A 72,089-nucleotide genomic window follows, 5' to 3' on the forward strand; every position below is an offset into this window, starting at 1 on the left:
ACTAATAGCAGCATAAATCATGTCAAGGTTAATACAGGATAATTATGAAAATAATTGGCAGAAGTCATGAAAAATATACATAAGTAATAGCATTATAGATCTGCAGGAGTTAATTGCAAACATATATATATATATATATATATATATATATACACACATACACACACACACACACACACACACACACACACACACACACACACACACACACACACACACACATATATTGCTACCCAGCATACCCGTTAATCGTCCATTTCCTCCCTTCCTTATAAGCTCACAAACTTCAGCCCCAATTATCTCAGTCTTTTTTTATCTCAGTCATTATTTTGTCCATGTTTCAGTAACAGCTGTTATATTAACATCTACCTTTAGTATGCCTTCTAAACTACTCACTTCACCACTGAAACATCTGGTGTTACTCATCACAACTCTTCATCCTCTAACCATCCTACAATACCAGTATTTGTTTCTTGTTTGATTTGGTTAACAGGCAAGGGATAATACCTGAACTAAAGAGGCCTAACTAGGTGTTTAAAAATATATGTCTACACAAATATGAAGTAAAGCAATAAAGGAGAAGTGTGATAGATCCAGGAATGGGTCAGCATGACAAGAACAATACAGGCTGGGCAAGAAATGTTGGTGGGGGGCAGAAAGATGGGCAATGTCCCTAGCATGAAGGACAACAGTTTAGCTCAATATGATTTGAGGCAGCAGAAGATGTGGTACTTGTATGAGACTGAGGGGATCTCAGGACCAATTACAGGAGTTAGAGATGACAGTGGATTGGCTAGTCAGACAAGAAAAGTTAGAGTGAAACTGAAGAGGTGGGACCAAATGGAGGCCAGTGGATAGGATGGGTTGGAGTAAGGGGGGATCACAAACTGACACAGGCAGTGGTTGCCAGATGAGTGTAAGGAAATTGTAAGGTGCAGAATAAGGGTAGGGGAGATACAGTCTTGAAAGAGAAAAGAAGAAGAAAGAAGCAAATGTGAAAGCACAGGTAAACAAAAGCGTCAAATGATGAAAGGTAAACAGTAACCAAATGTGGCCAAACAGGAACTAACACCACAAAGAGAACAGGAGGGCAGTTGACAGTTAGGGCCACTTAACAGGGTGAGAGGAACAGATGGTGAAAGGGAAATAAAAGGAGACATCTAGTAGGAAGAGTACAGAAAGAATTAGAAAGGGATAAGATGCATCACATCAAAGAGAGAGGGGAAACCAGCAACTACTATGAAGATGGTGACTAGGAGGTAGAACTGGGAAGAGAAAGATGGTAGATAGGAGAGGTTGGGACAGGAAATGAAGGCAGCAAAAGCCAGTGTGGGAGCAGAGAAAAGGGTATTGTTTATTGAAGAATCAGTCACAAAGGTGATACAGAGTCTTCACAAAGAAAGAGGTGACGATTATATCAAAATTAGTTTCTTGAGTTAGACTTAGTAACCAAGGTGGTCATCATGGGGAAGAAACGGATGCATTTTGTGGTGTATAAAAGCCCTGGTAACATGTCAAACAAGATGAATGAGCTGGTAGGAAGCAGGGACAGGTTGATGACAGACACATGCCACTGTAGCAGAATGAAGGTTACAGTGTGTTACCATAAAGGGTATTAGGGGTTGTATAATGACAGCCTTTAGCAGTCCATAAGATAGAAGGACTTGAGACTGGTATGATGAAGGGGAAGACTGGTATGATGATAGGGAAGACCTTGCAGAGTGATTGTTCTGTACCACAGATAGCTTCATCTTAGCTAGGAAGCACAGTGCTGCTCAGAGCTGGACTGGAAGGGTACCTCTCAAAAACTGAACCTTTAAAGGAAGATGGAAGAGGAGGGGGTGCCAAAGAAGCCAAGGAGTGGGATAATGAAACAGGCAAGAAGACACAAGGATGACTCAGACCATGGCTGAGAAATAATACTTTGCACAACAAGTAGTCTGGGTAGGGTCTAGCTGTCTCTAATTGTGGTGGCTACCAAAAAAGCAATTACTAGAAAATGGAAATCAAAATCTTAACAAATTATATTAGAAGTAGTGAATATAGTAGCAGAGATAAAACAACTGGAATTGAGATCTTTAGAAAAGGGTAGGAAAAAACTACATAGGGAAAAAAATGGGAATTGTGATAACAATACATACAAGGGAGGAATGAGATTTACAAGAAGGCAGGACATAAATGAGCTATGTAACGTTTGACTGAAAACGACTGGGTAGATTATAAATGATGTATAATGTCTGCAACTGGGAGTATGTCAGTATGGTTTGTGACGTAAAATGCTTGCAACAAGGATTGTGTTGGTGTGGTTTGTTTTCATTTATCTAAATGTATGATTGTTTGTGTTGTAAGTGATGGTTTAATAAAGATGTTTCTTTTTTAAAAAAGGAGGGCAGGAATTGAATAATTTATGTAATGTTGCTTAGGGCATTTGATATATAGTAACGTATGTGAAGCATAATGTTTGTTAATTTTAACTTGTTAATACAGTTTGGTTACTTTTATATAAACGTAAATGTGCCTGTGTCACAAGTGATAATTCAATAAAGGTGTTTAAAAAAGTAGTCTGGGTAGGAAGATGGGGAGCTGCATGAGGTGATGCAAGATGGGAGGGTGGGCATTACTTAATATTATAATGTAGCAAATGTAATATAGAGTCTGAGTAGAAAGATGGGCTATAGGAAGTGATGCAGGAGAAGAGAGGGAACATTACTTAGCATTACAATGTAACAATTTAATAACATAATGAAAGCAGTCTTGATAGGAAGATGGGGAGCTGCAGGAAATTATGTAGAAGGGGAAGGGAGGTTGGACATTACTTAGTATTACAATGTAACAATACAATATAAAGTGTTTGGGTAGAAAGATGGGGGAGCTGCAGGCAGTGGTGCTGGAGGAGAAATGGACATGAAATAATGTAATATAAGGAGTCTGTGTAGAAAGATGGGAGCTGAAGTTAGTGATGTAGGAGGGGAGGGTGGACATTGTATTAAAATGTAATAATGTAATGTAAGGAGTCTGGGTAAGGTGATGGGGAGCTGCATGAAGTAATGCAGGAGGAGAGGGTGGACATCACTGGATGAAGGAGAAGTGAGACACAGAGATAGAACGGCAGTCTACATAAGAGAACATATCAAATATGAGAAACTCCAGACAATGAAGTGTGCAAAGAAGTGGGAGGGTCCAAATGTACTGTAAGCACTCTGGTTGTTAAGGTAGAGGACAGGAAAAAAATGGAAGATGAGTGGTGTATTAACTCACAGACACATCAGAGAAGAGTATGAAAAACTGAACAAAGTAATAAATTAGTGAAATAGGAGGAAGTGGGCTATAGTCACAGGAGTCTGCATCTACCAGCATTGTACTAGAAGAGGGAACATGGGGATAGGAATTCAATGAGGTCTTAGAACATGAGGAATTCAACCAAATGTTGGGGGACTGTACCAGAAAGACTAAAAAATTGGGTGTGGTCTGAATCAAGGTGGATGGGGTCAGGAATTTTAAGCTGTCTGGTTAGTTAGCCAACAGTGATCATTCCACAGTATGATTTAAAGTGGGAGAAGGAGTACTAATACAAGGACAAAGATGATGGTGTGAGAATTCAAAGGACTGGATTATGATGACCCGAGCTAGAAGATCGCAATCAGGTTGAGGGTAAAGCACCTGTGGGAATGGGTCATGGATCCAAAACTCACAGAATTCAGGCCAAGGGACAATGTTTTAAGGACAAAGCAAAAAATCAAAAAGAAAAGATCTGTGTGGCTACACAGAAAGGTGACTCTGGTGATTAAAAGTGATTAAGGCAAAAAATAGAGCATTCGGTGGGTGGAAGGGTTAAGTGGAAAGGAGGGGGATGAAGCACAGTACAAGGAGCCAAGCAGAATGGCAACAAAGGAGATGAGGGCAGCAAAGATACAGGGTGAAAGGGAGTTGTCAGAAGGGATCAAGAAGGAAAACAAACAATTCTTTATGTCAGGACCTGTACCGATTGGCTAGACAGAGGGACCGAGCTAGTAAAGATGTGCAGTAGGTAAGGGTGATAAAGGATAATGAGGGAAACGTACTCACAAGTGAGGAGAGTGTGTTGAGCAGATGGAAAGAGTACTTTGAGGGGCTGATGAATGAAGAGAATGAGAGGGAGAGAAAGTTGGATGATGTGCGGATAGTGAATCATGAAGTGCAGTGGATTAGCAAGGAGGAAGTAAGGGTAGCTATGAAGAGGATGAAGAATGGAAAGGCTGTTGGTCCAGATGACATACCTGTGGAAGCATGGAGGTGTTTAGGTGAAATGGCAGTGGAGTTTTTAACTAGATTGTTTAATGAAATCTTGGAAAGTGAGAGGATGCCTGAGGAATGGAGAAAAAGTGTTTTGGTACCGATTTTTAAGAATAAAGGTGATGTGCAGAGCTGTAGTAACTACAGAGGGATAAAACTGATCAGTCACAGCTTATTTATTTATTTATTTATTTATTTATTTATTTATTTATTTAAATTTGTTGACTGGGAGTGTCCGACTGGACGTAGGTCCATTTTCAGTGGAGGCCCAGGGAGAAAAGCTCCACAGTAAAATAAACAAACAGTAGTTACATTGGATTACATAGCGATTAACAATTTAACATAGCAATTACTTACAACATATTTACAGATGAAGAACATAGTACATCAGTAGACAACTAGAATCTTTGTCTGTGAAGTACATAACAGACATTAACAAATGTTACAATGAGAAGTTCCTGCTGTATAATAAGTACTAGGCTTATGAGCATCTGAGCTTGCTATAATCAAGGTAGTTAGTGGAGTGGAAAGAAAGGTAGTGGTTGGATGGGGTGGATGATATTAGAGTGGGAGTTGCAAGGGCATAGCCAGCCAGCTTGAAGTTATGGGAAAGAGTAGTGGAAGCTAGGTTAAGAAGGGACGTGATGATTAGTGATCAGCAGTATGGTTTCATGCTGGGAAAGAGCACTACAGATGCAATGTTTGCTCTGAGAGTGTTGATGGAGAAGTACAGAGAAGGTCAGAAGGAGTTGCATTGTGTCTTTGTGGACTTGGAGAAAGCATATGACAGGGTGCCTAGAGAGGAGTTGTGGTATTGTATGAGGAAGTCGGGAGTGACAGAGAAGTATGTAAGAGTGGTACAGGATATGTACGAGGGTAGTGTGACAGATGCGTTTAAGGTGGACATACATCAAGGATCAGCTTTGAGCCCTTTCTTATTTGCAGTGGTGATGGACAGGTTGACAGACGAGATCAGACAGGAGGCCCCATGGACTATGATGTTTGCAGATGACATTGTGATCTGTAGTGAGAGTAGAGACCAGGTTGAGGAGACCCTGGAGAGGTGGAGATATGCTCTAGAGAGGAGAGGAATGAAGGTCAGCAGGAATAAGACAGAATATGTGTGTGTGAATGAGAGGGAGGATAGATGAATGGTGAGGATGCAGGGAGTAGAGTTCGCAAAGGTGGATGAGTTTAAGTACTTGGGATCAACAGTTCAGAGTAATGGTGAGTGTGGAAGAGAGGTGAAGAAGAGGGTATAGGCAGGGTGGAATGGGTGGAGAAGAGTGTCAGGAGTGATTTGTGACAGACGGGTACCAGTAAGAGTGAAAGGGAAGGTCTACAAGAGGGTAGTGAGACCAGCTATGTTGTATGGGTTGGAGACGGTGGCATTGACAAAAAGGCAGGAGTCAGAGCTGGAAGTGGCAGAGTTAAAGATGTTAAGATTTGCACTGGGTGTGACAAGGATGGACTGGATTAGGAATCAGTATATTAGAGGGTCAGCTCAGGTTGGACGGTTTGAAAACAAAGTCAGAGAGGCGAGATTGCATTGGTTTGGACATGTGCTGAGGAGGGATGCTGGGTATATTGGGAAAAGGATGCTAAGGATGGATCTGCCAGGTAAGAGGAAAAGAGGAAGGCCTAAGATAAGGTTTATGGATGTGGTGAGAGAGGACATGCATGTGGTTGGTGTGACAGAGCAAGATGCAGAGGACAGGAAGAAATGGAAACAGATGAGCCGCTGTGGCATCCCCTAACGGGAAAAGCCGAAAGAGAAGATTAAAACAAACATAGTCATTAAAGAGCTAGATATGTTGGTGACTAACATACTCATCATCATTAGAAAACCCTTCTACCTTGTTCATTTGGTTGCTAAGAGTTTCTACTCCCATCCTTCTTTAGGCTCATACTAGAATAAAATACATCTTATGGCATGTACCTGTCCAAGCACCTAACCCAATATAAGAAACTGCAGTGGTTCCTCACCAAAATACTCTCCAACATTAGCTAATTAACTTACCCAGGGCATCTAGAAGTTCTCTCTCTCCTCTGTCTCCTACATCTGACAAGCTGTAGACAACATGATCCTGTCCAATCTACTGCATATCCTCAAAACAGGCAGCAATAAAAATACAAAGATCGGGGGACCTAAATCAGTACTGTAACATATATAAGATTTGTTGGTAAAATAGGCATCTCAAAGAATCTCCCACCTGCCACATCTGGGGAAAAAAAAGCAACTTTTGCATTGTAAAGCACTCTTTTACTATCTTCCAATTTAATTTAGATGAATATATGGGAATCTACAAATTTACCCTAGGCCTAAAACTATCATCCCTGTTTGATGGGGGTGACTAGTTTTGTGCACCAGTGGGAATTTAGTGGCTAGGCTATAAATGGATTACCTGGCCCATTGCCTAGTAGCAACCTACAAACCTATAACTGCACCTCTTCCTCCTACAACAGGCATCATCGGACACAGGAAAGCTAGTGTGTATATATATATATATATATATATATATATATATATATATATATATATATATATATATATATATATATATATATATATATATATATTGCACTGTGCTCCAGTCTTTTCTCTGTCTTGCATGTTACAAACTGATTTCTGAATATGTGTTTGAACTCAGCAGACTAGTGTGCAATTGGATGGTCCCAGCTTGCATCTGAAATTTTACTGAGAATGATTTAAGAATTTTCTGCATTTCAGCCTCACAAATGTAAACACAGTCAAAGGGCGGTTTGCAACTAGACTGCTAACAAACTTTAGAAACTGAGCTTCTAAAATTACAAAAACCCCACTGGTCACTCAGAATTCAAAAGGGGTGAATTAATATACAGGGAGAGCCCATAGAAAAACGCCAGCACCTACTGACAGTATGAAATCAGCATGACAAGAGGAGAAGAAATGAATTCTGGTACCTTTTTTGTTAACTTGCTAACTAGTATAGGGACTGGGAACAACAGTTTTCATTACGACAAAAAAGCCATATGAATATAATTTATGGTAGAATGCTTGTTCTTCTTTCTGTTCTTTCCTCGATAAGCAATGGAATACCCTGCATGCTTTTTAACCATATATGCTTTGAATATTATCTGCTGTGAGCTTGATACATTTAAATACCTATGATTTCCACTATTTAACACTTTAACACAAAACTGTTTATTTTGAACTACTAAAACACTTTAAAACATAAACTGTGTGTGTCTCTCTGTCTGTCTCTGTGCGTATGTCTGTTTGTGTGTGTATGTTTTTGTATATGACCATGTGTAGAAGTTTGTGTGAAATAAGCAATCAAAATCACACTACATAAATAAGTAAACTTTCAGAATTGTCTGACTGTTGTGATGCAGCCTGTTTTAAAATGATTGTGGCAGAGAAACCATTTTGCATCAAAATCCTACAAATAATGTATATGTTAATAAAGCAAACTGCATATCAAAACCATATCCACAGGTAGCCCATTAAAGAGCAATAATGCCCTGCATGTTGGACATTACAGGGAAATAACCAGCATGCTTCAAAGGATGGGGAGGTCCTCTGTCTGTGGCTTCTGGCCTCACAACACCCCTGGGTACTCTATTATTTTCCTGTAATGCCCACTCTCTCAGGCAAAACTGCTTGTTTTGTAATAGGGAGCAGAGTGAGGTGGGGAAAAAGAAAGGTAAGTCATCTCATTAAACATGGCCTTCCTTGCTGGCCTACTGGCATAGGGATAGGACATCTGTCTGCATTATTGATGCTGCAGCTTCACCTAGCAGCCTGAAATGATGAGGCTTTTGCCGGCTTCACTTTTCCTGTGGGAAGAAAGTATGTATATCTCAGGTTGTCCCACCTATGAATCTCTGGTGAAGATCAGGACATAATAACAGGTGTTTAGTTGCAAGCAGAGAGCAGGGCTGCTTTATGGGGCTATCGGTATGTCACTGGTATAAGTGATGTTCCCCACACTATACCCATTACATTCCCAACCCTTAGGTGCTTACCAAGGCCTGCACAAATTAATGATATGTGGTTTATGAAAAAAAAATATCCCCCCAAATTCTTCAGCTTACCTACAATAAAGCCTCTCATATATGACAGCAAGGAAGGGCGTAAGCAGATTCTGGGTGGCAAAAAAAATGGAAATGCTATTTTCCTCTGGGGTGGAGGTCTGTCCTAAAGCATTGCTTCCCTTTAGGTATGGAAATGGCTGTTTCAATGCTGAGAGATAGTATGACATGTACTGTAAACTGGCAATCATCTCACATAAGCAATTTAATCCCAGTGGTTAACATTTTCCTGAAATGGAGTGACATCAGACAGAAAATGGGGAAATTAAAAGAGTTACATTCCTGTTCTGTCCACAGTTGCACAAACATCAGTGTGGTCACCGCTGTAAAACACAGGTCTCTAAAAATAATACTAAAAATAAAATGGTCAAGTAGCAAATCAGTCAGGTAGAAAAATAAACCATGGAGCAAAAATAAATTGTGAACATTTTAAAGCACTGAAGCCTGTATCTGCTGCTGACCTGATCTCACCCTGAGGTGGTCAGTTTCACAACAGCTTCATCCCTTACCTCTAATCAGTTTGTCCAAACTACCACACACCCATTCATTTTCTAAAATTAAGAAATCCTGGTTAGATTATGCAAATTATCTATAAACAGATTGAGTGGTAGGTCACAGATTCTTATGAATATAAAGGCAAGATTTTAGCTGTATGCATCACATCTCAAACTGACAAGCGCTTGCGGCTTCACTCTATTTTTACTGAACAGATACAAGGTAAATATGCAGGAGATGTTGAAGGACTGATATAAGAAAAAAGATTCCTGTGATTTTAGTTACATTTTAGTTTTTACCTTGTTGTGTTGCTTTCTATAGATGGCTTGGTTGTTGCCGTTGTTGGCATCCATGTCTGCCTTCATCGTTTTGGGTAAGATACAAAGAATTTTCCTTCCATATAAAACTGAAAAATAAAAGAGGTAAAGAAGTTACTACTTAGTATTTGAAAAAATACATAAATGATATTATTTTTGTGATTGTTCTTATATGTTTACATTTCTGTCACAGAGACTTTAAGCTAGGTGCACTAGGTTTGCTTAGTGGGAGTGTACCAAAATCTGTAAAGTATAAAGGTTTTGTTATGCTAGAAAAAAGGGAACATGTAATGGTGTATTGAGCAGAACCTGTTATTATACCATTAGATACTAGATGATTCTGTATGCTACTTGAGCACAGTTTTACTGAACATCTTAAACAGTATGGCCTCTTATGACAAACGTGTTACACTAATATCTGCCATGTACTCCCCAGATAAAAGCTATGATGTCACACAGAGGCTGTCTCTCTGGTAATTATCACTATTCTAGACTTGAAACTGATCTTTTAAATTCTGAGAATCAGAAAACCTAGAAACAGCTTTAATATCCGCGACACAAAGTGTTTAACACTGGTCATCAGTCCACTCTCTTTTCATTTCCTTGTGCGAGTGTTACTCAGACTGTACCAAGGTAAACAAGTCCACTCACAAGACTAGTATGCCGACCATATATTTAAAGGTGTAGTGAAAAGCCAGCTCTTACGTGCCAGTAGACTGAATAATAATGAGGACAGATATATAAGGAACAGTTGAATTATATGGTTAATGAATTTTGTCAAAGGGGGTATAGTGCAAACTCATTAGAAACTTTAAAGTTAGAAGTCTTAAGTAAGTGAAATGATAAAGCATTCAATTGAATTTATTTAGTGGATATTAATGCTGCAGGCTGACACCAAGCCAGGGTTGAATACCACGGTTAGTATTAAATCGGTGCTGAAAAGAAAACAGATGATTTAGAAAAAAAATGAAAACTATTATTTTTTAAGAATAAACCTGAAAATGTGTTATATATATATATATATATATATATATATATATATATATATATATATATATATATATATATATATCCTGTTGAAGATGTGTCATGTGATGTTAATTAATTAATTTTGATGTGTAGAAAATGGTGGTTTTTAATTGTTTGTTACACACTCATGAAGGATGTTGTCCAAAAGCTTTGTCAGCCATTAAACATAGCCGGCCTTAGGCATAGGCCAACTAGGCGGCCGCCTAGGGCACCGCTGTAGCAGGGGCACTTTTCTAGTATTTATTTGGTGTAGGTAGACCAGAATAGGGGCACCAGATGGAGTTGTAGGGGGCGCCATGGAGCTCTTTTGCTTAGGGCACCAGTTGACCTAAGGCCGTCACTTTATTCATTTTATTATGTGCGGTTTTTACTTGGTCGAGTGTTTCCTTCACTGAACTTTTTTGAGAACATTGTTGCTATTGTTTGTACAGTGAAGGTTAACCATTGAGTCAGTCCCTGGTTTTTGTTTCTGACACAAAGAAAGGACAAGGATGGAAAAGTCTAGGGAAGGATTTGGAAAGGCTGGTCATGTGGATAGAAAGTTGGCAGCTGATGTTCAGTGAAGACAGAAATACAGTACTGCAACAGGAGCCACGACAACCCTGCATGTATATGTACCTTTGGAGTAGGCAAAAACTTTAACAGGTTCAAACTGGTCTGTTTGTTTTGATGACTAAATAAACGCTGCTTCTTTTTGAGAGTTGTCATGCTAGTGGCGATTTTAACAAAATAGTAAATAGTGTGTTTAATACAACATTTAAGTAAACACAAGCACACTATACATTTATAAAGGTATTCATAGGAATTCTTATAGTTTTAAATAATCTACTTGATAAAAATATCATTGCAGATAAACACGGATGACTAAAACATTTGCACTAAAATGATGACATTTAGATGTCGAAAAGTAATACACAATCTATATTTTTGAACCTACTTTTTGTTCTTATCCAGAGTATTACGTTTGAGCCAGAAATGTGTATGTAATCATTTTAGTATAGAAGACAGGAAGAACTTCTGTAAAATAGGCCCATTGTTCATAGGTTGATACTAGGCTATCTGCCCTAGGGCATTTATAAGCCTAGCCAGAGTGTGTTTGGCTTTCGCCACCCTTTTAGATTAGTTGACTGTGCCTCTGTATAGTAGGTCACAGAAGGTAGCCCTTTTAAGGTTAGTTTACTGTACCTCTGTCAAGCAGGGACACAGAAGAGATCCCAGGGGTAAACTTATGATCTAAGACTCTTGGAAGGCTGTTGTGGCCGAGGCGCTAAGACTGATTTCTACATTAAACTGATTCGTGGGGAATTCGTGTTGTTTCTTCTGGTTTTTAGTCTTTTTTAAGACTAATTTTGGTTGTTTTTGTAAACTTACGATCTCCCATCCACTCGTTAAGATTTCTCTTGAAGAGGGTCAGTGAGGGGCTCTGCCTAACATGGATTGGGATTTTGTTCCAGAGTGAGGGGAGACTCTGGGATATGAATCTGTCCCTCCAGCATGTCCTATTTATTTCTGTGCAGAGGTTCAAGTCCCTGGAGTGTGTAGCTCTAAGGGATTTGGATTTCCTGAAGTGAAGCATGCCCATTAATTCTGGGTTGGACATGGCTTTATACATCAGACACAGATCACCTCTGAGTAGGCGGTACGCAACTGAGTAGAGCTGGAGTTTCTTTAGCCGAGCTGCATAGGGCATCTGTTTGAGCCCCTTGATCCTCTTGGTGAGGTACTTTTGGGGTCTTTCCATTGCTGCAGGTGTCGGGTAAGGTACACCCCAAATAAGGCATTGTATTCAATTATGGGCCTGATAAGTGATGAGTAGAGGGGCACAATAACCTCTCTTGATCTAGATGTGAATCCTTTCATGATAAGGTGGGCTATATAGAAGGTCTTTCTAACCACTTTAGCAACGTGATTGTCAAAGGAGATATTGCTATCTAATTGGGTCCCCAAGTCCCTAATTACTTCTTTCGTACTTAATGGATTACCACCTATGTGGTAATTTTTGTCACTTTGTTTTTCCCAAAGGGGGTGACTATGCACTTTTTGGCATTTAGCTTTAGGCCATTGCTCTGGCACCAGTTATCCGTCTTTGTGAGACCCTTTTGGAGGATGCTTGTGTCAGCCGGAGAGTCGATTACAGCACCCAGTTTGCAGTCATCTGCAAACTTGGTCAGCCATAGTCCACCCGTGTTAGCCTGTACCTCTGAGAAATATATACCGAACAAGAGAGGTCCCAGGACTGAGCCTTGTGGGACCCCACTTGTAACTGGTTTAGAGTCTGACATGGCACCTGCTATTCTGACCATGTGGGTTCTATCCCTGAGCCAGTTTGCAACCCATCTTGTGACATAGGGGTTGATATTTAAGCTGGTGAGCTTATTTATGATGCCAGAGTGGGGTATTGTGTCGAAGGCTTTTGTGAGGTCCAGGTAGGCTGTGTGGACTACCTTCCCTTCATCTATGGCTTTGGTAACTGTTTCAAAGATGTCGACCAGGTTCAAGAGGCAAAATCTGCCCTTAACAAAGTTCAAATTGGGTAGGATCCAGTGTCTGGAGTTTCCCAATGTTTTTGTTTATGATTTCCATGATGATACACTCCATAGCTTTGCAGACCAGGCTAGTCAGGCTTATAGGGCGATAGTTTCTGGGGTCTGTTGTGGCACCGCCTTTGTGGAGTGGGACCACTGTTGCTGTATGCCATTCCTTGGGTACATATCCTGTAGTAAGGCTGAGATTGAACAGTGACTTTATATGAGGGTTTAGTTCTTCTTGGAGCTCGTGTAAGATGCAGCCCAGGACACCATCTGGTCCCATTGATGCTGTGTTTTTTGCTTTGGAGAGGGCAGCTCTCACATGTGCATCTGTGATCTCAGGAAGGCTACACTCCGTTGGGATAGACATTTGCTCTTTTGGGGGCGAAGGGGGGGAGAAGTTTGCACTGAACTTTTCTGACAGGATGTTGGCAATGTCTGTGGGTTCAGTGTATTTTTTGTCATTTTGCACTAACTCAGATCATATCTGTGAGTTACCTCCCAGGTTTCTGACATATCTAAAGAAGGCCTTGCGATTATCTTTAGTGTCTTGTGCAATTTTTCTTTCGAAGCTGGCCTTAGATGATTTTATGAGGGATCGTAGTTTCTTGCTAGTACTGATCAGAGACGCCTTCCCTTTTTGGGATTTTTCTCTATCATGTAGTAGCTTTCTCCTTCTGTTGTATAGCTTATTTATGGCTGGGGTCCACCAGACAGGTCTCCTGCCTTTGTAGGAGTGAGTCTTGGTTTTATTTGGGATAGCATGCTCCATGCATTCCTGTAGGTGTCCATAGAATGCTTTTGTAAAGGATTCTGCTTTTTGGGCCGTATTTTCCACTGGCCCGGGGGCTTTGAAGGATTCCACCTCAGTTTTGAGAAGTGTGAAGTTTGCTTTTGAGAAGTTCTTCACTGTGGTTTCCTTGGCTAGGGGTGGGGATGGAATATGGATGTCCAGTGAGATTAGTTTATGGTCTGATCTTACCAATGAGGGGTATACCTCTGGTGTGGAACATAGAGACCCCATGCTGGTGATGACCAGATCCAATATGTTTTCCCCTCTAGTGGGAGTGGTGACCAGTTGTTCCATAGCATTTGAGTTTATAAATTCCAGGAACCGTTGGGCGAGGGTGTTTGGGCTTGAGTAGTTTTCCCAATCAATGTTTGGGTAGTTGAAGTCACCCAATATAATGGTGTTTGGAGAGACCTTCATATTCTCCAGTGTTCTCAGGAAAGTTGAGTGAGGTTCCTGTGTTTGGGAGGGTGATCTGTAGCAGGCTACAAACTGAAAGGCAGTTTTGCCCACTGTTAGTTGCACATGGATGGTCTTGGATGCTTCGTGCAGTGCCACTAACCTGGAGGTGTGGGTATCTTTGATAAATATGGATACTCCCCCTCCTTTTGTGGTTCGGTCCGAGTTTTGGGGCTGGAAAGCATGGTATGAAGTATAACCTGTTAGTGCTGGGGTGCTCTCGGGAGCCTTGAACCAGGTTTCTGTTACTGCACAGATATCGATATTCACCATACTGAGGAGAGTCTCGAGTGCGTGCATCTTGAGGTTTAGACTTCTGGCGTTGAGCAGCATTACCCTTAGGTTTTTTTTCTTTGTGTTGTCTATGGAGGTGGGTATGTCTTTTGAGCCTTGCCTAAAACATGCACTATGGGGGAGGCAAGAGCCTTTGCCAGTATTCGAAAACCCAGAGGTGACAGGTGAAAGCCGTCCCTAGTGAAGCAACGTGGCTTGGCAAGCATGGCATCCCAGGCTGACAGACACTGGATCCCCTTTGAATGACACCAATACTTTAGCCAATTGTTAAAATTGATCATTTTGTCTTTATACTGTGGCATCATTCTTGGTGAGGGTAAGATGCTACTCAAGGTCAGGGTCATACCGGCCTGGACTACATGATCAAAGAGCTCCTCTATGTCTTTTTTCATGTAGTCCAGGGAGGTGCGTCTCAGGTCATTCACACCAGCATGGACAATGACAGAGTCATATTTGTACTTGCTTTGGAGTGACCTGAGTGCTTGTGTTATGTGGCGGATCCTGGCACCCGACAGGCAGCTTACAGTGACCTTCTCCTTGTTCAGCCTGGTGAGTGGGACGTCAGTGTGTCTGACAATAGAGTCACCTATTACAAGTGTATTAGGTGTGTTGTTTAGCCTTGAGGGCTGTGACTGTGTGGCACACTGACTTTGTGAGCTATGTGCTATGTGGGTATTGTTTCGTGGTAGGGGTTGCTTGGATGTCTGCTTTGGAGGTCTCTGCTGCTTAGGCAGATTTTTATTTAGAGCTTCCGAGTATGTTTTTGTGTGTTTATGTGTTTGGCTTGCTGATGTGATAGGTCTATGTGAGACTAGATTTGTGGTGTGTGTGGTTACCTTCTCCTCCTGACAGGCTGTGCCAGTACTGGGTTGAGAGAGCTTAGCCTCCAGTTTGGCTATATAGTTGCATCTCTCACATATATTTGAGGTTGTTGGGAGGAGGAGAGGGTGGTCTGTATACATAAGGCAGTTGTAACATTGCCTCAAGATTCCCAGATTCACCAGCTGGACTGGAGAATAAACCCAAAACTGACCTTTGGACATGCCTGAATAATATAGGGAACTACTTATTGAATGATTATAAAGAACCAATAGGGAGCAAGTGGTTAAAAGGAGTATAAGAGGATGTAGTGCTTAAGTTTATTAGTGTTTACCTATGAGATTACTTGTACGAGCAAGTGCAGGGCTTTAGAATGAAAATAGAGTGCTTATTTTGAGATTTATAGCAGTTCTAAGGGAAAAAGTGAAGAGCAGACTTTGTGGAGCCGGGAATACTTTAAACCTGTTTAAGCGGCGCTGCCCGACGCTGCTCTGTGTGCAAGACCGCACAAAAAGAGAGTTGCACAGTTTTAAGAGAGAGAGAGATCAAGGAGTTTGGAATTGACCCAAAATGGCCAATAAAACTACAGCTTCTAGGTAGTAACCACTCCTACAGGGACAGGCAGGCTGCTCAGTGTTAACCACTGCCACTGGTGAACACAGATACTTCCCTTTAGCCCAAGCAAGCACTGACCTCCAAGAAACTTACAAACAGTTCAGAACAGCAAATCTGTAACTGAACTTTCTTAAATTTCAGAGAGTGGGAAAAAAGCAAGATTTTTTTGTTTTTTTGTTTTAGTTTAAGGGTAGCAGATATACACAAGTAGCAAAATAGTCAGAACAGTGCAATAAATGAAGGAAGAGTTACAATTTACAGTGCTGTCTTCTACTGAGATGTTAACACAGAATATTTGGTTGGCTAAATATCTAGTAACAGCCCAATTTCACACCTTCCAGATTGCAAAAAAAAAAAAAAAAACTTCAATGAAATTTAGAAATTATCAGTAACAAAATGGCAGCATGCAAGACAGTTTTGTGACATTCCTAAATGTGGCTGCTGACAGTTGGATGGTTTAATGCTGGTCAGAACTTGATGATTAATAGCATTTTCTGGTGCAGCTAAAAATCTGCATAAAAATTAATATATAAATTTACATTGTCCATACAACAGCTAGGGCTAGGGTTTACCATGTGAAACGTTTTATGGTGGGATTGTTCTCTGGCTGTCCAGAGATTAGAGAGGAGGTATAGTGAATTTATTTTAAGCTGAATAAAACTGCCTGTTTTATTAACTTAGTTTACAACATTCCCCCTTAATATGGCAGTATGAAAGCAAGAACGCTATACAGACTAGCAGACTATTGTTTAGAAAAGCAAACTGTGTTTTGGATAGTGTTGTTGTATATAGTCCAGAAAACTTTTCCCAGTTCTTGAGACTGGCATAAACATAATTATTATAGAATTGAGATTACAATATTCTTGTCTGAATTGCTGAGCTAGTAGATACTGCCATATTTTATATACTGAGTGTACTGTGTATCACTGAACAACCCAAATGCCAATATTTACAACATTACAACATCAACACTCTACTACACGTGCACCAAGCAATAGCCTCACATACATGCAAAAATAAAACCTAAACAGTAATGAAAAAAATAATGTTTTTTGCAGCGGGCAGACTGTGTCTCTGCACCTCCTTCAAATTATATAAACTAACTTCGGGACTGAACAATATCGGTGAAAGGGCATATTCCCCTACCCCAAATATTGTTAGATCTTGCATATCTATTGACCATCTGCTTAGTCATAGGTTCATAGGTGTTTACAACGCTAATGACCACAGGGGCCTTTTTAAGCCTAGCCATGCATCCCAAATCTCTGACAAGTTCTGATACCCTTGATAAGTGTCAGTAGAGGCTTGGAAGATGAAACATTTACAAGCAGGGGCCTGGGTTATGATCCATTTACAGGTTGCCTTTGTCTATTAGAGACAGTTTACTATCAAAAGGGTGAAATTCATATGGTCTAACTTTCATTTGATCAACCCATATGGTCGACACATGAATATTAAGTTGTTCATTTGGTCGACAGGAAGTGCATGCAAATTACCTACTGACATCATGTTGACAACAGGGCAAGGATATACCCTTGTCAGCACTGTTGTGCAATCTCTGAGTTGTAATATATAAGTAGCAGGGGGTGTGGGGGGGTGCAGAGAGGCTTGCCCCCCTGCAAAAACACTACTGTCAGCGCTGCAGGTTTTTTTCAACCATTTAAACTTTGACATTTTTTTTCAGTATTTTGAACATTCAGTGTAATGACTTTCGACGTTATGACTGTCGACCATATGAATTTCAACCTTTTGATAGTAAACCATTAGAGACATAGGTGCCAAGCCGGAGATGAATTTCCTGTTCCCAATCCAATTGTCTAAGTTACACTTGAATTGGGTTAGGGAGGAACTCTGCTTCACATGGATGGGGAGCCTGTTCCAGAGATGGGGGTAGTCTCTGTGATACATACCTGTCCCTCCACCAGGTCCTAGTTATATCACAGGCAAGGTTTAAGACTTTAGAATGGTTAATTCTGGTGCTGTTTGTTTTGTGGATATGCAGAGGGTTCATCAGAGTGGGGTCTGACAATCCCCTGTATGCCAGGCGTAGATCTCTCTTCAACAGCCTGTAGGAAACAGAATAGAGGGACAGGGCCTTGAGCCAGTCGGCATAGGACATTTTACTTATGCCCTGTATTATTTTAGTGAGGAACCTCTGTGGACGTTCCATTTGTTGGATATGCCTAGTTAGGTAAATACCAAATCCTACATCTTTTGATGACTGGTAAATACTAGGGTAGTTGCCCTTGTAGGGCATTTAAAGCCTAGCACCTTTCTCTTGATAGGTTAGAATGAAACCCTGTACTTTGCAATTGAGAGGCAAGCATCTTCACCCTGATGTCAACACCAAAGGCTTTGTTGGCTAATATGGTAGAAAAAAATGTCAGAAAACACAGTACTTGCACACACACCCCAAAAAGGACATACAACAAAATGAGTGAGAGAACAAACAAAAAGAAAGCAGAGAAACTCTAACCCTAAGTCATCACTTAAAGAATCATGAAGTAAAGATAATGGCTGATAAGTGACACCAGGCTCACCAAATCTACAATTTAGTACTAGGCTAATTGCCCTTGTGAGTCATTTTAAGCCTAGCTAATTATCCCATGTGATAATCAAACCCTGAACCTTGTGTCTGTAAGGTAAACATTTTAACCATTATGTTAACCTCCCTAGTTGACCAAATTTTGTTGACTTAACAGATCTCTACCAAATCAACACCTGAACAAATTACATTTTCCCATATAGATATACACATATACATATTACGTGCATATATTCTTTTGAGAAGTCATTGTTTCTGTCTTGAAGTAAATATATTATGTACAGAAATGCAGCAACCTAAATTTATTTTTGCACTTGTTTTGCTTTTCTTGGCTTCAATTGTTTTGTATTTGTTTTTGGAAGGAAGTTGATTTTGTCTGTACAAGGGGCTTTTGCCTCGTGCATCCAATATTCTGCCATCAGGTTCAATGTCTAAGATGTCCATAAGGCATTTGCTTCTTTAGCAGTTCATCAGCTTTATAGGTGTTTTCTGTTTACTGACAAAGTATGAGGCTTTTAATTTCCATCCCATAAAAAGACAGCGTTGTGATTTTTACAGGAAAGAGGACTTGGGGAGATATGGTAAGGTCATATTTGAGATGTGACAAGGTCATATGTGAGATGTGGAAAGGTCATATGTGGGAAGTGGTAAGGTCATATGTGAGATGTGGTAAGGTCACATGTGAGATTTGGTAAGATCATGAGTTCTGTACCCCAAGGAGGATAGGTTTTAGGTTGGAATGTCAAACATAACTTATTTAGATGTCAAACATAACTTCTTTAGATTAGCTATAGCAACACTGCAATGTACGAGTGGTTCAATACTCATTAATTCACATGTATCTAGTTGTAGACCTATAACTTTTGTTACTGCATTTTAATCTTTTTTTTCATAGAAATGTTCAAAACATAAAAATGCAGCTTTTCATAAACATATCTATAAATCCTGCTTCTGTTTTTAAGTTGTGTAATGCTGCTCGATAAATGATACCTGCAAACTGTAAGACCATTCTCTGTGTTTTCTATTTTACAAGTTGCTGCTTCCCAAAAGGCACACCTCAAAAACTGGTGATGTCATTTGAGATTCTGGCTTACGACTTTATAGCTTGGTATTACTTATACTCACAGTAACTTAGTTGCATGTTGTCAATGCATCCATCATGATGAGTTTTACCAGTGGCCAGATACATTAGTTTTACATCCGAGTCCCATCTATTCTTCTGAGAAGTGTAATCCTGCAGTAGTTGATGTCATTAAGGGCAACATCCCCACTTGTTCCCCACATACCATCAAACTCTTACCATAAGAACTCTGGACAAAGCCAAAAATAATGACAGTACAATGTCCAAAATCGGGGACACATTTTAAATGTTGCCCTTATAAACTTTGAATGTTATTAGAATAGTAGGTTTTGCATTAGTATGCATTTTTTTGAACGCTACAAAGTATGAACCTTAGTAACTTCAGTCCTTAATGATTTGCCAGAAAAACATAGATTAAATGAGGAATGGAATAGGAAGGCAAAAATTGAGACATTCTGTAAAAGTTTGGACAGTTTAGAGAGAGGCCCCAGATCTGTTATTTTCTCATTTATGTTTCTTTGTTGCATCATTCTGTCTGTCATTACTCAAAAGTTCTGACAGGTAATATTTCCAGGAAATTGTAGGATGTTAGGTGTTTCACCTTGTCTGTTCTGCATCACTTAGTACTGCTTTGCACTGTTATTACCAACAGAGATTTAATGTTGAGTTCTGAAAGTTAAGGCAATCATGAGTTGTTGCTATATAATAATTTAATTAAGTACAGAACTAACCAGTGACCTTGTCTCTGGTATGCAGTGCTGATGATTCTGAGCCTTTAAATGCGGTATATAACAGCGTAATCTCTTTTCAGCTCCCGATTAAAAATCATTCTCATTACATCCCACCCCAATTACCTTATGTGAGATATGGTAAGATCATACGTGAGATGTAGTAAGGTCATATGTGAGATGTGGCAAGGACATGTGTGAGATGTGGTAAGATCATGAGCTCTATACCCTTTGGAGGATAGGTTGCAGGTTGGAATATCAAACTTACCTTCTTGGGAGCAGATATAGGTCTGATGTACATCACTCTGTGTATCAGACAGAAATCTCATGTAAGAAAGCAATGCCCTTGTTCAGTAATATTTCAGCAGCTTCTAACTTATGTTTAAGAACAGAACTTAAAGCACATAAACCCCTATATAACTTGATGGATTGCCAGCCTGACTCACAAACAAGACCCCAAAAGTTAGGATTGGTGCTACCACCTCCACTAAAAACAGTCACCAGCTGGGTACCTCAGGGCTCCGTGCTGGGACCGCTCCTATTTGGCATCTACTACTCGGAGCTAAACGCTGATGTCAAAGGCCTTTGTCTGACCAAGTTCCTTCCCAGCTGACTGCAAACCGAGAGCTGTCATAGATTCCCCCCATGACACCAACATCTTACAAGAGGGTCTAACACGATAAATGACTGGTGCCAAAGTCACAGACTAAAATACAATGCCAAGAAATGTATTATAGTGCCTTTGGGAGAACTGCCACCAGGCTTAATTATTCCATCAATAAGACACACCTAAGAGTTGACCCAGTATTCAGGAATCTGTGAACATATGTAGGCAGTAATCTGGCCTTTGACTAATATGTGGCCAAGGTAGTAAGAAAATCATTCTATGTAGCCCATCTTTTAAGAAAGGGCATGAGATCCAGGTCCAAGTAAGTCATAATGCTGCTTTATTTGGCCCTTACAAAACCCATCGTTGAGTATAATGTCCTCTTCGGCATGCACCCGACCAGACATGTGCAACAGCTGGAACTCCCACAGAGTTTCCTTACCAGAAGAACCAAGGTTATAAACACATTGTCCTTCATGGATTGCCTTAAAGCCCTATATTCTGTCTCTTACAGGTTACTAAGAGACGAACTATGCCTGGCATACAGGGCATCCTTGAATCCAGCCATGATGGACCTTTTGCATATCCACAAAACGAACAGCATCAGAACCACTAGATTCAAGCATTTAAATTTTACTTGTGACATAATTAAGACATGTTGACGAAACATATATGTGTCTCATAGGATCCCCATGCTTTGGAACAGGTTCCCCATCCATGTGACGTAGAGTCCATCCCTAACCCAATTTAAGCGTAACCTTGATCAATAGATGAGTAATTGGAAATTCATCTTGGGTTTGGTCCCTATGTTTCTGATAGACAGAGGCAGACAGTCATGCCCAAACTAACATATCCCTTCCAACATAACCTCTAGAAACTTCCCAACATACCACCTCCTAATAAACACCCATGATGACACAGGGACATGACTGGATTGGATTGCACGGATAGGCTTATAAAGGCCCAGTTGGTTGTTAGCATAGTATATAACTACGAACAAAGAACCTTTGAATTTTCCCTTCTCACAGAAGGAAGGAAATTAGCTGTTCAGAGGATCACACACAATCAAGCCTTCTGTATAGCCAGGTGGGTATTTTTCGCAGCTAAGAAGACAAGTAAAATTTCTCAGATTTAAGTTTATTATATTTTAATCCCAGAGACCCCAACATTCTAAAATTCTAAAAAATAATAAATGGTTGATTCACAGAAGTATGTAAAACTTACCACAGTGTAGTGTCATTCTATGTATGTATGAGAAGAAGAAAATGCAAATTTACAGTAATTACAGAAGGTTTATGTTGTTCTGGTTGAAAACAAAACATATTTTGTCTCTAAGCTTGTCTAGTTGTATTTTTGTCATTGTGTGCTCACACAGGATCACAACATAAAAATGGTTTTGTTAAAGCTACTAAGATTTAACAGCTCAGTCAGTGTGTCAGTGCATTTTTTTGCAAAGATTGTTTGTCTAGAAGTTTTCCTGTTGGTTAGGACAGTATTTACTCCAATGCTCATCAATTTCTTAGAGTTCTCACTATTATTTTGTAATTATGATCACTGAATGGTCTATGTTCCTTACAAAGACACCTCAACACAGGTGATTAGGTGCAAAAAATATTAATATAAATTAAAAGAAGTTGTGGTTACATATATATTCTTACATTTGCTGCATTTTTTAACACTAGGCAATGCACAGAAGGTTCCTGTTGGTGCCAAGGAGACCTGCTTGTGTGTACAGGGGGATTGTCCTGACACCTGGTTCCAGTACAGAGGTGCCTGTTATAAACCAGTGATGACCAAAATGACATGGCCCAATGCAGAGGTATGACCCATCTTGTACTTGCATTTTTTACAGCCATAGCACTCCTTTTGTAGGAGCTTTACACTGATCATTCTAACAGGGTGTTCCCAAATTTACCATAATTCTGCTATCATTTACTTCATGTGTACACAAGTAGTCAAAAGACAGAAAGAACATTAAATAAACAAATAGCAGTGCACAAAAAGTGATAAAAAATATGTAGATTCTACGTTTATTTATTTTATTTAGTTGACATGTGTTGACCAGGTTAGTCCAACTGGGCAAAAACACTGGAAGAAAAGCTCCACAAGTGATTACAAACAAGTAGTTTAGTAAGTCCAAAGATACAGAATATCAGAAAAGTACAATGGTATAAACAGAATAATGTAAAGAAGGTCTACTCTAAGTTATGTAACTGACGTAGTGATTGCTTTTACTACAGAAACTGTTTACTGTTACATATGCTGTTATGCTCACAATAGTCTAAGGGACTAACTGAAGCTGTGACTGCCATAAGTCTCCTCCCCATCTCACCCAATCCACTCTCATCTCCTCACTACCCCCTCCCATCCTCCAATACTCTGTCACACCTCCCCCATCCTTAATCCTTAAAGCTCTAGATACACTCCCATACTCCTCCCTCCTACACTGTCACCAATAATTCTAGTACATCCTCAATACCTAACCCCCAAATATTCCATTATACTTAAATCACATGTCTCTTCAAACCATTCTCATCCTTTCCCTTAGCCTACTACTCCTAATACCTCTATACCATGCTACCTCCTATTCCTCTTACAGACTACCTCCTTCTTTCCTATACCCTCTTCACCCCACCATCACCCCTAACACACATCATAACTCTGACACATCTTATTTCCACACTATATCCTCATCCCTAGTGCTTCCAAACCCACTTCTCTGCTTTAAACTAAAACTCCTATCCTCCTCAATGAAACATCATATTCCCAAAGCACTATTGTACCTCCCACCAAACTCTAGGAGCAAATCCAAACCCCTGATCTCATTCCCATTTAACTGCCTATGCCTAGCAGGAGACATACACCCAACCCAGGACCTAGTACCAGCAGCAATCCATCTCCCCCCATTACCACCAATACTACCAACCCTAAATACCTCAAGATCTTGACCATCAATATCCAGAGTCTAAGAAACAAATTAGCCCCACTTCCATGCCTGACTATTCCATACCCAACCTGACATAGCAGCTGTCTCTAAGACATGGCTAAAAACCAACATTTCAGACTCTGAAATACTACCCCCTGGGCTTCAAGTACTTAGACAAGACCATCTAAAACAGCAGGGTGGAGGAGTAGCCTTAATCTACTCTAGCCTTCTCTCCATCACTCCCTAGCAAAATCCTATTCCACTATTCAACAACGCTGAACTAGTCATAAGAAATCTCAAACTAAATAACCAGAAAAGCATTTGTGTTATAGCCCTCTATATCCCCCCTGGAAACAACATTAACACACTTGAGGAAATTCTTCTATGGACCTCATATAATATCAAGTTTGAGACATACATCCTAGGAGATGTGAACATTGACTGGAACAAAATTTCTGCCAATAACCCCACCATTTCAATCAATCTATGTAATTTCACTCAACTCACAAATGCTATAACCAGACCTAATAAAAATAACCCCCAGACTCCATACTGGACTGGATCCTTGTCTCCCACCCAAACAAAATCTCCCACACTGGCATGGAATGAAGAAAATGGAAACTAGAGGATGGGGAAAGTAGATAATGTATAAGATAGTAACATGGTTTAGAGAGTAGGGAAGCAGTGTAGATGTGCAGATTACAGGGCAAAATATTTGAATGCAAGAGGAAGGAGTGACTTGGTGACTTTTGGCTGTCAGTGCTGGATATTCCATTGCAAGAATAACCAAAACACTGCTAAGGGGGAGATTAGGACAGGTGTGGTGTCATCAGTGGAATGTTGATACTGAGGATTCTGTAATAAGTAGATGGAGTGGGAAGGGAGAGAGGAGGAGAAAATGACTGTACAGTGCCATATTAGTACTGAGAAATTTTATTAAGGGGGGTGCAAAGTAAGCCTGGAGACAGTATGCAGCTGACCTTAGACAGAGTGAGGTAGTCCATGCAAAAGGCAGCCAATAGTTCATATGACTGTATATGTGGGAGAAAATGACCGGACAGGTTAATGTAGGGTGTGAAAAAGAGGGAACATCAGTCTGTGGACATCAGTAGTAAACAGGGTATCTCTATTTGTGAAAATCCTAGTACATCCATCTGGGGTAGAAAAGGAAGACATAGAGATTCACTGACAGCTTGAAGGGTTGATGTGGAAAGGAAACATTTTTTGTCACAGGTTCTGATTGAACATTTGAGGTGAACACGATCATATACCCAGGAAAGATATTATTTGATGTGTCATCGATGGTCTGCAGAAACTTTTGATGACATTTTTAAGCATTTTAACAGAATGGGTAAGTAAGTGAACTTCTTTTACCTGCTCAGTCACATTTATTACATTTTTTTTTCAGAACTGCTGGAGGTAATAATATATATAACAAGGGTGGGGGGCACAGCCCTCGCAATGCTAACTATTGCATAGTTTATGGCACAAAGCATACTAAATTTAAATCAATGAAAACAGAGTTTTGACTTATACATTCAGTTACATGTTTTGTGGAATGACAATATAGATGTCATTTTGAAAGTTACCTTGTTTAATAATCATTACGGAGCAGCCAGGAACCACATACATACAAGTATGGAATTTAAACATGAACTACTTTCTACCCACTTTTTGCTTCCCAGAGTAGTGAAAATGAAAAATGTATCATTGCCTTTCCTATAAAACATGTGCATCAGTACCTTCATAGAATAAATAAAACCCTAGTAAGCATATTTAGCAAAGAAGTTCAACCAAATCCCATGTCAAAGCTCTCTTTGAAGACTTCAGCTATTAACTACACAACTAACTTTAAAATAGCTTTGACAAATTTCTGAGAAAGTAAAACATATTCTAAAGATGCTTCCAAGAATGTTAAAAATGTGATGATATTTTCCTTCACTGAATATTTTTTTGTTTTTGTAACAATAGAAATAATGCTGTTGTTCTCTTTCTCCCTAGGCCCACTGCCAAGATCATTTCAATGGAGCTCACCTGGCCTCTGTCCATAGCCAAGAGGAAAATCAGTTCATTTTTACCTTGATGGGAAAACCAAATGATTACAGAAAAGGGCAGGCATACTGGATCGGAGCCCACGACACATTTAAGGTACTTAACACTGCTCTTCTTCCAGGTACATGTGGTTAAAGGGGAAACTGTCGATTAAATGGACTGTTTAGGAGATGCTATCCGGGTGTGGAACAAAGCAGCAAAATTATTTGGTGGTCTTATGCTGATTTGACAAGGATAAATCCTAGGCAATTTGCAGAATTATGGCCTAACATCCACAGGTTAAAAGTCTTTGAGCAAGCAACACAGAACTATTAGAGTCTAAGTCCAAAAAAACAAATTTTTTATACTGGTCATGTTCATACTTCTCAATATTTTAGCACAAGAGCTGTAGAGAAAGCTAAAAATAATGGGGGACAAAGCCTGAAAAACAGGGTCAAATTTTAAAAATTGCAATTTTCAACATAGAAGGTTGCTAGAAAAGCAGGTTTTGCATTCACATGCATTGTCGGAAGAATATGAAGTCAGACTCAAATGGCTGTCATTATTCAGTGACTGTGGTCTTCAATGATTTGCCAGAAAACTGCATATTTTAAGAGGGATGGGCCAAAAATATGAGGCAAAATCTCAACATTCTGCAAAATTCTGTACAATCAAGAGATATGGATGATATTACACTTCAGTTAGAACAAATTAATACAAACGGATATGTAGGCCTAGAGGACATTACCCAGATATCAGACTGACGACTAACATGCAAAGATACATACCTAAATGAAAGAATAACAAGGTTTGCATATTGTCCTTTTTTAGGTTCATAGGGAATTTATTTTATTTTATTTTATTTTACATTTGTTGACCGGGCTAGTCTAGCTGGATACATGTCCATTTTCAGTAGAGGCCCGGGGAGAAAAGCTCCAAAGAACAGAGGTACATAAACAAAAACATCAGCAGAACAAGTAATTATTATTACATTCATAGGCAAATAAAGCAAACAAGTAGGTTATACATATTGTTTAAAAGAGGTACAGACTTATGTAGATGGTCTAACATGGCTACATTGTGGACCCTTAAGGTTTTGGGTTGAGTAGAGGCTTAGGTGGGCCTGGGTGGGCCTGGGACGTTTGCTATTAGTTTGGATTAGAGCAAGGGCATAGCCATTGGGACTTTAGGAGTTCTTTGAGATGTTTTTTGAATTGGTGAAGAGAGGTCATGAGTCTTAGGTTGTTTGGGAGGGCATTCCAGGATTTACCAATGGAATTGGCATAGAGAGCTTCACCTCCCGAGTTGTTAGATTTAATGGTCTGCACTTGTAGACCTTTGGATGACCTGAGGGACGTAAGGTTGGAGTAGGGGGTAAGTATTTTGTTCAGTGAGGGGGTTTCGTCTGGATGGTTGATTGTTTTAAATGCCTCAGTGAGTTGGTTGAGTTTGAGAATGTTGGGCAATTCTAACCATTCCAGTGTCCTTAGATTTAGGCAGTGATGGGTGCGATAGGGCATTCCTGTTATGAATCTGGCTATATGGTTATAGGTTGTAGATAGTTTATTGAGCTCTCTCTTGTTAAGGAAGGAGAATATCGGGGAGGCATAAAGGAGTGTGGAGAGGAGGTGGGTCCGGGCGATAGTTAGTTTGGTGTACGGGGTTAAGAAGTTCTTTATTCTATACATGGACCCGAGTTTCTTGTTTACCGACTTAATGGTCAGGCTGACATGCGTATCAAATTTAAGCTTGTGGTCTATGGTCACCCCTAGTAGTTTGGTGTGCGAAACAGGTTCGATTATGGTCCCATTGTTGGAGGACACATGGAAGGTTGGGTTGTTGGTATTAGGAGGTTCTTTTCCTTGGGAGGTAGTTGGAGTGGGGAAAAATAGAAGTAATTTGGTTTTGGTTGGGTTAAGTAAGAGTTTTAGTTCTGAGAACCATTTTTCGACTATGGTAAAGCAGTTTTGGGTTGTGACTTGGAGTTTGGCGAGAGAGACGTCAGAGCAGATCAGGGTGGAGTCATCTGCATATTGAATACAGGTGGCTTTGGGAATGATAGAGTGTAGACCATTTATAAAGACGGAAAAAAGAAGGGGACCGAGAATAGATCCTTGGGGAACACCGATATTAGTGGGGAGTAGGTCTGATAGCCTGTTTTGCCACTGAACCGCCTGTTTTCTACAAGAGAGGTAGGCGTTAAACCAACTTATGGTTGATTTGCTAAGATGAAAGGTTTCCAGTGTGTGGAGCAACTGTTGGTGATTGACCATGTCGAAGGCTTTCGATAGGTCGAGAAAGAGCGCAGAGGATATTAATTTATTATTGCGGTTGTGGTTGACTGAGTCAACAAAGGAGAGGAGAGCAGTGGTTGTGCTATGATGACGAAAGCCGTGCTGGGTGTTAGACAGGAGGTTGTTTCGAGTAAGATGGCTAATGAGTTGCTTGTGAACGCAGCGTTCCATGATCTTGGCTAGTGGAGACAGTATAGCTATGGGTCTGTAGTTAGATGTGTCAGTGGAGGACCCTCCTTTATGGAGAGGGATGATATAAGAGATTTTCCAGATTGAGGGAATAGAAGCTTCAGAAATGGTCCGGTTGATCAAGATTGAAATGGGGTAGGCTATGGCGTCAGATGCTATTTGTAAGTATTTGGCTGGGAGTAAGTCAGCTGCTAGGGTGGTTGGTTTGAGTTTTTTCAAGAGGGTACGAATATAGGAGGTAGATGTTGGTTGTAGGTTAAAGGAGGATTGAGTTGGGTCTTTAGTTAAGGTTACAGCCGAGGGAGAAGAAGTAAGCTGACTGGCGAGGGACTGGATGGTCTCAGTAAAAAAAGAATTAAAAGTGTTGGCTATTTCTCCTGGATCTTTACCCATGAGTTTCTCAGGGGTGGGGGTGGTAGATTTACCTGGATGAAGGAAGTGATTGAATCCAGCCCAGAATTTTTTAGGGTTATGCTGGTGTTTATCTTGGAGGTGACAGAAATATTGTTTTTTATCAGACATAACGGCTGCTTTGGTTGAGTTTCTAAGCTGTAGAAACTTGATGCGATCTAGGGGGGTTTTGTAGTTCTCCATTTGTTCCAGGCCTGGTCTCGGAGTTTAATTTTGGTTTTAGTATCTTTTGTTAGCCAAGGTGCAATACGTTCCTTAGTTCTAGTAAGTCGCTTAGGAGCGTGAGAGTCAAGTATCTTGAGGAAAGTGTCATTAAAGTATGACACACTCTCATCTAAGGGTAGAGTTTTTAGGATGGACCAATTACATGCTTTGAGGTCTGCAAGAAATTGGTCTGGGACAAAATTCTTACTGTTCCTAACTAGTCTGGTTAGTGGGGGGGGGGTTTGTAGTCGGACATTTGTGTTTTATAATGAAGGTAATAAGGTGGTCACTAAGGTCGTTGGGAAGGGTCCCTGCGGTATAGTTATTTGTATCCTTGTTAGTAAGAATCCAGTCAATGATGCTCTCCTTTTGTTGAGCATTTCCAATTCTAGTGGGAGATAGAATATTTTGGGAGAAGCCATGTAAGTTGATGGGGAGAGGATTTGAGTGTACGGAGTAGAGGGACCAATCAATATTAACGTCCCCTAGTATTATGGTTTCTTGGGGATAGTTGGTAGCAAACCAACTAAGAGTTGTTCTAGGATTTCAACATTTTTCCCTGGTGGTAAATAAATTACTATGAGATTAATACTTTTTTGGTTGTTTAGGCATAGCTTTAGGGCAATCAGTTCTAGGTTAGGGACTTTTGGAGGTTGGAGTGGATTCATTGTGATGTTCAAAGAGTTCTTGAACATGACAGCTATTCCCCTACCCTTTCTAGTTATTCGATCGGCCCTAAGGATGTTATACCCAGGTGGGATAATTTCTTCATCCTTAGTACTAGGTTTGAGCCATGTTTCCGATAGACACATGATGTCAGGGGAATGGGTTGCAAGCATAGCATGCAAGTTGTGAACCTTGTTATTGATACTTCTTAGATTGAGATGAAGCATAAGGAGGGAGCCCGCTGAGCTTCTGGCTGCTTTCAGGGAGTTAGGGCCTAGGTCATTATTAGGGCCTGGGTTGGGGTGGATATCACCATCTTTTGTGATGGATTTTTTCAAGTAATCAAGTAATTTTTGGAGTTTAATTAGTAATTTAAGATTGTCCTTTGTTGTGGGTGCTTTAGGGTGGCAGAGGGTAGGATGAGTTCTTTTGGTGATCGGGTTATTAGCAGGGTAGTGAGAGGGAGGGATGAGATTGGAGGGGTTGTGGGAATGCAGGGAGGTGTGACCCTTGGGGAGGTAGGCTCCTGCTAGGGCTAGAGTTTCATAACTTGTTAGAAGATAAGGTATAATAAGGAGTAATGATATGAAGGGGAGGGTAGTAAAAGAGTTTCTAGCCATGGTGTGGGGAGAGGTTGGTGAGTGTAGTGAGCTGGGGGAATTACCTTGGTATAATGGGTATGTAAAAAGCTGGAGGGGGGAGTATAGAGTGTTAATGGAGAGAGGTTGGTGGGTGGGCGGACAGGGGGAGTAGCCTAGTAGTATAGACAGACAGAGAAATGGGAGGGAGAAGTATCAGAGTGAGGGACAGTTGTGATTGGTTGGTGATAAGGGGGATGGGCTTAATGACCTAATAAATGCAGAGGTAGTGGGGGCGGGTGAGAATAGGGGGCAGGGTGGGGCGCGGAGCGAGCCCGAGCATCCATTGAGGGGCTTAGACCAGTTTCCCTATAGCACTGTCTAATTAAGTGACCTGCTCAAAAATCATAAAGTAGGCAAATGAAGACTGTGGGAATTAAATGCTGGGACTACATGAAGCAGCTTGTTAACAACATATAGCCTTACTCCTGTGTAGTAACTGTCATTATCTAATATAGCAGTTTAAGAGTGATGCCTACTGTAAGCCCCAGAAGTTTTTTTCTTACAAAATCTTCAGGTAAATACATACATACAGTCATACAAACATGTGCCTACACCTTCACACATACACGCGCACACACACACACACACACACACACACACACACACACACACACACACACACACACACACACACACACAAACACACACATTTATTTATATAACACATGGTTGATTTGCATTTTTCAGGATCCCTTATGCATACCTCTCAACTGTACAGATTTTCACAGAATGTCCAGATTTTTGCCTCATATTTTTGATTGTTCCTAATATCTAAGGATTAAAGTCACTAAATAATGGCATGCATTTGAGATTCAGACTTCATATCCTTCAGAAAATGCATGCTAACACAAATCATGTTATTCTATCAACTTTCTAAGTTTGTAAGAGCAATATTTAAAATGTGTCCCTATTTTTGAGCCTTTGACCCCCCCCCCATTATGACAGGCTTTGTCCAGAATTTTTGCACTAAGAGGTTGAGAGGTATGCTTACTGACATCTTTCAAATTAAACTGATGTCACCAATGCTGTACTGACCCATGACTTACATGTTTTATCCTAACCATTATGCATCTCATAGGGGAGTGACCCTGCTTTCCATAAATTAATAGCTATTTGTTACTCAGATGTATGACAACCTGACGTGGGTTTAGAGTCAGTGGATTGGTGACCATAAAGTGGTCACTCACCTGCAAAGCCCAGTTTCTAAAGCATGCCATAGCCATTCCTTAGGCTCACACTTACAATGCTAGAAAGGGGGTGATGCCTGCTTTGAGACAGGCAAGTTGTTTCTTACTGGCTACACATTATGTACAATATTTATTCATTTTTTACAGTTCATTGTTACTGACTCCTGTTTTTCACACTTCTCCAAATATTAAAGCCCTAAAAATAGCCCCTGTACCTCTACTTAACAGTAACTGACTGTTTCTATATCATGCCATCAGCATATACAACAACCATCTCTATAAAAATCTTTAGTGGGGGTACTTTTAACCTTAGTTTACTGATGGTGTGTTGAGATTGTAGCGTGTGTACATTTCTGTATGCATGCCGCATCTAAAGGAGGGGTTTCAGCACCAACATGTGCTTATGCTGCAGTATGGATAAACTCACAAAATTGGGCATAAACCCCTATGTAACGCGGTGGGTGCCCAACTGGCTCAACGACAGAACCCACACTGTGAACGTAGCCAATTCCAAATCCATCTCCAGACCAGTGACAAGTGGAGTACCACAGGGTTCAGTCCTGAGTCCCCTCCTGTTTGGGATCTACTTCTTGGAAGTCCAAGCCAACACAAAGGGCTTATGGCTAACCAAGTTCGCTGATGACTCCAAACTGGGAGCCATTATTGAATCCCCCAAGGATGTGGACATTCTACACAAGGGCCTCACTGAGACAGATGCCTAATGTCAAAGCTGCGGCCTCAAGCTCAATGCCAAAAAGTGCATAGTCATCCCCTTTGGGAAAAACTCTGTGCCAATGAACTACCACATAGGCGGTAGTCCACTCAACACCGAAAGTGTGAAATGAGACCTAGGGACACAGGTAGACAGTAGTCTCTCCTTTGATAACCATATAGCCATGGTGGTCAGGAAGTCCTTCTATGTGGCACACCTCATCACAAAAGGTTTCTCATCCAGAAAAAAAGAGGTCATTGTCCCCCTCTACTCAGCCCTCATTAGACCTATTATAGAGTACAACGCCCTGTTTGGGATGTACCTCACAAGACATTTGCAGCAACTGGAAAGACTGCAGAAATACCTCACAAAGAGGATCACCGGCCTCAAACAAATGCTCTATGCAGACTGTCTTAAGAAACTCCAGCTCTACTCTGTCACATATCGCCTACTCAGAGGCGATCTCTGCCTAGCATACAAAGCCATGTCAAACCCAGAGCTACTGGACATGCTACACTTAGAAAAATCCCAATCCCTGCAGGCCACATGCTCCAGAGACCTTAACCTTGTCATCACAATAAACAGAACTTGCTGGAGGGATAGGTTCCTGTCTCAGAGACTTCCCATACTCTGGAAAAAGCTACCCATTCATGTCAAACAGATCACCTCACTGCCCCTACTTAAGAAAAATCTGGACAACTGGATGGGAAATAGGAAATTTACCTCAGGGATCACTTCTGTGGCTCTGCTCAACAGGGGCACAGATAAATAGAATTCTGGGTGGCTAAAGCTAGGGAAACTTTATGGCTAGGCTTATATAGGCCTGGGGCCGATAGCCTAGTATCTACCTATGAACCTATGACCCTACCTCCACCTTCCTCCATGGGGCAGTAGAACTTATTTGTACCTCATCCTCCTGGGAATGTGAGCTGGCAGTTGATCATTTCATCCCATCCCTCCCTAGCAACCTGACAGCACTAAGAATCCTATGTTTCCATGGTCACTGGCAATGTCGCTAGGAATAAACCTATAACACCCGTAGGTTGGCATCTGTTTTGTAAAATACACATGACTCAGGCTCCAATTTCATGTGATGTTTGTTAGAGTTTTTTATTAATGGTCACTTATTTTACTGTTGTTCTAATGTGAGGACATTGTAGGGACAACAGAGAATAATGCAATGTGATTTTACTAGTACATAGTGAAGTAGTCATACAAATCTTATTTTAAATTGTTCTTTAAATGAGAACAAGGCACAATATATTCATGCATGTTTGTAATCTGGTTGTGTGTATATGCCTATATATATATATATATATATATATATATATATATATATATATACATATACATATACATATATATTTATTTACTTATTTAAGTTTTGTTGACTGGGTTTGTGTGCATTTACAGTCTGAAGTAATATTGTAAAATTTTACATAAAACTGAAAGATATCACGACATAGCATTTTTGCTAGTAACAGAACTGGTGAACAGTAAAATGCCAACATACAAATGATTAAAAAAAAAAGTCAGTATTACCGAAGTCACAAAATAAACCTTGGTTGTTTCCTCGCTTGTTAACAGGAAGGCAAGTTTATGTGGACTGATGGCACAGAGATGGCTTTCCGAAGATTCGGTCAGGGCAAGCCTAGCAGCCTTCCTGGGGAGCACTACGTGGGTTCCTGTATCCTTCAGAATGGTGAGTCTTCTGGGGAGATGGAGGCATATCCCTAGCCCCGTCCCTAAGGTAATTAAATGGGTACAGACAGACAGGGTGCTGAGTACTAGCACACTTTTTATGGAATGACAGTAACAGGAAGTTTTCTTTTTGTATCTTAATATCATAGCTGCTGGTATCAGGCAGATTGGACAAGGGGGCTACAGGTAACAATGATGATGGCACTTTGGCTTTTACCCACATCTGTATTACTGATCCCCACATTCGCCAGTACTAGCATATGTCTCTTACTGTCTCATTATTTGGTTCAGTAATGGGAGAGGAAGGAATCATAGCTGAATGTTGGGGATCTCGTGTCTGGTGAAGAATATACAGCTCTGGCAGAATTTGAACATGGAAGGCAGCAGTTTTGTCTTTGTTTTCCAGATGAAGGAAGGACAAGTATGCAGCAAATATTTAAAATCTAAAGAATAGGAACAGAATAAAAGCAAATAAAAAAATTCAGAAAAATCAAAGCATGATATTTTTGTTGCATTAAGGCAGTATGTTCATATCACCAGCTGTGTGCCACAGAGAGTAAGAATATTTTTCTTTGTCTGTGTTAGTGGCAGAATATATTCAGCAATGAAATGCATAGTGACAGGGAATGAGTCTGGCATAGAGGCAGAGTATCTGTGGTACCATGGAAGGTATGACTGAGGCATGGAGGCAGAGTGCCTGTAGCATAAGTGTATGACTTGTTAAAGAGGCAGAATGACTGCCAGTGGTGCAGTGGCAAGGAATGAATCTGTGGCACATAGACATGAGTTTCTGTGGTAGTAGCTCATTAGGTTCAGCAATGAGTGATACTAAGGCAGGTGGTACATGCATGTGGAACAGGAACAGGGTATGTGTCTGTGGCAAAGGTACAGGCTGTGTATGGCACAGAGAAGGAATAAGTGCTTGTAGCACAGAGGCAGGGTAGATGTATTACAGAAGAAGAGTATGTGTCTCTTACTACGTGCCTAAGTTTTGCACCGAGTGACAAAGAAGCAGAGTATGTTCATTGCATTCTGAGACAGGATATTTATATTTGTGAGCAATACTATAGAATGTACCTGTGGTACAGAGACAAGGTGTGTATGTGTGCGAGAGAGGGTGTGGTACAGTGGCAAGGTATGTTTCCATGACACATTGGCAGGATATGTGTCTATGGCACAAAAGTAAGGCACATGCATGTAGCAATGAGACAGGGAATGTTTGCCTATGGTACAGAAGCAGGGTTCATGTCTGAGGCACAGTGGCAGGGTATGTGTTTCTGTGACAGTGAGGCAGGGTATATGCACTTCTGGTACTGTGGTAGGGTATGTGTGTCTGTGGTGCAGAACTATGGCAAAGTGGCAGGGTTATTTTGATAGGGTATATGTGTCTATGAGTGACCAGATTTATCATTGTACCTGATTGTCCTTGGCCGCAGTTATTGACACCTGGCAATATGGCCATAAAGCAGACCCTGTAATACCATGGTGCACATTTCCCACTATATTATATTACTGTTTTTCTCCCATTTACAGTTTGTGTGTGCTTTCAATAGCATGTTTGCTTTCATGTGCAGTATTTTGTCCTTAGTTTACCAGTGAGGCACTAAGTATTTTATCTTATGTTCTCTACAGGGGACGTTATCTGGAATGACTACTCAATCTCCTCCAATTTTCCCTTTATATGCAAGCAAGAGCTGAATAAAAGGTGAGTTGAGTGTTAGTTTTTGAACCACTTGCTCTTCATTCTGAAACATTTCAAATAGTTTACTGACTGTAAGAAGTTCACCACTGTGACGGGGCATATTTTTCTGTTATAATTACTATATGCTATTTGACTCTGTTTAGTTTTCATCATTGGATGGCATTGTTTTCACTTTGTTGATAGTTTCCAACAATAGTTTGCACTGCATTCACTATGTTGTTTTAGTTAACTGTTAGATACATTTGCTTTGGAATAGTTTTTAATGCCATTAAACGTTAACAATATGTCCTTCATTTGCTGATTTCTCAGCTATATCTCAAAGAAGCACCACATGGGATATGCAGTACCAAACTCCACCTATGCACCACCCACCTCGTGCAGACATTAGATAATTGGCTGTGCAGTACCAAAGTCCACATATGCACCACCCACCTCATGCATACATTAGATAATTGATTATTTGCCACATCTTCAGCTCCTGTTTATCTCAGTAGCTATGGTGCCAACAAAAATATAATACAATAAGGATGCTAATACCAAGTCACTGTTAACAGCACAACAAAAAATATAATAAAGTAAGGATGCTAATGCCCCCTTAACCCCTATCATCTCTTGCCAAGCAGCTGTTTGTAATCTGTTGCAGTTATACATCACAAATTAATACTGTAATGATTATGCGGAGAGTTAAGGGTGGCAGTAGCCCCCTTTACAGGCTGTATGAGAGACAGTACAGTCCTCATGTAAATAATTAGTTATTTTTCACCAGTCACAAAGCCTGTTAAGGGAGTTTTTACCCCTTCACCTCTAGTTTCTCCATAGCTTTTAACATCTTATCTTTAGAATTAAGGGCAAAGCAAAAACTAAAATTGGTGAAAAAATGTTCCAAAATAGTGACACTTTTTTGAATTCTGGTACTATTAACTATAAAATGCAATAGGAAAAGGAGCATATGAATTGATATGTATTTTCTAAAGTAAAGTAAGTCTGTGATGATTATTAGTTCTGCAAGGTGGAGCAAAATTTGTTAGCCAAAATTAGGAACAGTTGAGAGGTTTGGTGTTTTCTTGCCATACAGCTCCTGAATTAATACTAGTGCATTGTATATATGATGATATGAGATTTAACTATCAGTCAGCCTCATGACTTATCTCCAAAATCTTATAACTAATGAATGAAAAAAAAAACAGAGCATGTTCTTATGACAACACATGAATCCTGGATGACTGGAAAACTATATAACACTCAGAAAGGAATAGAAATAAATTTTTCATTTTCAAGCAAAGGTACATTTCCTATAAAAATAAAGTGGCTAAACTCCTCCGGGGACCCCAAGAATTTCTGGAGAAAATTCAGATATCTAGGAGGCGCCCCAACTACCTCTCAATCCAGCTTGAAGAGATTTCATAGATCCTAAAATTATAGCAACCAGTATTATATTCAGCTGTCTTAGCTAAACAATTCCAACATATGGAATGCAGTGACATTGTTTCATGTAATATACAAGTTCCCCCATGAGACATTAATATACCTAAGCTCTCTTTCAGTTCTATCACATTAACAATAAAAAACAGACTGTTAAAACATGTCACTTTATATAGCAGAGCAGGAACTGACATACTCTATGCTGAATTTCTGAAAGTTTCATATAAAATTTCCTTCACACATTATTTTTTCTATTCCCTGGATCTCCAAAATTAATTTGTTTTTCACAAAGAGAGTGGTAGACCAATGTAATGGATTACTGGAATAGGTGATGGGCAGGGAATCTATAGAAGCAATGAAGAAGGCCTGGTTTACTTGCAAAAAACATACAATCAACTGCATTACTACCCGAGTTAAGTACAAACTTGCAGTGTTAAAGATTGTACTGCATTTCATTTTTCTGTCTATTTAATTGTTTCATTAAATATTGTGTTTGTGCCTCTATGTAGTTACTTATTTTTCTATTTAATTGTTTCATAAAATACTGTGGTCTCTCTCTGTCTCTGCAATCTTGGTGGCTTTGGAATCGCCCACCCCTACTGTAAATTTGTGTTTGAACACTCCTCCTGGGTCTATCTCATTTGCTCACTCAACCGAGTACAGTGAGATCATATTTTGACTTCAGACACTCCTACCAGTCCCATCTGTTCATCTCTATCCCAGCTCTATTCCAGTCTAGTGTCACTAGCTCACTCTATCTAATGCAGAGAGAACATTTGTGAAGGGCAAGCCACTTAGGTCCTTCATTTTGAATTATCTTCTGTTTCTCCTTTCTCCCTTTCCACTTTCCAAAAACATTTTTTTTTCTAAGCTTGTTTCCTGCTTTTCCTGTAACTAGTATAGTCCAGATACAGATTTGCTATAACCAGGACTGTTTGTAAGTTCTGAGCTCCCAAAGCCTTTCTGTGTTGGAGGGAACCCTTCTAGCTTATCAGTGGGAGTGGTAAGTGCTAGGTAGCCTATCTAACACAAGAGTGGTTTCTGGCCCAAACATTGTAGTTTATTGGCCGTTTGGGCAGTTTTTCCATCTATTTCAACTTTCTAGTGTAAAAGCCTGCATTTGCGCTTGTTTCCCACCTTTCCTGTAACTAGTCTAGTCCAGATACAGATTTGCTGTATCCATGACTGTTTGTAAGCTTCTGAGTACCCCAAGCATTTCTGTGTTGGAGGGAAGCCTTCAAGTTTATCAGTGGGAGTGGTAAGCACTAGGTAGCCTATCTAACACAAGAGTGGTTTCTGGTCCACAAATTGTAGTTTATTGGCCATTTGGCAGTTTTTCCATCTCTTTCAACTTACTGGTTTAAAAGCTCATGTTTGGGCTTGTTTCCCATCTTTCTTGTAACTAGTCTAGTCCAGATACAGATTTGATATATCCAGGTCTGTTTGTAAGCTTCTGAGTCCCCCAAGCCTTTCTGTGTTGGAGGGAAGCTTTCTAGCTTACCACTGGGAGTGGTAAGCACTAGGTAGCCTATCTACCACACGAGTGGTTTCTGGTCCAGAAATTGTAATTTATTGGCCGTTTGGGCAGTTTTTCTATCTCTTTCAACCTTCTGGTTTAAAAGCCAGCATTTACGCTTGTTTCCCACCTTTCCTGTAACTAGTCTAGTCCAGATACAGATTTGCTGTATCCAGGACTGCTTGTAAGCTTCTGATCCCCCCCAAGCCTTTCTGTGTTGGAAGGAAGCCTTCTAGCTTATCAGTGGGAGTGGTAAGCACTAGGTAGCCTATCTACCACAGGAGTGGTTTCTGGCCCAGAAATTGTAGTTTATTGGCCATTTGGGAAGTTTTTCCATCTCTTTCAACTTTCTGGTATAAAAGCCAGCATTTGTGCTTGTTTCCCACTTTTCCTGTAACTAGTCTAGTCCAGATACAGATTTGCTGTATCCAGGACTGTTTGTAAGCTTCTGAGTCCCCCAAGCCTTTCTGTGTTGGAGGGAAGCATTCTAGCTTATCAGTGGGAATGATAAGCACTAGGTAGCCTATCTACCACAAGATCCAGGTACAAATTCTTAGTTTTAGCACTTGAATTTGCTTATTTGTGCTCAGCACTTGTTCAGAACTTGTTGTTAGCACTAAATAAGCTACAAATTACTACAGCACTCAACCTTCCTCTTTACCTAGAGGAAAACAGTTTTTGTAATTACTTCCCTCACTTGCTTAGAGAAAAAAATCTCTTATACTCACTTTCCTCACTTGTCTAGTCGAAAGTAGTTTTTTTTCAGGCATGTCCAAGGGTCAGCTCCCAGTGTTCTCTCCTGTCTATCTGATGAATCTGGGCATCTTGGGGCAATGTAGCAATTGCCTCATGCACACAGACAACCCTCTCCTCCTACCACCCAACACCACCACCTGTGAGAGATGCACTTATCTAGCCAAACTGAAAGTAAAGCTCTCTCCAACCAAGACTTAACTTGACAGTCAAGAGGAGAAGGTAAACACTTGCACCACACCACACTCATCACATAGTCCCACTAAACCTACACCACCAAAATCCACACATAGAAACACAAAAACATTTGCGGAGGCTCTCAATAATAGTCTGCTCAAGCAACAGAGTCCTCCAAAGCAGAAATGCAAGCAACCTCCACCCTCAACACAACCCAAATGACACATAGCCCACAGACTCAGTGTGCCACTCAACTACAGCCCATAAGGCAAAACAATGTACCCAACACACTAGTCATCAGTGACTCTATAGTCAGGCACACTGATGTCCCACTCAGCAGGCTAAACAAGGAGAGGGTTACTGTCAGCTGCCTGTCAGGTGCCAGGATCCGCCACGTAACCCATGCACTCAGGTCACTCCACAATAAGTACAAATATGACTCTGTCATTGTCTATGTTGGTGTGAATGACCTGAGACTTACCTCCCTGGACTACATGAAAAGAAACATGGAAGAGCTCTCCGATCTTGTAGCCCAGGAAGGTATGCCCTAGCCCTGAGTAGCATCCTGCCATCGCCCAGAATGATACCGGAGTACAAGGACAAAATGATTGACTTCAACAATTGGCTAAGCTTCTGGTGTCATTCTAAGGGGATCCAGTATCTGTCTGCCTGGGACGACATGGTCGACAGACCATGATGCTTTGCCAGAGATGGCCTGCACCTGTCACCCCTGGGATTCTGGATATTGGCTAAGGATCTTGCTGCTCCTATAGTGCCTTTTAGACAAGGTTCAAATGACAAATTCACCACCGTAACAGGAACAGGCAAGCAAAAACTGAGGGTAATGCTACTCAGTGCTAGAAGTCTAAACCTCAAAATGCACTCCCTTGAGGCACTCCTTAAACTGGAGAACATCGTTATCTGTGCAGTGACTGAGACCTAGTTCAAGGCTCCAGTGAGCACCCCGGCATTACCAGGCTATAACTCATACCACACTTTTCGGCCACCTAACCTGGACCGGAACACCAAAGGTGGAGGTGTGTCCATATTCATTAAAGATATCCACACCTCCAGGCTTGTTGCTCAGCATAATGCATCCGAGGTTATCCAAGTGCAATTAACTCTGGGCAAAACTGCAATCCAAATTGTAGCTTGCTACAGATCCCCCACCATGCCCCAGGATTCCTACTCCTCTTTTCTTGATATACTGGAAAATATTAGGGTTCAACCAAACACACTAATAATGGGCAATTTCAACTACCCCACCATTAACTGGGAAAACTACTCATGTACCAACTCCTTCACTCAACGCTTTCTGGAATTCATAAATTCCAGTGCCCTGGATCAACTTATCCACACCCCCACCAGAGGCAACAATATCCTAGACCTAGTCATTACCAGCATGAGTGACCGGTGTTCCACACCTGAAGTCATCTCCTCATTGGTCAGATCCAACCATAAGCTAATCACCCTAGATATCCACACCCCGCCCCCACCCCCCATTAAGGAAGTCAAGGTAAAAAATTTCTCCAAAGCCAACTTCATGCTTTTTAAGACAAAAGATGTGAACTTCATGACACCCATGCAGATGGACAATACAGTTACAACTGCTGAATCTTACACAGATGCACTCTATAAGCACTTACACGAGTGCATGGATTGTGCTATCCCAAACAGAGCCAAGATGCTATCCTCCAAAAAAAGGAAGCCAATCTGGTAGTCGCCTGAAATAAACAAACTTTACAACAGATGGAAGAAACTGTTGCAAAAGAGAGTAAAATCCCATGAGTGGAGGAGTTCCCTGGTCAGCCTCAGTAAGAAGCTGATATCCCTTATAAGATCCTCCAAAGCTAGCTATGAAAACAAAATCGCCACTGATTCTAAGGACAACCACAAAGCATTCCATAGCTATGTCAAGAATCTCAATGGCAACACCCAGATCTGCTCTGAGTTACAGCACAATGGCATGAAAATTACAGAACAAACTGATATTGCCAAAGTCCTGGCAGACAGGTTCAGTGCTAACTTTACTCACCTCTCACCCCCTAAAGGGCCCATATCTATACAGGAAGAATGCAGAGTCCCTGTAATCACAACTACGCAGGTAAAAGCTGCACTGTCTAAAGCCAAAAACACAGCAGACAGGTTCAGTGCTAACTTTACCCACCTCTCACCCCCTAAAGGGCCCATATCTATACAGGAAGAATGCAGAGTCCCTGTAATCACAACTATGCAGGTAAAAGCTGCACTGTTTAAAGCCAAAAACACAGCATCCATGAGACTGGACAACATTCCAGGCTACATTTTACATGAACTTCAGAACGAACTGGCTCCCCACCTAAGCACCATGTTTAATCATAGTCCCACATCAGGCTTTGTGCCCACTGAATGGTGCACAGCAACAGTTATCCCACTCCACAAAGGGAGAGCCACCACTGATCCCGGGAACTATTGCCCTATTAGCCTGATGAGCCTGGTCTGTAAGGCCATGGAACATATCATCATGGAACTCATAAACAAAGACATTGGTAACCTCCAAACTCTGGACCCCACCCAGTTCAGGTTTGTGAAAGGCAGATCATGCCTCCTGAACCTGATTGACTTCTTTGAGACAATCACCAAAGCTGTAAACGAGGGTAAGGTGGTTCACACAGCCTATCTTGACCTCACCAAGGCTTTCAACACCATCCCCCATTCTGGAATTATAGCTAAACTCACTAAACTAGGTATAAATCCCTATGTCACAAGATGGGTTGCCAGTTGGCTCACTGACAGAACCCACACTGTAAAAGTTGCAGACTCCAAATATGACTTCAAACCAGTGACAAGTGGAGTACCACAGGGTTCAGTCTTAGGACCTCTCCTGTTTGGTATCTACTTCTCTGAAGCACAGGCTTACACAGAAGGCCTTTGGCTAATGATGTTCACAGATGACTGTAAACTAGGAGCCATAGTTGAGTCCCCAAATGATGTGGACATCCTACAAAAAGGCCTCACTGCGACAGGTGTCTGGTGTCAGAGCCATGGCCTCAAGCTCAATGCCAAAAAGTGCATTGTCATTTCCTTTGGTAAAAACTCTGTACCCATGAACTACCACATAGACGGCAGTCTACTTAATGCCGAATGTGTGATAAAAGATCCGGGGACCCAGGTGGACAGTAGTCTTTCCTTTGATAATTACATTGCCACATTAGTCAGGAAATCCTTCTACATGGCACATCTCATCACAAAAGGGTGCTCATCTAGGAAAAAAGAGGTCATTGTTCCCCTGTACTCATCACTCATTAGACCCATTATAGAGTACAAACGCCCCTTTTGGAATGTACCTCACAAGACATCTGCAGCAGCTGGAAAGGCCACAGAAGTACCTCCCAAAGAGGATTACTAGCCTCAAACAGATGCCCTACACTGACGTCTCAAAAAACTCCAGCTTTACTATGTAGCATATCGCCTACTCCGAGGTGATCTCTGCCTAACATATAAAGCTATGTCAAACCGAGAGCTGTTGGACATGCTACACCTAAAGAAATCCCAATCCCTTCGAGCTACACGCTCTAGGGACCTAAACCTTGTCACTACAATAAACAGGACATGCCGGAGGGATAGATTCCTGTTCCAGAGACTTCCCATACTCTGGAACAAGCTACCCATCTATGTCAAGCAAAGTTCCTCATTAGCACTCTTCAAGAAAAATCTTGATAAGTGGATGGGAAATAGGAAATACACTCCAGGAATCCCTTTGGTGGCTCTGCTCGACAGGGGCCGATAGACTAGTACCTACCTATGAACCTATGAAAATAGGGATGGAGTGGAGGCAAAATGTTAAATCCTCTTAAAAAAGGCAGATTAGACAGGCTTATTTTCCCTTTCTGCCATCAAGCAGATATTACATAATATTAAAGCTTAGCTCAGGTTGTAAGTCCATGATAAGCACTATGTGAGCTTTACCTTCTGTACATTTCCTGTTTCTCAGCAGAGCTTAGATATTGCCTGACCCTCACCATTAAACATGCTATGGCTATGATTTCCATTTTTGCATTTTCCATAGAATTAATCAATATATGTTTTACTGGTATTTAGGCATGATGGATCCATGGACTTTTAGAGTTCTGTGATACACTTTCTAGGGACATTTAGAAGACTCTAGACCAATAAAGCCTAGAAGACAGGGATTTTTCTCTAGAACAGGCACCACAACCAGCAATATTGCTCACAGATAAATGTGGTAAAAGGCGCCAAGTTAACTTAGGACCATCTCCAAATATATGTGCCAAGAGTCCCAACCTATCCCCTATGCCTTTCCAACAACATTCTGCACAATGTGAGATGTATCAAAAACGAAAATATAAGAATCATAAGACAAATATTTGTAGTATGCTGAGGAGGTAGATTGAGCTGTGCCATTTTGTCAGCCTCAAACAGAGATGATCTACCCTAAGGGAACATTCTTCTCCCATTATGTTAGAGGATGGGCTGGTATTGTATTGCAAAGTAGTTTATAACTGACTGATCTGTATAAGGATTGTGTAATGTCAGTTGATAGACATTTGATTAACAACTGGAAGACGGGGGAAATATTGAGTACTTCTGTTGCTTGGAAAATAAGAAGCTTTGTGCTTAACAATTTCACAGCAATTCATAATGCAGAGCAAGAGAAAAGTTAAGACTTCCTATAAGGCATGAGGTTGCACTTGCCTTGTTAATCTAGGAGGAGGTAGTGTGAATGTGTTGGTCAAGATTTTTATTTTTAACCAGGTAAGCTCATTGGAAAATGTGTCCCTTTTCAGGAGCAACCTAGAACCTGTGCTTGGTTAAGTGACTTGCTCAGCCACAGTAGGCACATGGAGACTGAGAGAATCAAAGATTGGACTGCAGGATGAAGCTCATTAGCAGTTCTTAACCTTAGTCCTCTGCACTACCTGCCAAACATATACATTCTGCTGTTATATTTAAAATTGAGACAGGCATGTAATTGATACAAAGAAGAGTATCCTTCCTGAGTTTAGGGTTCTCTGCAGTAGAGGCAAAATGCCTGGAAGGCGAAACATTGAATTCTCTTTATTCTTATGAAAATTACCCAGCAGGTAAAGAAGGTTCAAGTGCAGGCCCACTAAAAAAGATCCAGAGATTGTCCCGGTAGATGCCTGCACAGCTTTGTAGGGAGCCCATGCGTTTCTTGTGATTGATCAGCTTTCTGGATTTTTGTTGGCCGTATGAAATACTCCTTAGAAAAGAAGGATGGGGAATTCCTGATAAGAATTAGACAGTTACAGGAGGGATAAAATGGGGCAGCCACAGTAGTACAGGGGGCGGCCGTGGTGGTGCAGGTGGCGGCCACGTTGGTGCAGTGATCAGCGTTGTCACCTCACAGCAAGAGGTTCTCTGGTTCGATCCTCGGCTGGGGTGCCTTCTGTGCGGAGTCTGCATGTCCTCCATGTGGTTGCGTGGGTTTCCTCCGGGTGCTCCGGTTTTCTCCCACATCCCAAATACATGCTGTAGGTGGATTGGACACTCTAAACTGGCCCTAGGAGTGATTGAGTGCATATGTGTGTCTTCTGTGGAAGGGTGGGTGCCGGGCTGGCAACTCGACACTGTAAAAAACTTCACTGCCAATCATGAGCAGACAGGTGATCCACTGTGGCGACCCCTAACTGGGAAAAGCCGAAAAGAAGAAAGAAGATGAAGAAGACAGGAGGGATAAAATATTCAGCCAATCAAACAAACTGTTCCCAGGTTTTGAACATAAAACTTCAGATACTGGGATAATGCCTGTAAAATTTGTGAGATGTTGGGGATCATTTTATCAGTTTTAGGGCACATGACTAACACTTAGTAAAGCTGAACTGTATTCTAAATGCTGTAACCTTGTTCAGGTTTGCTTTTGTTTCATGTCCTTGAGCTATTCTTGTCATACATTAGGTAAACAAAGAGCACATTAGATTGGAGACCCCCACTTCAGCTTGTTTAAAATGGAGTGTGTTGAACGAGGTATACAAATCTGCTACTGTGTTGTCAAACTCTGCAGAAAATGAAACAAAGGCCATACTGCCACTTCTGAACTCTTGATGCAATTGCTTGGCTGTGGAAAAACCCTGATGGAAGAACTAAATACATTTAAACATTCCCTACAGCTTCAGTCCCAAAGAATTTTGGACCATGAAACTACTACTGCCCATATGTATTCAGGTTTTGGTGCATTCACTTCAATACCACCCCCCCCCCCCCCTTAAAACAATGTGTTCTCTGTTCAGCTAGAAGGCAACCAGAATAGGTTAAGGATATGAAACAAAACATTCCTGGACAAAATTATAATGTCTCAACATATCCTTGTTCTGCCCTCTTCTGGGTTATCCATACACAAAACATAAGAGCTAAAAACTATAATGGGAATGTAAGGATAGGCATTTTAATATCCTTACAGATCAATAGACTAGTGAATACTAATTGTTTATTCCTGTGTCTTGGTGTGGATAGATTAGTGAGTATGTATGAAACTAAGAATCTCAGTCTTTCTCCTTTTCAGTACCCCACATTTAGGACTGGGTTGCATTCTAAATTTTAGAGACAAGCTTCTCAATCAGAGCTTCGACTGCTACCACATCAGGCCAGATTGTTTTCAGGTTTCTAAACTAAGAGTCCAGTCCAGCTGCATATGTGATGTCTGTGTAATGCATACAAACAGGATAGGTGCTTTCAGAAAAAGAAATCATTTGAAAACTAGCAGTGTTAATAGTATTTGTATACTATAAGCAGGAACTAGAAATTCAGATATTAATATAACAGGAACAGTACAGACTGATGTGAGGGGTGGGCTTGTGTCAAATTTCAGACAGAACTGAATGGCAACTACATACCAGTGTGTTACACTAACCATGTCGCTTATTTTCTGTGCAGTAGCAGATGTTCCGTTGAACCACCATGTGAAGGATGCAACGTTCTCCATGGGCCTTTGCAAACAGCTCACTAAATTCATATCCTTTAACCTTCAGAGGAATACACAGCAGGATTCCACTCTCTTCCCTGGCATTCAAGCAAATCAAACAACAAGAAGTTTCTCCAATATCATTCTTGAATTCCCTGCTCTTTGGATTTGCTGCTTTTTAAATTGTTTAGCACATTCAAATAAAATGTTTTACAAAATAAAGCTGTTATATTTGTTATCCTAACTGCTTCTGCATCATTTTGTAAAATGACTTTTTTCAGATTCACATATGTAACATTTTAAGGTAATTGATAGCCTGAATACAAGGAAAGAGAGAGGAGTGGAGAGTTTAAACAATGGATATAAAAATAACCAAATAGCAGTGGTCATTTATAATCTGTAGAAAACTTTATATGCAAAATAAAACTGAAATGTTAGGTGTGAAGTATGACATATTTAAGAGATTGTTTAGCCATTTGCACTCACTGAAGAGATTATCTGAGTGTGATTAATTAAAAGCAACATCAAAACTTTATTAGCACTACCTGTCCTGTGGCATAGAAAGATCAATCCCCAACTACATGCCAGGTGACCTGGGTTCGAGTAGCAGCACAGGAAGCTGGAAGAGCTGGGGAGGAGGATCAGTGCTGGCAATCCGGCTCTCCATCCTGAGGGTCAGGAGACAGTCCAGCTCACTGCAGTGCTGACCCCAACAGATCATATTTGCAGCATCACAAGCTCTGTACAACAGCTAGGCGGATTTGACATGTGCGGATGCACCATGCATTCACCTAGGATGCAGTGATTACAGAATGTCACAAGTCACAGTAGGGGAGAACATGGTCAGAAGGACCTGAGTGCCCCGTGTGGATGACAACACACTTCTGGCACCTGAATCTCAATTCATAATGGAGAAAATGGGGTTATGGGCTCTCACCCATTCAAAGAATTACCTTAATCAGGGAAACAAAAGATCAACCTCACAACAAACATTATTATCCCTAAGTCAAGTTGGGTTAGGGTTGATGGAATGAATCCTAATAATTCTATCTCTGTCTGACTGTTATGAATTTTGAAGTGCTGCCAATCCCCCATACTCCTACCCCAGTCCTACCCCATGAATGATTTTATCATCCTGTGCCAGTCAATTGGTAATGTTCAGTATTATTAGCATGATGTGGCCTTCAGATACAATTATCAGATTCTCCTCAATGGCCACCTATCAGTCTCTTTCTGAGTTATGAAATTATTCCAGTTAAAATAACTTACCACAAACAGGAATGTTCTAATGTGCCTAATACCATTGGATTACCTATAGGAATTGGTTAGATGTTAGAGTTTTTGTGTTTGCAATAGAAGTCAAGAATTTAAATCTGCATTTATTTGTTTATAATATTGTGAACCTCTGCATCTGTCAGGGGCCTGTCATATTCCCATTTTCTTGCAGTAACAGCTTTCTTACATGCTAAAAAAAGTTAACATGCATTTGCGTTTTGTGCTTGTTAATATTACTAGGATCTGTTAAGTATAATGAAAATAATTGGGAATTAAGGACTGGACCTAGCCTGCAGTCCAAATGTCTTTTTGGCCTCTTTCCATTCTATTCCATTCCCTCACTAGTTATTTGCTCCAATACCATGGTTCTTTTGCCATTTTTCTCCAGTAAATTCCAGCCCTGTCTTGATTATTCTCTGTACCCCCTGACTGCAGTCATCCCTGTCAGAATCTCCTTTCTCCATTCTTGATTTGGCTTAATTTTTAGTGTTCTTTCTGCAACTTTATGAACACAATATTCTGTATGACTGTTGATATTCTCCTTGAGGATCTGCATCCAAAATTCCATTATTTCTTTATTTCTTGAATTTGCACTTTGAATTATAACTTTCTGCTTGTATTATGCATATGAGCCTTAACTGTTTAGCTCTAAAATATCCCTTCAAATCAGGCAGTTCTAAACCAGCTTGTTCTATTGGAGTAATCAACTTATCCCACTTAACTCTTGCCCTCTTCCCCTCCCAGATAAAGTCCTTCCACTCTTTACTTATTACTGTCCACAACTTTTCCTCTGGTTGATAAAAAGATGCCTGACTTCACATAAAACAAAAGGGACTAAAAAGAGTTTTACTGGTTGTATCTTGCTATCCATATCCATAAACAAGAGTTTCCAGTTTCTCAGTTTTTGTATTATCGTTTGTTTAGTCTCTTACCACATATCCTTAGGTGACATAACAGAATCCTTTTTAACCCACGTTCCTAAATACTTCATTTTATTGTGTCCCCATAAAGATGTTTATTGCTGAACTAATTCATGTGTAGGTACATAGTTTACAGCTATAGCCTTTGTTTTGTTTTCATTAATTTTATATCCCGAAAAGACATGAAACTGTCTCAGAATGTTCACCAACACTGAGATGTCCTTTTCTGGTTTTACCAGGTACAAAATAATATCATTTGCAAATAAAGCCAACTTTTCTGGATTACCATACAAATTATATCCTTGAATATATGAATCTCTTTTTTTTTGCCACTGGCTCTAAATATAATGCAAATAACAATGGGAAAGAGGATGCCACTGCCTAGTTCCTCTGTTCAGGCACAACTTATCAGAGAGGAAACCACACGCTTTAATTTTTGGCTGTGATCCCTCATATATTTTCCTAATTAATCTTATTGTATCAGGGAATGCAAATGGTTCTATTGCCCTATTCATAAAATTCCAGCTTACTCTATCAAATACTTTATCTGCATCAAGACCCATCAACAACAGCTGTATTATCTTACATTCTGCTTCCCTCTGGATTATCATCATGCTATTAAATTGTTTTTAAACAATAAACATCTTTACCAAAGTATCACTCATGACATAGGCAATCAAACATCTATATAAATGAAAACAAACCATATTGACATATTTTCAGTTGCAAGCATTATACATCACATATAATCTTCTATACAGTCACTGTCATTCGACTATTACATAGTTCATTTAAGTCCCACCTTCTCTTAATCCTCACTCCTCCAAAACATTATTCTGTATGTAATGTCCCCACAATTCACATTTTTTCTATAATTTGCTCCTACCCTTTTATAAAGATCCCACTTCCAGTTATTTTATCTTTGATACTATATATGTTACTTCTAGTACAGTTGGTTTAGACTTTAATTTCTATTTTCTAGTAACTGCTTTTTCGGTAGCCACCAGAACTAAACTCAGCAAGGCCTTGCTATGTCTCGACAATTCCAATTTTATATCACAGCTCAAAAAATCATTTCTTAAGTTACATCAGTTTGATCACCCAGTATTTCTGACAGAGTAGTAGATTTTTTTAAAATCAGCAATCTCATTACACTCTCAAAAAATATCTTCCCAGTTACGTCTTTCTTCCCCATCACATCTCCAACATTTGTTATCTACCCGAAGAAAATTCTTTAGAGTCTGCTCGGGGTATAAAATACCTATGCGAATAATTCCAAGCAAAAATCCATAGTTGGGAGTCATACATACATACGTCACCCCATTGTTTCTTTGTGAGCTGCTTATTCAGTCTCTCTTCGCAATCCTTTCTAGCTTTCTCCGATTGATTCCTATATTTATTATGCTATGTTTTATATGCCCTACTAATTACCTCTTTTTTAACAGCAGCTTCTGTTCTAGATTCTACTAAAGACTCTACCAGTGCTGGTCTTTCACTTAGGATTCCCCTATTCCTTTCTCTTTGCCTACACTCTGATATCCGTCCTTGATAGGGAAGGCAATCTGTAACTTGCAGTCCAAATGTCTTCTTGGCCTATTCCCATTCTGTTACCTTTCACTCTGTAGTTATTTGCTCCCAATACCTTGGCTCCTTTGCCAGTTTTCTCCAATAAATACCAGCCCGCTCTATCCAATTGTCTGTACCCCTAATTGCAGTTATCCCTATCAGCAGAATCTCCTTTCTCTATTCCTGTGTTGGCATAGTTCTTAAAATACTTTTTGCTACTTTATGAATATAATATTGTGTGTGATTATTGCTATTCTCCATAAGGATCTCTTCCTGCGTCCAAAATCTCAGTCTTTCCTTATTTCTAGAGCTTCCCCCTGTTTCATCATCATCCCTTTCCACTTCGAATTATAGGTTTCTTCTTGTGCTATATATAAGAATCTTAACTGTGTAGCTCTGAAATACCCCCTTCAAATCAAGTAATACCAGACTACCTTGTTCTACTGGAAAGATCAACTTATCCCACTTGGCTCTTACCCTCTTCCACTTTCAGATAAAATCCTTCAACTCTTTATTAATTGCTACCCACAACTTCTCCTCTGGTTAATAAAAATATGCCTGACCTGTGTATAAAACTAATGAGACTAAAAATATTTTCATTGCTTGTATTTTCTTATCCATGTCCATAAAACAGAGCTTCCAGAGTTTCATTTTCTGTATTATATTTAGTCTCTTTCCACATATCCTTAGTTGCCATAATAGCATCATTTTTAATTCATACTCCTAAGTACTTCATTTTATTATGTCTCCATAAATATGGGTACTGCTGAAGCAAATAGTGTGTGCGTACATAGTTTACAGCTACTCCCTTTGTTTTAGCTTCATTTATTTTGTATCCCGAAAGGACTTGAAACTGTCTGAGAATGTACCACAAAAGTGAAATATCCTATTTTCATTTTATCAGGCTTGGTGTATTGTTGTCAAATGTTTTCCTACCTTGCACAAAACCACATTGATCCATATCTATCAATTTTGACAATACCTTTGTCATTCTCTTAGCTATTATAGACAAAAAAAAAACATTATAATCATGATTTAAAATTGAAATGACCCTATATGAAGCTGGGTCTGATAGGTCTTTACAGTCTTGAGGTAATACAGCCACCACAGCTTTCTTCCAGTGTGTTGGTGCTTCCCCTCTTTTTAAAATACTATTAAATAAAACCTTCCAAATCTTTGTAACTTTCTTTCCTCCTAGCTTCCAAACCAGTAAAAATGCTTCTGTTAATAAAAGGGAGACAGTTATTCCTAGCTTCCAAGGTCTGTCAGGAAGAAAGAGAGAGAGAGAGAGTATATTCTCCCTCTCTCTCACAATGTATATGATGCATGTGTAAATCATCCACAGTATGAAATCATCTGCAATGCTTCAACAGGGCATTTATTTTTCTGAGTAGAGCTTGCATTAGTAGTTTGGGCCAAAGGCTGTAAGTAAAAGACAGAACACATTTTTCCCATCTGGACATTTCAGTGTTAAAACGTATAAATAAATCCTGTCTAGTACCTCAGGGGAAGAGAAGCAGAAGTGATCCTGATCCTTGAGTTTTGATCTGGGCTCCTGTCATACCTCTTAGAGCAAGAAATCTGCACGAAACCATCCATAATTGGGGGAGGGGGTCAAAGGCCCAAAAATAGGGACTTTTTTTAACTATTGCTCTTACAAACTTATAAAGTTGACAGCATAACAGGTTTTGTACTAGCATGATTTTTCTGAAGGCTATAACGTCTGAAAGTCAAATGTCTGTCATTAATTTCTGACTTAACTCTCAATGATTAGCCAATGATTTGCCAGAAAACATTAGTTTTATGAGAAACAGACCAAATATATGAGGCAAAAATCTTGGCGTTCTGCAAATTGTACAGTTGAGAGGTATGGCTCCTGTGCTCTGACAGAGATTGCAGAGAATACCTATAAACGCAGCTGGAAGGATAATTTTGGTTAGAGTTTAAAAAAAGAACATACAGTTGACTCAAACACTTTTCCAAATTGAGGCCCACTGTTAGAGGTGACTTGCTGTCTGTAGACATTCTGGATTGACAGGAGGATTTTATATATATTTTCTTGTGTCTTATGAGTAACAGTAAACTCACTTTGGTTTTGACATACTAACGAATTCAGTAATGGCGAAGGACTCAAGGCTAGAATGGTAGTAAAGGTCTTTTGCGACTAAGGATGCAAAGAGGCCTATGTGGTGAGAGCAAGGCTAAACTTTTCCTGGTTTATGTAAGGCTGAGATCATGGCGCAAAGCAAGGACAAGAGAGGGCCTGACTCTGCAAGCTTACTTTGAAGAGTAGGCTTAAAGATGGCAGGACTAATTTTGGGAAGAATAGACATTTATTGTGGTAGACAATCAGGTCCAGGAGCTTTGCCTGGCATTGCTGTTTTCACCCCTTGGTTACTTGGTTATATCTGTAATTGCAACAATCAGCCTTTCCTCTTGTTCTTGTGATAAGAACAGTAAACCAGTTCAATTCATTTATTTGGTTGCTATGCCCTTCTGATTAATTGGACCACTCTTAATCTATTTATTTATTTTTTATTTATTTTTATTATTTATATTTGTTAACCAGGCAAGTTGGCTGGCCTTTGGATCCTTTTCAGCCATGACTCAGGCACATTGGCAAATATACACAAAGAGAGACTAACAGAGAATAAAACAGACAAACTGTTGAAAAGAGTACTGTGATATCATATATTAAGATTTACAAAAACACTGTAGTATAGAATTCAGGTTCACAGATATGTGTTGCTGTTACATCTCACTTTGAAAGAGTTTTTTTCTTTTTTTTTACTTTTGTTGTCATGAGATACTAAGCATAAAATTAAAAAAAAAGTTATTTACATATTTCAAAGTACGAAGTTTTATGGTTGAGTTTAAAGGTTTTGACTTGTCCTACAAAAGGAGTCTTTTATTAATTTCATTACTATTGGATAGTAACAGTGGAGAAGAACTGGGTGCCAATGTTAAGTCAGGTGGAATCACTTTGTTTAGCTACTGGCTACCTTAGAATGAAAAATTGTACATCATTGCCTATCATCTCAAATTAAGGAGTACCTTCCAAAGTAGTAAACGAGTGCAGTTGTAATGTAATAGTATGGCACAGACCTCTCAACTGTCCCTGATCTTCAAGGATGTCCCTGATTTAGACTCCGATTTTAGGTCTGTCCCTCTTAATCCTTCTTAAAACTGGTGACTGCTGAAGAAAAAGTAGTGAATTGCCCTTAATAAATAATGATAGTAATTCAGAGTTATAGACGTTTTACGTCAGAAAATCTATATTAATCCACATTCTCTTATTCTGCAAATGTTTCAAGTTAATAGTACACATATTTAAAAAATATCCCTGATTGTCTCTGATTATTTGAGGATTTGTCCCTGATTCTGTTGAGATTTGTCTCTGATCATTTGAGAGCTATGGTATGGCAGACTGAACGTGTTTAATATGCAGTAAAAACTTTCAAAGTAAGTTGACTATACCAAAAGTCAGGTCAGACAGAAATGGAATGGTTAAGTGTTACAGCTGTAATGTGTAACTATTTGTTCATGGAAAAAAAACAGAATGCACTTTGAATAATGTTAAAATAACTGTCAACGGGTTTTTTTCATACAAATCTAAGTATGTAATTTATGTCACTTTTTGCTTAGAATGTAAATCTATTTATGTAGGAAGAACTACAAGAGAATTGTACAAAAGAATATACGAACATAAATATGCAGTTTCTATTGGGGATGAAAGGAATGTCCTGGGGAAGCATTCTAAACATGGTCCATGTAAAGTTAACTTTAAATTCCTTGTAGTGGACAGTTTAAAAAAATGTAGAAAATTAATTTAATCCAGAAGATGACTTGGGGTGGCTGGAATACAGTTGGTAGATTAGACACGATGCTTGCTTACCCCCCGGTCTGAACAATAGAAAAGATTTTATTATGTATCTTTAATGTAAAGGGTTAAGTATGTGGTCATGTGACTTTTAAAGTATTTAAATGTGTGTTTTTGAATGTTAACTTCCAGTCCGAAGAAGTCTTATTACAGATGAAAGCACTTACTGGAATTATTTACTGTGGAATTGTCCTTGGATTTTATTAAAGCAGCTTGATTTCCTTTGGTTTTGGACCTATGATTAAAACTAGGCTGGACTAGGTAGAGAGAGCAGGGTAGTTGTTGGGTTGATAGAGTATTTTGTGGGCCATGGTGAGTTGATTGAGAGATAAAAGGTTAGGGAGTTCTAGATAGTTGAACTGGGAGAGAGAAGTACAGTGATGAGCTCTGTATGGATGTTAGTGGCAAATTTGGCAATTTTGTTGTAACAGGATTCTAGGTTATTGAGGTCAGACCTACTTGGGTTTGTAAATATTTCTGAGCCATAGAGGAGTGTAGAAAGCAGATGTGACCTAGCAGTGGCCAGCCTGGCACTTTGAGTTAGGAATGGTTTAGCCTTGTAGAGGGTGTCAAGTTTGATATGAACTTTTTTAATTTTCAGAGAAATATGTTTATCAAATTTTAGATACTTGTCTATTGTGACATCTAGAAGTTTAGTCTGGTTTGTGGGGTCGATCTTGGTACCATTTGAGGCAAGGCTTGACAGAGGATATTGGCATGGTCTGGATTTATTGTTTCTGAAGACTATTATCTTAGTTTTGTTTGGGTTTAGTATGAGTTGATGTTCACTGAGATGTTTTTTATGTGTTGAAAGGAAATTTGCATATTTATTTAAAGCTGTTGGGGTGAGGGGGCTGAGCAGATAAGTGTAGCATCATCGGCCTACTGGATAATGAATACTAGGTTGGTTTCTGAGCTGAAGTTGTTTGTAAATATGCTAAAGAGGAAAGGACCAAGTATGGAACCTTGGGGAACACCAACAGAGATTGGGAGTGGGTGGAGAGATTATTCTCCTATTTAATAGCCTGTTGTCAGTTGGATAGATAGCTATGGAACCAAGACAGGGAAGTTGTACTGAGGCCATAAGATGACAACTTGTTAAGTAGTAGTTGGTGGGAGATAGAGTCAAAGGCTTCGGACATGTCAAGAAAGACAGAAGAAACAAGCTGGCCTTCATTTAAGAGTTGTTGAATGGTGTTGGTGAAAGTTATTAGGGCAGTGCTAGTACTATGTTTAGGTCTAAAGCAGTATTGGGAACTGGTTAATAGGTTGTGACTAAGGAAGTGGTTAAGGAGTTGTTTGTGGATGCATTTTTCCAGGATTTTTGCAAGGAGGGAGAGGATGGTTATGGAATGTAGTTAGTTCTTTAGAGGGACCACCTTTGTGAAGGGGAATGATGTGTGATATTTTCCAGAGGATTTCTGCAACAGAATGTTTAATCAGGATGGATATGAGGTAGGCTATAGAAGGAACTGCATGTTTTAAAAATTCATTACAAAGTTGGTCAGCTACTAGACAGCAGGGTTTTAGTTTGGTTAGGAGAATTTTTATGTAACTAGTTTGAATGGAAGTAAAAGCGAAAGGGGTTGGATTGTCTGGTGGGGGAGTGGGAAGAGTAAGAGGTTGTTTAGGATGGTTGCCTAGTAGGGAGGTTATACTGTTCATGATGTGAGAGTTGAATTGAGATGCAATAGGGTCAGACTTGGGCCTAGGAGATAGTTGATGCATTGCCAGACTTTTAGGGGGTTGTTTAGGTGCTTCTCTTGATGTGTTTGGAAGTAGGTTTGTTTGTCTATTTTGATTTGTTTTTTAGTTAGATTCCATAACTGTTGATAAGTTAAGAAGTTTGCTTTATCTTTGGTGGTGTGATAAGCTGACCAAGCTCTATCTCTTTGTTTGAGTAGCTGCTTGGTTTTGGTGGTTAACCAGGGAAGATGCTTAGCTTTTGGGTGTACCTTCCTAATGGGAGCAAGGTTATTGAGTATTTTAAGAAAGGTGTTGTTGAAATACTGAACAGCCAAGTCTAGTTGGAGGCATTTAAGTGGTGTCCTGTCACATTGTTAAAGCAGCTGGTTAAGAGTGCAGTGGGAGAAATTTTTCATGCAGTGGATGTATTTGAAGGTGATGTTGCTTTGTAAATGAATGCGTTTTCTATAGAGAAAGGTTGGAAAATGGTCACTGAGAGAGTTTGGAAGGCAACCAGATAAGTAGTGAAGGTTTGGTTTATTAGTCAATATCCAGTCTAGTGTTTACTACTTATTGGATCGCTTGTCTATGCGTGTTGGACAGGTTATGGTTTGGCTGAAGTTAAAGAGGTTTATGAAGTTGGATGGGTTATTGGAAGAAAATGAGTGCCAATCGAGATTGAAATCACCAAAAATGATAGTTTCTTGGTTGAAATTGTTAGATGCCCAATAAAGCAGACCTACAATGGTGGGAATAAAAATTGCCAGGAGGGAGATAGGTGGCAATAATAATTATTGTTTTCCACAGAAATATAGAAATGTGGTATCGATAAATGGTTCAGCCAACAAACTAGACACAATGCAAATAAAAATGAAAAGGATGAACCAAACCACAGCCAGTAGTAAGATAAAAGTACTTTCATTTAATGGTTAAATGAAAGTACTTTTATCTTACTACTGGCTGTGGTTTGGTTCATCCTTTTCATTTTTATTTTGCATAATTATTGTTTTGCTTGGGTAGATTTCAAGGAAAGTAGTCAAAATTTCAGAGTTGGGCAGGTCAAGAGGTGTGCAGTGTAGTTGTTCAACTTTGAGGGTTTCCTTGATCATTATGGTGACTCTGCCACCCTTTCTGTTCAGTCTGTCTCTTCTAATGATGTTATAGCCAGTTGTGCTTATTTCATTGTCATTAATGTGAGTATTTAACCAGGTTTCCATAATGACAGCTATGTCAAGTGAATAGGTGGCAAGGGTTGCATGGAATTCAACAGCTTCTCTTATGATGCTCCAGAGATTGAAATTGGTAAAGAGCAGGTCAGTATTGGAGGTTTTTGGAAAAGGGGGTAGGGGTGGGAGTGGGTAGTATAGTGAATTGCCTTTGATGGGGTGGTGGGTGGGGAAGCTTGCTGATTGGTTGAGAGGTTAATGTTGGGACCAGGGTTATGATGGATGTCGATCTGGAGTTTAATTTGTGTTAGAGTGTAATAAAAGATATCTAAGTTTGTTAATCAATTTTTGTTATCTGGAAGTGGTGGAATTATGGTAGGAAGTATGTATGTGTCTGATAGGTATCAGGAGAGAGGTTGAGTTACTATACAGTTGTGGTCTGATGGCAGTATATGTGTGGGAATGGTAGACAGTAGAGGAAAGCGGGAGTGTTGGAGAGTAATAGTATCTGATCTGGATCTTGTAAAGGGAGGTGGAGTTATAGGTGATGTAAAGGAAATGGAGTAAGTGAGTGTTGGTTAATAAGGAGTAGTAGATGTGCATGGTGGTGCATATAGGTGGGGTAGTAGAACTTGGTGTAGGAGATAGGATGGGTGGAGTGAGTTGTTAGAGGGTAGCTGTTGAACTAAATATTAGAGAGGGTGTGGTAGAGGAGGTGGGTTTGGAAATTAAGATGGAGGGTGTGGATGGGATGAGGGAAGATATCAGTGTGGTCTACTTAGGTATAAAGGTAATGAAGTAGGGGGCGGGTGGGAACAGGGTAGGGTAGGGGAGCAAAGTGAGCCCGAGCAAAGCAAAGGGTGAACGGCACGGGAAGTGGGCAGAAACAGGTCCACTAGGAAGACCAGTAAAAAGAGACAGCAAAAAAATATCAGTTTGGAATATTGAACTACAGGTCAGTGTTATTCAAGAGATAACTTAATGCTACACTGAATGTTTGGGTATGACTTATTTATTTATCACTGTAGTGTACCACTAAATTAAAATAAAGGTATACTGGCTACTTGAAGGTACACATTGTTGCCGTGTCTGGGCTATGGAGGGGGCTTGGAGGAAGGGAATTACGAGTACGGTGTTTCCAGTTAGTGTGCAAGCCACTGAGTTAATATAAACAAAGCAAGCTGCTATATTTTGTCGGAATAATTAACTAGAAATCTATTAGGATGTACTCAGCAGTCGCTTCTGTACTTTTGAAATCTCGGGACCCTGGGCTTTTTGCATGCAGTTAAAGACAGAGAACCATAATCAGAATGCAGGGGATGTAGTCCGCTGTAGAGAGGGCAAGAGGGAACTGAAAGTAAAAGAGTAGAATAAGTAATAGTTGCAAGGGGAAAGAACAGATAATATCTTAGCAGGAAGAAGACAGCCAGTTTAAATATTTAACACAGTATTCTAAAATATGTACATTCAGCGTGACTATCTCTAGGAACTGAATGGATTATACACTATATACAAATAAAATAGCTTGTATGACAGCAACAAAACCTTTAATGGCACTTTGCAGTTAATTGCCAAATTGTGAATGCTCAGTTAGTGTAAAATATGGTCCTCTGTAGTTACACTTTCATGTAAAACACTGCATTTTAGATAGAACCAAAAACATTCAGATAATACTCAGGTATGCTTTACTTGGAGGCTATTACACTTACAGCTCAGAGATGATTTAGAGGTTAGCAAAATATATAATGAACACAACTATCAAGTATCAGTACTGTTTCAAATCACTGAGTATGGTTATAATCAACTTAGAACAGTAGTCTGATGGGTGCTACTAGTGGCATAACTAATACACAGTAGCAGTTTCAGCAAACATTATCATGTAAAGCATTCAGGTAAACCTAGTGTAACTGTAACACCGCAGTCAATAGAGGAAACAAAATAACAATAATGTCAGTGTATGCTCAACTTGGTTTGGGTTTTACAGTTATTTCAGGATAAAAAGTCATTTGCACTTACGTGGCAGGCACACTGATAGGGAGATGCTGAGACCTCTGTGTGAACCCTAGGAAGTATTATTTAAAAATGGCACCTTAGCCACCAAGGGTTAGAAATAACCTCGGTATTAGATAGATTTGGGGAGGGTGAACAGATTCCGGTGTGATCTGTATGTACCTACTGTAAATAGGGGAAGATGGGAAATAAAGTTGTATGATAGGGCCAGGAGTGGGTTCACTAGGCAGACCAGTAAAAAGAGACAGCAAAAAACTATCAGTTTGGAATATTGAACTACAGGTCAGTGTTAACCAAGAGATAACTCAAGAATGCTATACTGAATGTTTAGGTGTGACTTATTTATTTATCACTGTAGTGTACCACTAAATTTATAATGAAGTTACACTTGAAGGTACACGCTGTTACTGTGTCTGGGCTATAGAGGGGGCTTGGGGGAAGGGAATTACAAGCATGGTGTTCCCAGTTAGTGTGCAAGCCACTGAGTTAATTCAAACAAAGCAAGCTGCTATATTATTTTGGCAGAATAATTAACTAGAAATCTATTAGGACGTACTCTGCAGCCGCTTCTGTACTTTTGAAGTCTTGGGACCCTGGGCTTTTTTTGCATGCAGTTAAAGACAGGGAACCATAATTAGAAGGTAGGGGATGTAGTTCGCAGTAGAGGGGGTGAGAGAGAATCTGTAGTCGCTTCTGTACTTTTGAAGTCTTGGGACCCTGGGCATTTTTTGCATTTGGTTAAAGACAGGGAACCATAATCAGAATGCAGGGGATGTAGTCCACTGTAGAGAGGGTGAGAGGGAATATGCAGTTGCTGCTGTACTTTTGAGGTCTCGAGACCCTAGGTTTTTTTTGCATGCAGTTAAAGACAGGAAATCATAATCAGAATGCACCTTTGATTCCCACAAGATCTCTGTAATATAGTATCTTGGTCTGGATCAGGCTGGAAGAGACACTGCAATTTTTTTTATCATTCAAAGATTAACTGGAGGAATGCATTTAAGTGAGTGTCCCCTTTGAGTTTGTCTTGGATACAGGAGCAAACTAGAACCTTGATACCTACTAACCACCAGGTAATGTGAGGTTATTTCTTCAGGAGTTCATCAGATTCCTTCCTTCCTCAGTCCTGAAGCTTCCTAAGTGGCCTATCCTTTGTGATTAGAGTGAGGGAGGAACTGGTGGCCTTTGTAAAATAATTCCTATCCTCCTATGAAGACATTTGGGTTTGTTCAGGTTTTTCCATCAGGAACACATAACTTTAGGCATTACTTGGACATGGTCTTCGAACTTGGAGACACGCATGGAGACATGAAGCTAGAACCTGCCTCATTATCAGACAACTCCTTTTTTGGTTCATAGTTGTGATGGACATGTCATATCAGATCCACAATATGGGGATCTAGTATGGTCACTTAGGCTACCCCCTCATAATCAAATAGTGCCTCCCTCCATGGTAAACTATGACTAAATTGCACCATATCGTGTGTTGCCATAATATTCAGTGAAATTCTTTTGTACATACACAAGCTGAAAGACAACAGCAGCAGAATAGCTGCAAAGCTTGGCTTACTTCTCAGCCACTTCACTTGAGAAGCAGGGAGAATGCCAAAAACAATGAAGTATTAGTAATTTGGAAAGCTATTTCACAAAGATTTTTCTGAAGAAAAAAGTCTCTGAAGAAAAAAGTCTCTGAATGTAATTAGTCTTGCCATCTAGTTCAGTCCTCATTTCTTTGTTGCAATATCATATATTTTAAGGCAGAGTAAAGTTGTGAGACATAGCCAGTAACAGCTGTGAGTAATGAAACTGGAAAGTGATGCTGGAAAGTCAAATTCAGTCTGAAAGACAAATACTGATATGCTAGCTTAGGAGGGAGTGTGATTTGAGTGTTAAGTGCCCAGTTCTCCTTTCTCTCTCTCTCTCTCTTTCACTTTATCATTCTCTGTCTCTCTCACTCTCTCTTGCTCTCTCTCTATCTCATCCCATCTCTTTCCTTCAATGGTCTGGGGGTTGCATACCAGGAAGTCCTTCAGTAGTGGATATGCAGTTTGCAACACACAGACAAAGTCAGCAGGGGTTGTCCACAGATGAAGCTTGCAGATGGAAGCATACACACACTTCCTGCTTTGATGTTACTGCAAACTGTACATCACTGGAAAGGCAGAGAGTGAGTGAGAGAGAGAGAGAGAGATAGAAAGGAGGAGAAATAGTGTATCTGTCATGAATACAAAAGCCAGATCATACATTGTGATGTCTCAGGCATTCCACAGCTCAACGTCACCCTGCAGGGTGTTAATAAGATGGTGAGCAGTGAATAGAATCACAAGACTTGGAGTCAGCAGGAGGGAACCAAAGAGAAGAAACAAAGGCATTATGCAATTTCTATGTAAATGTGATGTAATCAGGATTTGTGATACCTTAATGGAAGCTACATTATAGTGAATACAAAAGAAGCAAGACACCCCACCCCCACCAGCTAGTACACAACATGTGTTGGACTCCTTATTAAAAATGGCTTTGTAGTACATTACAGATTATTTACATAGCTGGTCTTCGGATGCCATAAGTGACATGTCCTAAAGCTGTCACACTTCAAACTTGCTATTACAGACATGCATAATTTATATTATCATAAAGTACCTTACACATGCTATAAGGTGTGCAAAACAACAGTCTGCCAAGGGATGGCAGTAGTGAGTCATTGTATGACTGTTCTGCACATTTGATGTTGCTGCAAAATGTAGTGCATGTGGTAAGAACCAGTAGCTCTTAACCTGCCATCTCCAAAACAGAATGGAAAGCTTACTATCTAATGACTTCAAGTAGGAAACTCACAGCATGTATAATGTGCTATTTTATGCTTACAACAAGTTCTTTTGATAGATTAAAATGATTCAGTATTATTTACCACTGATATTAATTTAAAAGAATTCTTAACACTAAATGTGTGAAAGACACTTTCAATGTAGAAGAGAGAGGAATGTTAGCTTTTTAAGACTCAGACAAGGAATGTTCCTCATAATGAGTTACAGTTGAGAGGTATCGTAAGACAACAATACTGCAGTGATTCCTTCACACACACTGCAAGGACAACAATGCAGGAAAGCAGTTACAGCTGAGTGCCAGAAATATGCTGTCCTTTCACTTATTCTTCATTTTAAAAGTTTTATGAGGTATCACGGATGAAACTGAATGTGCTGCCAGACATATTTATTTACTTATTTACTAACATTTTTGGTCGACAGTTGGGTAGGCTGATCCATTGAACCTTTTCAGCTATGACCCAGACTCAGTGAGCAACAGTATACATATAATATTAATATTAAATACAGAATAAGCATAGAAAGAAATGCGTAATTAGGAAAAAGCAAGTACTTGTATGTTGGCAAGAAATGAGAGTTATGACCAAGTACAAATATACTGGCAAAAAACGTGAGAAATCCAAGAGCTATGCACATATATGGAATAGGGAAAATGTTAAATACTTACAGCAACATGTAATGATTCAGGTGCAAAGACAATAATACATCCGTGCAAAGACAATAATACATCCAGCACTGATAGCATGAATTATTACCTCATATTAACCATTGTCATAGTAGCAGGTGCACTGGGCTGCCTTATGAAGATGGTCCTTGTGAGCATGTTTAAATGTCTTGGGTATGTATATCTTAGGTTTTTATTTCTTTGCGGAGGTGATTCCAAATATCAGGACCTACTTTAGAGAATGCTGTTTCCCCATTAGATGTTCTGAAGCATGGACCATCTTTATGATCTTCCAAGTACTTTTTTTTAATTGAATACCTCCCAGAAGCATCATGACATGTACAGGCAATAAGCCTGAAGTACAACATAAATCTGCACAGCTTGTTTAGAGTTATGATTAAGTACCTAAAACAAGTTCTTTTTGCTGTTGTTGGGAGCATCAACTCAAGGTTGTGCATACATTTTCACAGTTCTGTAAAGGCAGCATTTAGGGAGATGTGTGCATTTTTAAAAATGAGTTGGGTTAGTGAGATAACACGTTAATAGAAAAATAGAAATCACCGATTACATTCCGGCATAAAGGTATGCATACATCTCATTTCATGTTTTTGTAAGCTGTACACAATCAGTGGGATTTTTGAAGAAACAGCATGACATAGTGTAATACTAATTGTGAATAGCTATGTTTTACAAATAATTGTATAAATGCCCAATCCAAGACATAAAGTAACACTAATTGTGTACAGCTGTGATTTACAAGTGATAGCTGTACAACTGCCAAAGCATGTAATACAGTGAAAATTAACCAAAAGGCAGTTGCACAGACCAGGTATAAATTAGGAAGCAACTTTCCAAAATGTTAACAACTTATAAAACATTGTAAAAACAAACAACTCTGTATAATAAATAAATAAATACAACAATATTGAGAAACATAATACCACAAACAGGTGGCATGCAGGAAAACAAAATATCTACCACATGCAGACCACAAGAACAAGTGCCAGAAAGTACAGCGAAGCAGGATATCAGTATATAGGAAGTTAGAATTCAACTTCTGCTACAGATGGTATACCAGTATGTAACTCATGGAAGGAAGGCCAAGGAAGATCAAGGAAGCCCAAGGCTTTTGCAACCCCCATAGTGCTCTTTTAGGCAAGGCTCAAAAGACAAACCCACCACCGTAAATAGTACAAGTAATCAAAAACTGAGGGTAATGCTACTCAACGCCAGAAGTCTAAACCTCAAAATGCATGCACTTGAGGCACTCCTCAGTATGGGACAACATTGATATCTGTGCAGTAACAGAAACCTGGTTTAAGGCTCCAGAGAGCACCCCAGCACTACCAGGCTATAACTCATACCATAATTTTCAGCCACAGAACCCAGACCGAAACACAAAAGGTGGGGGTGTATCCATATTCATCAAGGATACCCACACCTCCAGGTTAGTGGCACAGCACAATGCCTCAGAGATCATCCATGTGCAACTAATAACAGGCAAAACTGCAATTCAATTTGTAGCTTGCTACAGATCGCCCACCATGGCCCAGGACCCCCATTCCACATTTCCGGAGACACTGCAAAATATGAAGGTCCTACCAAATGCCCTAATATTGGGTGATTTCAATTACCCAAACATTAACTGGGAGAACTACTCAAGTACTAACTCCCTTGCCCAGTAATTCCTAGAATTTATAAACTCAAATGCCCTGGATCAACTGGTCAACATCCCCACCAGAGGTGACAAAATATTGGACCTGGTCATCACCAACAAGGGTGACCGGTGTTCTACACCAGAGGTCAATCCCTCACTGGTTAAATCAGACCATAGACTAATCTCTCTGGATACCCACATTCCCCCCAACCCCCAATCAAGGAAACCACTGTGAAAAACTTTTCAAAAGCAAACTTCACGTCACTTTCTGGTGGGAAGGTTCACAGCCCCCATGCTAAAGGACAACACTGTCCAAGCTGCTGAATCCCTTACAAAGGCACTCTATGAGCACCTGCAAAAATGCATGGATCATACTATCCCAAGCAAAACCAAGACTCACTCCTCCAAGAAAAGGAAACCAATCTGGTTGACCCCTGCCATAAACAAGCTATACAATAGAAGGAGGAAACTAGTGCAGAAAAGAGTAAAATCCCAAGAAGGAAAGACATCCCTGATCAGTATCAGTAAGAAACTACAATCCCTCATAAAATCATCTAAGGCTAGCTTCAAAAGAAAAATTGCCAAGGACTCCAAAGATAACCACAAAGCGTTCTTTAGCTATGTCAAGAACCTAAGTGGAAACTCTCAGATCTGCTCTGAGTTAATGCAGAATGGCACAAAATAGTTTGAACCAACTGATATTGCCAACATTCTGGCAGACAGGTTTAGTGCAAACTTCACCCCCCCCTCACCCCCAAAAGGCCCATAACCATACCAGAAGAATGTAGTGCCCTGGCAATCACTGACACACAGGTTAAAACAGCCCTAGCCAAAGCCAAAAATACGGCTTCAATGTGACCAGATGGTGTCCCATGCTGTGTCTTACGCAAGCTCCAAAATGAACTAACCCCTCACCTAAACACACTGTTCAAACTCAGCCTGTCTACAGGCTATGTACCCATAGAATAGAGCACAGCAACAGTTATCCTGCTCCACAAGGGTGGAACCAAAACAAACCCTGGGAACTATCACTATATAAGCCTGACTTGCCTGGTCTGCATTAACAGATACAATGGGAACCTTCAAACATTGGACCCTACCCAGTTTGGCTTTGTTAAGGGCAGATCATGCCTCCTAAACCTGGTGGACTTCTTTGAGACAGTTACCAAGGCTTTAGATGAGAGAAAGGAGGTCCATACAGCCTACCTAGACCTAGCAAAGGCTTTCAACACCATTCCCCATTCTGGTATTATAGACAAGCTCACCAGCCTGGACATAAACCCCTATGTCACAAAATGGGTTGCCAATTGGCTCATGGATAGAACCCACACTGTGAGAGTTACAGGCTCCAGGTCCAACTCTAAACCAGTTACAAGCGGCATCCCAAAGGGCTCAGTCCTGGGATCCCTCCTCTTCGGTATATACTTCTCAGTGGTACAGGCAAGCACAGGAGGACTATGGCTGACCAAGTTCACAGATGACTGCAAACTGGGGGCCATAACTGACCCTCCAGCTGATACAGACGTCCTCCAGAAGGGTCTCACTGAGATGGATACCTGGTGTCAAAATCATGGCCTCAAGCTAAATGCCAAAAAGTGCATAATCATCCACTTTGGAAAAAACAAAGTACCCGCGAACTACCACATATGTGATAGTCCCCTAAATACAGGAAATGTAATAAGGGATCTGGGGACCCAAGTAGATAGTAATCTCTCCTTTGATAATCATATTGCCAAGGTGGTTAGAAAATCCTTCTATGTGGCCCATCTAATCACAAAAGGGTTTGCATCTAGAACAAAAGAGGTTATTGTGCCCCTCTACTCATTACTCATCAGACCCATCATAGAGTACAATGCCCCATTTGGGATATACCTTACAAGACGCCTGCAACAGCTGGAAAGACCACATAAGTACCTCACCAAGAGGATTACTGGCCTCAAACATATGCCCGATGCAGCCCAACTGAAGAAACTCCAGCTGTACTCGGTTGCATACCGCTTACTCAGAGGTGATCTCTGCCTGATATACAAGGCCATGTCCAACCCAGAATTGATAGACATGCTCCACCTAAAAAAAAAAAAAACAAATCCCCAAGAACCACATGCTCTAGGGATCTAAACTTCACCACAATGATAAATAGGACGTGCTGGAGGAATAGATTCCTATCCCAGAGACTCCCCATGCTTTGGAACAGGATTCCAATCTACATTAGGCAGAGCCCCTCACTAGCACTCTTCAAGAGAAACCTTGACGAGTGGATGGGAAACAGAAAATTTACCCTGGGGATCACTGCAGTGGCTCTGCTAAACAGAGGCACAGGGAACTAATGGCTCTACTGGACCGAGGCACAGGGAACTAATCTGAGGGGGTAGCGAAAGCCAACACATTTTGGCTAGGCTTATAGATGCCCTCGGGCAGATAACCTAGTACTCACCTATGAACCTATGAGCCTATAAGATAAAATGCCATGTGATGTATTGAGCAGTATGCCATGTAAGGACAGGCAACAGGAGATATCTAGTCCACTATGCATTATGTTTCTCTTTATAAATTTATTTTCTGTCATGGATTCTTTATATAAGATATTTATAAATATTACTCCAATTCATTAATAGAGCAACAGGTTTTCATTCAACACACATTTTTCTGAAGAATAAGTGTGAAACTCTCATGTCTGGTATTACAAACTGATTAGTCCTCTGTGATTTACTAGAAAATCTAAAATTTAAGAAAGATGGGGCAAAAATATGGGGCAAAATCAGGGACATTGTGCAAAATCAGAGATTCATAGCTAAAAATATCAATGGGCAAAGTAATGTTGGCTATCGGGACAGAATGGTGGCACTCTCTCAGTATTCAGTCTCTTTTAGACGCCTCTGTAGGAATCTCTGTCTAGACTTTTAAGCCATGAAGGATCCAACCCTCTTTGATCTATTCCCAAGCAGAACAAATGTTTTTTTTTTCACACACCTGATTAAAGGAACTAAAATTTCTTCTACAGATAAATACAGTACATTGGTGTGACAGACTTCTATCCCAATCAGTTCCTCATTTCTAGAATAAACTTCCACTACATGTAAAATAGAGCAACATCCTTACCATTTAAAGGTAAACCTAATAACTGGATGGTCAGCCTTAAATTCTACATTAGTCTATCGCGCACTGCTTTCCTTAAGGCTGGAGGGAACACTTGATTATGGATTATTGCTTAGTTTTGTAATGGTCTGAGGACTGATTTCCTAGTACTTACATATGAACCCTGTTTTCTTTATCATTTGAAAAAATTGTTGTTGATGATGCCTTTTTTGAACCCCTAATTGCATCTAAGCAGGCAGCAACTGTAAGTGCTAAAAACAAAAGAAAGATTATAAGGAAAAGGATCAGATGAGAAGGAAAGAAAATTGGAAAGTCCACAAGTATAATGGCAAGCACAGAGTTCTGCTGGAAACAACCTCATGTTGACCAAGACTTGATGCAGAAATGGATAAGAAGAGGTGAGCTGAAAGCAAAATTGGTCTAGGACAGTGGACTACATTCACGATGGTTTACAAAGTCCATTGAAAATTAGGAGAAAAAGACAGATGCAGGTCACAAAGCATTACAGAGAATGATGAACTGTATATCACACGGGATCATCCATTACCAACAGTTCAAAACATAGATGCAAGAAAGCTAGGTGTGGTAATCAATGAATAAAAGAAAAAAAGTAGCACTGAGCATTGAAATTATTACACCCAATGATTATGGTGTGTTATGTACAGAGAGAGAGAGACAAGTCATAAAATACCATGAGAGCAATGAGGAAGAAAGATACCCAGACAGTTCCAACAGTTGTAGGAGCAACAGGACTAATAAAAAATAATTTACAATCATACTTTAATAGGCTACCATTACATGCAACTCATATGAACTGCACAATTCAGAACACTGTGGATGCTTAGAAGAGCACTCTTGACTAACATCAAAGACTGAAACAATACTAATTTCATAAAATCTAATCATACCCTGACTTAGGAATGAGGTCCATTCCTGTCATGGTATTAGAAACCTAAAACGCTTAGAGAAATTAAATCAAGGAGATGTCTTTAACCTGTAGTCCAAACTTCTGCTTAGCCTCATCCCAGTCCATTACCTTTCCTTCTCTAGTTATTTGTTTGCAAAAATCTTGATCTCTTTGTTAAATTTCTGTAGTAAATTCCAAACCCCTCTTGTCTACTTACAGTCATTACTATTGGTAAAATCTCCTTTCGCGATTCCTGTGTTGGCTTAGTTATTAAAATAACTTCTGCTACTGTTGCTCTTCTCCTTAAGGAACTGAACCAAAAATCCTGCTCTCTCCTTACTTCTCAAACTCCCTCCTTCTCGTTTCATTATCATCCCTTTTCACCTTGACTTTACCCTTCTACTTGTGTTATGAATATAAGCCTTGATCGCGTAGCTCTAAAACACCCCCTCAAATCAGGTAAGCACTTTTACTGAATAGACAGGTAGACTTTCATTTATATAAATGTAATCAAACCATATTATACATTTATAAACATTATGCATCACATATATTGTTATATATCATATAATCTAAGCAATAACACATAAAATATTCAGTTTCTGCCTTCTCTTAACTCATTCCTCCTCCAAAACATTTTTACATGTATTGTTCCCATAATTTCACTTTTTCTGTTTAATTTACTCCTACCCTTTTCTAAAGATCCCACTTCCTGTTCTTTCATCTCTGTTAAAATATTCACAACTTCAAGAATAGTTGGTTTAGATTTTGATTTCCATTTTCTAGTAATTGCTTTTTTTTGCAGCTACCACAATTAAACTTAACAAGGCCTTACTATGTCTAGACAATTCAGATCCTGTATCCCAGCTCAAAACAAATCATTTCCTTAGTTACACTAATTTGCTCACTCAATACTCCTGACTGAGTACTCTGTAGGGACTTTTTTAAAGTCTGCCAACTCATTACATTCACAAAAGCATATGTTCTCAGTTACATCTTTCTTCCCCATCATACCTCCAAGATTTGCTATCAACCTGAGGAAAATTATTTGGCGTCTGCTTGGGGTATAAAAGTATTTATGCAAAAACTCTCAAGCAAAACTGCTAAATCTTCTAGATTTTGTTGCCTATTTGGCAGTCATTCATATGTTCTCCCATTGTTCTCTTATAAATTCCTTTTCTAGTCTCTCTTCCCAATCTTCTCTAATCCCCTCTGATTGATTATTATACTTATTGGGCAATATTGTAAATGCCCTACTATTTATTCCTTTCTAACAGCAGCTTCTGTTCTAGAGTAAGTTAAAATCATCACCAGAGCAGGTTTTTTACTTAAGATTCCCAATTCCTTTTCTCTTTCCTGTACTCTGATATCACTTCCTGGTAGGGAGGGCAGTCTCTAGCCTGCAGTTCAAACATCTTCTTGGCCTCGTCCTACTTAATCACCTTTCCCTCTCTAGTTATTGCTCCTAATACCTTGGTTCCTTTGTAAACAGCAGGGTTTCTTGGGTGCTGGTGGCCGCTCCAGTCAGGCACTAGTGAAACTGCAGTGGGTTTGGTTTCTTCTCTTTCTAATAATAAGGATTTATGAGACTCAGATAACTCTTTGCCCATGTTTGAACAGGTCCTTCATTAAGGTTAGCATTTCATAAATTATACATCTTCAAGGAGGAATCCAAGGATTCCTGTCAATATAATAACCAAGTGGCATATGCATCTGAGTAGTGTAGCCTAAATCTTCTTCACTTATGTCCAAGAACTCAGATGTTTCTCTCTTTCCATTCAGTGGAGGGTATGTCCCATGAGATGACTCTCCCTCAGTATCCTTGTTGTGAAGCCACCTCTAAGGAAGTGCTCAAGCTTCATATCCCCGTGAAAGAAAGTTTTTATTAAAACAAGTACAAAAGACACAAGCAGATACCTTATGAGAAGTCCCAAGGCAGAAAAGACTCTAAAACTGAAAATCCTTTGCTGAACTTTTGTCAGCCATAAAGAAGCAACAAACCTTGCCTCAGAAAAATCTCCAGGTCTTAGATCTACTCAGACAATCACAATGAAATGCAATGAATGAACAAAATAAAAGGAAAAAAAATCACTAATGTGCAACTCCACTGTACTTCATTTAAAGATTGAGAGTAGGATAGTTTAGGGATTTCGCCTTTCTCTGAAATACAGTGATCTCAAGAGTTGTTTATATACGCAGTCAGGACGTGAGAAGTACATCCCACAAGTCAGATGTGCATGCATTGAAGCTACCCAGCAAGAACGATTTCTGAGCATAGATTTTCTTAAAAGGTGCCACTCTTTTGTGACTGCAGTTGTGTCAGTCACATATGTACTACATTTCTCTTACAGACCCCCAGAATGGGTGCTTATCATAGCTTTGAAGATTTCAATAGACAATAGTGTTGCACAGATTTCTGAATCATCTCTGTGACAAAAAATAATTGAAGATGGCATGTGCCCTATAGTGACATCTACAACATGGGAAATGGAAAAATAAATAAATAATAAATAAAAAAAACATGGGGAAAGGTGGCACTGTGGGAGGACATCTGAAAGCTATATAACTTGGCGAAATGGTCAGCCAACCAACCTCTGTCATAATTCCCATATTATGATTCATATTACAGCAGTGATCTTTAGAAGGCACATCTTAGCAAATCACATAGCTGTATGCATTCCCAAAATGGATGCTTCATGTCTCAGAAATAATAACTGTACTAACCCAGACTAATATTCTCTCATCCAATTATCATTATCATCTATTCCTTCCTTTGCTTTTCCACCTCTACTCAGTTTTCTCTTAAAGTCCACTACCTCTATGTCAGACTTATTCTTCCCAAGATATACATAATGAACTTCTCCCCTGTCGCTCTGAGTATCTACCCCTCAACCAAATTTCTCCCATCTCTGTTCTCTTTAAACTAGTCTCTCTTGCTGCTCCTTACTTATAACTTTGTTCTGGAATCTCCTCATCCTTCTAAATAATTCCTTCCCACAGTTATTGGCCGGGGGGGGGGGGGGGGGGGCAAAAAGAAAATAAAAATCATGGGATATCTTATTTTGTTCTACTGTCTTATAACACATATTCTTATTTACTTTGTAGCACATGTTTTGTATGACTAGTATATTTAATTGAAGTTTGATGTCCTGAAACTGAATTATTAATGTGCTGTATATTTTATGTGTAGCTTTTCTCCCCGGGCCTCTACTGAAAATGGACATATATCCAGTTAGACTAGCCCGGTCAACAAATGTAAAATAAATAAATGTAAAATAAAATAATAAAATGTAGCTTATGTCCCTTTTTATCACATTACTCCTTGGCCTGCTGATTTCAAGCCTTCCATAACCATCTCTCAGCTTCTTTTACCTTTCTAGTTTTCCACACATTGTGATACCCATAGTGTAATCCTTCATGACTGTGATCTTCTGCAGGGGCCGAGCCTTTATACTAAAGAAGGGGCTTGAACCATCATGCAGTGGGAATAAAACAGGACCAGGCTGCATCTGGCTGAGGCATTTGTAAGCTGTAACTCATACCCAGAGTGCTGGGCCATACTGTTTACATGTCTGCATTCATGGGTATTAAGAGAATGTCATCCCTGGCTATCCCATGATGCCTCACACAGCAAATCTTCAGAAATTATTTGTTTGGTTGTTTTAGAGTGCAAACAGTGAATGCTTGAGAATGCCATGTACTGTTTTTGGGGATTTTCTCCTTTCCCAAATGAATATGATCATGGAGTTGATGTATAATTTCAGGGTGGTGTAGTGGTGAAGGAGGACTTCCTCCTGCAATCCAAAAAAAAAAAAAAAAAAAAAAAAAAAACATGTTTTCAATCTGTTGTAACAACAAAGAAATACAGCACATGATTGTGCAGTCATTCGAATGCGTACACCAAACTAAGAAATCATGAATCAGTCAGGCTCATGTAGCATCTCAATCCCCAACAACTGAATGACACCAAATATGTTGTATATTATAAAAGGCAACTACACCACCAAATAGATTAATCTACTTAATGTAAAAAGGCAATGTAAAAATTAATTTATGTGAACAGGTTAAGCACTTTCATCCCAATAAATATAACAGGACTTCTTCAGAACCAAAGTACACACTTTTGCTAAGAATTTAAATACCCTATTGATACAATCACATAACTTTTCCCTCTGAAAAAGTTAATTAAAAAAATCCATTAAGCAATTAAAAACACCTTAAAAACAGTTTAAAATCTTTCCTTTTATTTACATTTCTCATAAAAATTTAAAAAAATGTAAGAAATATATATGTATGGCATTGACCTTTCTATATTTATTTATTTGAAAGATGT

General features: G+C 39.8%; 1 protein-coding gene across 1 annotated transcript; it reads left to right on the forward strand.

Annotated features, from left to right (window-relative positions):
- The first annotated feature begins 8,996 nt into the window (after positions 1-8,996).
- On the forward strand, positions 8,997-46,351 carry LOC122805844 (C-type lectin-like). Its single transcript, XM_044076098.1, has 7 exons — positions 8,997-9,063; positions 9,163-9,214; positions 22,336-22,472; positions 25,581-25,727; positions 33,502-33,616; positions 35,248-35,320; positions 46,080-46,351. Exons 2-7 carry the CDS (start codon positions 9,163-9,165, stop codon positions 46,150-46,152), a joined length of 597 nt encoding a protein of 198 aa, XP_043932033.1. The 5' UTR covers positions 8,997-9,063; the 3' UTR covers positions 46,153-46,351.
- The last annotated feature ends 25,738 nt before the right edge of the window (positions 46,352-72,089 follow it).

Source organism: Protopterus annectens, chromosome 7.part0 (genome assembly GCF_019279795.1).
Source record: "Protopterus annectens isolate FY-2018-M chromosome 7.part0, PAN1.0, whole genome shotgun sequence".
Lineage (NCBI taxonomy): Eukaryota > Metazoa > Chordata > Ceratodontiformes > Protopteridae > Protopterus > Protopterus annectens.

Excerpts from the sequence above, each read along its gene's own strand:
- LOC122805844 (XM_044076098.1), top strand. The coding sequence starts at position 9,163 with ATGGCTTGGTTGTTGCCGTTGTTGGCATCCATGTCTGCCTTCATCGTT. Across the intron at positions 9,215-22,335 it reads GTCTGCCTTCATCGTTTTGG|GCAATGCACAGAAGGTTCCT; the intron begins GTAAGATACAAA and ends TTTTAACACTAG. Across the intron at positions 22,473-25,580 it reads TGACATGGCCCAATGCAGAG|GCCCACTGCCAAGATCATTT; the intron begins GTATGACCCATC and ends CTTTCTCCCTAG.